Source organism: Peromyscus eremicus, chromosome 23 (genome assembly GCF_949786415.1).
Source record: "Peromyscus eremicus chromosome 23, PerEre_H2_v1, whole genome shotgun sequence".
Lineage (NCBI taxonomy): Eukaryota > Metazoa > Chordata > Mammalia > Rodentia > Cricetidae > Peromyscus > Peromyscus eremicus.
Genome location: NC_081438.1, coordinates 33,489,530 through 33,554,747, shown reverse-complemented (window position 1 = coordinate 33,554,747; position 65,218 = coordinate 33,489,530). Strand labels below are relative to the sequence as shown.

Genomic DNA, 65,218 nt, shown 5'->3' with positions numbered 1-65,218 from the left:
ATATCCACAGCAACTTTTAACTGAATTTCTAACATGTTCTATCTCCTTCAGATTTCAATGGAAATGATGTGACTCAGAAAACATTAAGAAATCCATACTGGTCATTTCTGTTATTCATATCTTTCTAATGATGTATCTTTTATCTTGACACATTGTCACTTTACTCAAAATACTAAAAACAATCATCACTTAATTTATATTTTACATTTGCATTTATCTGATGATCAGTGATGCTGAAAACTTTTTAAAATAGCTGCTGGTTGTATGTGCTTTTCTTTTGTACAAGATCTGTACATGCCATTACCCCATTTGATGAATTGAGATTTTATTGCCTTGATCTACAACTTCTTCAGATTGAATGCTTTTTGCTGTGGGATGTTCTGTATGGCAAATGTGTTGCTCTGATTGGTTAGTAAATAAAACACTGGCCAGTAGTCAGGCAGGAGGAAGTATAGGTGGGATAAGGAGGAGAATAAAGCTGGGAAGTGGAAGGCTGAGTCAGAGAGACACTGCCAGCCACCACGATGACAAACAGCATGTGAAGATGCTGGTAAGCCACGAGCCATGTGGCAAGGTATAGATTAATGGAAATGGCTTAATTTAAGCTGTAAGAACAGTTAGCAAGAAGCCTGCCACGGCCATACAGTTTGTAACCAATATAAGTCTCTGTGTTTACTTGGTCGGGTCTGAGAGGCTGTGGGACTGGCAGGTGAGAGAGATTTGTCCTGACTGTGGACCAGGTAGGAAAACTCTAGCCACAGCTTTTGACATGAGTCTACCATCTAAAGTACAAAAAGCGAATGATTTATCCTATATATGGTGCTCTGACTATAGTTTTTTTTTTTTTGCTGTAAATAAAATTTTATTCATTGTATTCATAGTTGAATCTTCCTTTTGTTCAGGTTTGTCTTTTGATAGCTAAGGCTAATTTGTGTGACATTGGCATTATCTTCTGTAAGTTCTTGCCTACACCAATACCTTGACAATTATTAGGTGTGTGTTCTATAACTTTTACTGTTTCATTTTTAAAGCTAAGGATTGAGATCCATTTTGAATTGATTTCTATAAAAGGATAATGGTCTAATCTCACTGCCCTGTATGTTGATGCCCAGACTGTCAGCTCTATTTATTGTATAGGCTGTGTTTTCTTAAGTGCTTATTTTGCATCCTTTGTTAAAAAAATAGTTGGTTGTTACTTTGGTGTTTAAAGGAAATCACAACTATCTTTATGTAAGTATCACCTTACAACAATATAATGGTTATCATCAAGAAATCTAACCGTAAGTATTTGAAAGTCTGTTGGCAAAGACAAATCATTATTTTCTGCAGGTGGGCATGAAAATGTATGGAAATCATTTTGGAGGCCCATCAAAGATTTAAAATAGAAATAAAATGACACATGGAACATTTATTCTACTTCTGACCTCATTTCCAGAAAAGTCTTCATCCTGTCTTGGAGATTTTCTTTCACTGTGAATGAGATACTTATCATTTTTTTTTGTTGTAGCTCTACTGTTTTGTAATTTTTAATCACTTTTAAAATTTATTTTTTCAGTATACATTTATATTTATTTCAACTTTTTTACATAACTAGATACACATTTCTTCAGAATACTAGCAATTTCTTTATGGTGAGAAAAATTCTATTTTCTTTTCTAGGTCTTCAAATGCTTGGGTTTGTGTTTATTGTGTTTATTGTGTTGAATTTCTGTATTATGTGATGTAGCATAAATACTCTAAGTTCCAGAAAACAGCTTTCAAATTCTATGAATATTATTGTATTTTTCTATTTACATATATTATCTGTAACATTATTATTCTACGTATTAAAGTTTATTTTACCAGGATTGTATTATAGTTACTATTTGTGAATTATTGTTCAGTGAATTTTTTTTACCTTTCACTTTACACATGTTTGCCTGTATACATATACTTTTGTGAATACCTGATGTAGAGGATCAAAATAAATCTCACAGTTAAGTATATCAAATCTTGTAAATACATATCTTGATATGTATTCTAGAATCCATCAGAAGTAGGTTCTAATTCAAGTAAAGAATGGACTTGTTAGTGGGGTGATTGCAAGAAGACAAAGAGCAAAAGCTTCCTTCTCCCTTTTCCTTGTACAGGTGTCCATCAGAATTAGATCTGCATTAAAGGGTCTTGATTATGAAATAACTCCAGTATCTGGATTAAGAGGAAGCTTCCTGACCTATAAGATTGAGATTATATTTAGTCAAGTTGGTAAACAAGAAAAGCCATCACAACTTCACCCCTTGCTAAATTGACATGCAATCATATTTCCTTTTGCTGTGATTCATTTCCAACTGAAAATCCCATGAGACATAGGAGGCTTAACAAATAAATTTTCTATCTATTGTGAGAATATTCTTTCAATGTTGAGGTCTCAAGTAATGTCTATCCCTTCTCTTTAAATTCTCATTGACACCAAGTTTCATTCTCATCAAAGTTCACCATACAGAATCCATGAATTCATAAGTTTATTTACAGAAAATGATGATGATCTTTCTGATGAGAATGTGGGTGACCCAGATATAGTCACACTGAAAATTCTCTACTTACTATGTTTTAAGATATTTTATAATTACATAGATAGATATCCCCGTCCCATGTTTTAAAGATACCACCAAGTCATCTCATTTTTTAAAGGTATATTAACATTTAAGTTGTCTTGGTGTGCTCATTTTGGTCTAACAGAATTGAAAGTAGTAGTTTGTTGTGTTTTACTTAATAGGATAAAATCACCATGTTGGATCTTCAAACACATATTTGTTCATTTATTTTTTAATCAGGTTTCCTGATGAAAAATATCCACATAATCATTAAAATAATTATTAGTGCATATGCATTCATAAACTGTAATATATATCACATTTAAAAGCACAGATATAATGTGTTTGTATATGAAGAGATGATAATATTGCAATATGGGTAACATATCCTTGTATAGGAACAATAATATCTTAAATAAAATAGATAACCCTAAGAGATATGAACCATATTGTAAAAATAAAGTTGATGTAAGAATCAGGAAATATCATTTTGACCTGAACTGTATGATTCTCTATGTCTTTGACTTAAAAATAGACATTAAGTTTATATGTAAAACCTCGGGTTAATTGTTTCAAAGAACTGTTCAGTAACATAGTCATTTTTATTTATTTTACCAATGTGGTCATACTCATTAAATAAATATGTGAATTTAATATTAACTTGTAATTTTAGTATTACTATGAACAAATTGAATGAGGTCAAAGTCCTCAGTTTTAGTTTACAGAAGCATTTACTTATAATCATTTTGTTATTAAATACATGATATGAACAACAAACGATAATTCCATATGAGTAATCTCTACATACATAACACAAAAGACATATTCTAATAAACTAAGAGTTTATGATTAAAGCATGTTGAGTATAAATTTTTATCATTTCATTGTCAAAGGGAAAGTTAACATAGCAATCTTTAATAAACATGTTGTTAGTCTGGGCAGAAACAAAAGCAGACACTCAGAGAACAAAGCAGCATGAAGTGCAAAGGACATTTTACCTTAGTGAGAGGAACACTGACTTGGACTTACCAGTCAGAATTAGCAGGGAGACCCTGTTGAGCCTAATATAGTAGCTCTTTTCTGGCTGAAGCTTGTCTCTCATTGGCAATACTAACCTTTTGAGTGTCTGTTGGTATCTGTGTATTTCAATTATGTGTCTTTAGAAGCCAGTAAATATATCAGGTAAAGCCTATTCATGTTATAGCAAAACAAAACCAAACAAAACATTAAGAATTACAACATAAACACCTTAGAGGTCTGATATTTTCTGAATGTCCAAAATCTGCCAGCAGGGTATTCAAGGTTCTAGTGTAATCCATTTTTCTTGGGAGGTAAGAACATAGTGAAGGGATAGAAAAAGAGGCTGGCAGATGAGGGAAAATACAAAATTCTGAGAAAAAACCCAGAGGGTCTGATTCATGCCTGTAGGCTATTAAACCATAAGAAGCTCACTCATTCTGCTCTTTATTTTATGGTTCTAAGAAAGGAAAAGATGATGGCATTGGTAGATATAAAAGGTTGGTCAATGATATGCGCTTGGTTGGGGTACTCTCAAACCCCCCCAGGTTCAGATCCAAATGTTGCTTTGGGATTGATGCATGCAAAACAATCAGCCATAAACACAAGTATCATTGATTTTAATTAGAAAAACTGAAATACTGCAGTCTCCCCCTCTATGTACAGACAGCGTGAATGTGTTGTGGGGTCCCTGGGGTTTTATAGTACACATCAGGGGAGCCTTAAAGGATGGAAGTTGCCATCTGCTGGTTAAAGCATCAGAGAATTAGGGACATTTGTATGTGTTTCTACTTACCAGAAGATTGCACAGGTAATATCTGTTCAAGTTAACTTTCCTGTCCCCAAAATTTAGACCCATCTGAGGCTTTTAGGTAATTAAATCACCACTTACTATATACCCTGGCATTTAAATTATAACCATTACCATGACAACAAAAATTATTGTTTGTAGATACATAACATATAAGGTATGAAAGCTATTGCATCATACTGTTAGACAGTATGATACGAGTCCCATTCATTAATAATGATAATCCCTCTCTGTAGGTTCAAGATGAGGAGCTACCAGCTTTCTTTGGCATTCAGATTCACCATTGAGGAGATCAACAGAAACACTCACATTTTACCCAACACGTCTCTAGGATTTCATCTCTATAATATCCCTAGCAATCAAGGGAGTGCTCTTAAGGGAGCTTTTGCTTGCCTCACAGGATTTGAAACTATTCATCCTAATTATGAATGTAGAAGTGAGAAGAAGACTGCTGCTTTACTTACAGGAGAATCATGGGCAACATCTGCACTTGTTGGGAGACTGCTGAATCTTTACAAATATCCACAGGTGAGGGACGTGGCTGTGAGGGAACGAGAAACTTGAATTTAACTGCAGACATTTCAGATGTTTTCAAATGTAAGGAAGTGAGGTTGTGTCACTCATCTATCAAAAAAATAAATCAGGCATTTGGTAATGTAGCCCCATATACTTTGCTTGAGACAGAAAAGAAGAAGAGGTTGAATCCTACAGTGAGTGTTTAGAAAATTCTGTGTCTTGTGAGGAATTTTCTATAATTGTCTTAAGAAACAAGATGGGAGTTTATAACACCATGAGCATATGATAGACTATTCCAATCCAAAATGCCACCCTAGCTTTAAGATTGTGTTCTATGTCAACGTCTTCATTCATATTTTCTATCTGAAATTTCCTTCAGCTTACTTTTGGTCCATTTGACACTATCCTGAATGACAGAAGCCAGTTCTCTTCTCTCTATCAGACAGCACCAAAGGACATATCTCTTTCACATGGCATTGTCATTTTGATGGTTCATTTCAGCTGGACCTGGGTGGGACTGGTTCTCATGGATGACCACAAAGGGGCTGAGAGTCTATCAGACTTTAGAAGAGAGATGGACAAGTACAGAGTGTGTTTAGCTTTTGTAGAAATGATTTCAGACATCCCAGTTTCTTCCTACTATGAACCTTCCATAAAAACTCACCTGCAGATACAGAAGTCATCTGCAAATGTGGTTATCATTTATGGTGACCGTGAATCATTACATGGTGCAATTCTTCACAGACCTGGAAAGAATAATACTAAACTTCATATGGAAAAACAAAAAACCCAGGATAGCCTAAAGAATCCTGTACAATAAAACAACCTCTGGAGGCATCACGACCCCTGACTTCAAGCTATATTATAGAGCTACAGTAATAAAAACAGCTTGATACTGGCATAAAAACCGACATGTGGACCAATGGAATCGAATTGAAGACCCTGACATTAATCCGCACACCTATGAACAAATAATTTTTGACAAAGAAGCCAAAAGTGCACAATGGAAAAAAGAAAGCATCTTCAACAAATGGTGCTGGCATAACTAGATATCAACATGTAGAAGGCTGCAAATAGATCCATATCTATCACCGTGCACAAAACTTAAGTCCAAGTGGATCAAGGACCTTAACATAAATCCAGCTACTCTGAACCTGCTAGAAGAGAAAGTAGGAAGTAGTCTTGAACGCATTGGCACAGGAGAGCACTTTCTAAATAGAACACCAGTAGCACAGACAGTGAGAGAAACAATCAATCAATGGGACCTCTTGAAACTGAGAAGCTTTTGTAGGGCAAAGGATACGGTCAACAAAGCAAAGCGACAGCCTACAGAATAGAGATTTGTGATAATGAGACCCATTGCTTCATCAAAGACCATTGAAATTTTCTGGGAATTTTTAATCATCAGATTATGCATCTCTTTTAGCTTCACCCTTTTCTCAAGAAGATCCATTTCAAAAATGGTGCTGGAAACATTGTGGTTTTGGATTCACAAAGGAAATTAGATGCAGAATATGATATTATCAACATCTGGAATTTTCCAGAGAGCCTCAGAAAAAAGATGAAAGTTGGAACATTTTCTCCAAAAGCTCCAGAAGGGCAGCAACTGTTTTTGTCTGACCATATGATACAATGGGCTATAGTATTTACAGAGATGCGCTGGATCTTATCTCATTACTTTGATATCTATGTCAATAAACATTTATTTGTGGATGTAATGATTGTTGTTTCCTTACTCAGTGCCCATCTCAATGTACAAAAATAATGTCATATGAGGAAGATTCTGTTGCCTTATTCTGAGGAATGGAATTGTTTATTTTTCCATACTTTATTTTATGGGCACTTATTTGCAGTTATAAATATAGTGTCTATTTATTAAGATTTAATCCCTGCACTGAAACCAACTGACAAAAGCATTAATTAAGCTGACAGATTAGGAAATATCAGTGCATGGTTATTTTGATTTCAGGCACCTGGCAATATACAGTAGCATGGAGAGCACATATGCATTGGTTAATTACTTGTCTTGCCGCTGAAAAGGAAGCAGTTTCTCTATGCATCACAACACACCTTAAGAACATAGATTTTACTTGTGTCACATTTGGGGTGAGCACTCGATAATAATTCAGGCAATCATGTTGGCAAGAGCCTGAGAATGTGATTCACGTTGTATCTTCAGTCAGGAAGTAGATAGAAGTGAACACTGCTCTTCAACTCCCTTTTTGTTTTTCTTTCAGTCCTTACCAACAGCCAATAAAATGTTGCTACATAATTATAGAATATAACTTCCCACTTCTAGTGCCATAACAAGATCATCTTGCATAGAAAGTCACAAAGATTAGTTTATATGATAATTCTGAATTCTGTCAAGTTGACAAATGTAAATTAAGCAACACCATTGGGAAACAAAGTTGCTCACTCCATCTCTGAGGAAGTACAGAATAGGATCATTATGATATTACAGTTGCCCACTATGACATGACTCAGTAAACCAATGTCTTATTTTTTCCTGCCATTTGTATTTTCACAGTCCTTCAGATTTCTGTTGCCTTTGGATCATTGTTGAAACAAATTGAACTTCATAGTGTATACTACATTGAAATGATAAGCAATGCAACAAAAAAGAATCTGCAACCTATAAATAATAAATATAAAACTTTCTATCTCATTGTTCAATATGGAAAAACAACAGTTTTATTGTTTTAAAACAGTACACCTCTGAGTATTTTCTCTTCTATATTTACTTGCTAGATTCCTTGCTCTGTGTGCAGTGAGAACTGTGTTCCAGGATTCAGAAAATCTCCCCAGGAGGGCAAGACTGTCTGCTGCTATGATTGTATTCCTTGTCCAGATAATGAGATTTCCAATGAGACAAGTAAGTGCCAGACTAACTGAGGAATTTCACATCTAAACAATCTTCTGCAAAGTCTAAGAAGATTGAAAAGTTCTGTGTAGAAACATTTGAGATAAGTCCCCTTCTTCCAGTTAGAATAAAAAATGTTTTGGTTCATTTTATTTTCATTTTAATTGATGCTCAGGCCATTGAAACTCAAACTTGATGTATGTTATCGATCCTCTATAGCCATTGTTGCTTTCAGAGAACAATTTTACCAATCCCAGAGTAGTCTGCTTTACTTCACCATGTCACTTATTGTGCGTGTGCCCGCGCACGTGCATGCGCACACGCACACACAAACACACACACATATGTATGAGTGTGTGCCTGCATGTGTGTGCACATTCACAAACTTTACAAATTACTGACTTTTCTTGTATTTCAAATCATATTTATCTCATAGTTAGCTCATCTTAAAGGGTTGGATCCTTATGGCCTTTAGTTGCATAATTTCAGTCATGGTTCTAGGTTCATTAGAAGTGTTAGAAAGATTCTATTTAATTTACACATGGACATATTTGAATGTATTTTATTTTATAATCTTTCATTTTGTTTTATCTGTGAATGTATTGCCTGCATTCATGTATGTGTACCACGTACTTGCTTGGTGTAACTCAATGTTAAATGTGGCATCAGATCACCTGTAGGTTGCATCACAGGTAAAATGAACCACCATGTAAATGCTTGCAATTGAACCCAGGTATTCCTTAAGAGGAACAGCTATGCTGCTAATATCTTGTGAAACTAGGTGAAATGGCACATCAACACTTTTGTTAATGATAGTGTTGTGAATAAACCAGGCATAGATGCATGCCTTTGTTCTTAGAACAAGTCAGGACACTGAATATGAAGGACTGTCTTTTCCAGGCAAAGGTAGATATAGTAGAGAATCCTTATGTCAAAATATATCCAAGGAACATAAAACAGACATGAGACAATTGATAGCAGTGAATATAAGGAGCTCATATACTCACAATGTTTACTATGGAGAGAAACATAAAGGGGATTCCTCAATTTTATCATTTATATCAAATGAGTTGATTTGTATAATAGCTAGAATTTTTGAATGACATAATGGTTTTCCTGAACACTAGATGTTTTAATATTAGTTCATGAAGTTTAAAACATTCAAACTTTTTGGTGACTTTATTTTCCTAATTTTAAAGTATGCATATTGCGACTGACTATACAGTCCCTTCAAAAACTTAATGTACAAACAAGCTTTGTGTACATTGGAGCCACAGTTTGTTCATGCAAATGTTAGTTATATTCATTGGAAGAAACTAGAAACATCAATATCAAGTACTGCATGACTGCAGTTTAAAGAGACACTTTTTAGTAAGAAAGGAAAAGTACTAAAATGTAAGTTCTAAATATTTCAAAACAGTGAATCCTGTACTTTAAAACCTATATAATGAGGCAAATCTATCTTTTAATAAATTATTTTAAATTTATTAAAAATATTTGTCATGACTTATATACCCTGTCCATTTTCTAAAGAAGATAAATGGTTGTGCTTATAAAGCATTCATGCTCAGTTAGAAATGGATATATGTCAGCACATATGATATAGAAAAAGCAGAGTACCTTGAGAGTTAGAAGGTAGAAGGAAGGCACATCTGAAGAACTAACAAATTAAATAATAGAATAAAAGGTATTGAGGTAATAGAAAATAATAAATTCAATAGACTTTAATCAATTAAAAAATCCACATTGCAAAAATATTGAACATTTTTAATAGAAATATGAGTAGCCAGGCAATGGTGGAGCATGCCTTTAATCCCAGCACTCTGGAGGCAGAGGCAGGTCTGTGAGTTTGAGGCCAGCCTGGGCTACACAGTGAGTTCCATGACAGGCTCCAAAGCTACACAGAGAAACCCTGTCTCACAAAACCAAAAAAATATGAAATAGGAATATTCTTAATGTAAGTATGTAGTAAATATAATGATATTTATATCTTTTGAATTTAAGATGAAACTCACAAGTTATATGTGATAAAGTATTAAAATTATTCCATTTTTGACTAGAGTTTTATATCTATTTGTTAAATAGATCTTTTCTCTCTAGAATTGATTAAACAGGTTGACATAGGAAGTTCTTTCAGGTTTCAAGAATCTAATAATTCTCATTCCACAAGCACTGTCAGAGAATGAACACACTGGAGTATTCAATGAACACATGGGAAGTTGCTAAATTTGAGTCTGATGTCTGAGAAAACATTACAAGTAAGAAATTTCAGTGATCCTATGATCAGGTTAGGTTTATGTAATTTAATTCAATAACATGACTATATGAATAAATAAAAATGCATTTTATCACTTAATTGAAATATATTTAGTATAACAATATAAAAGATAGACTTGTTTACTTTGTGTGCAACAAAGATAATAGGCAGTATCAACCTGGAATGATTGATTAGAAGCATTTGGGAATTTTCACTATAGAAGACTGATTTACTTGAGTCTTGAACAACACAGGAAATGTGGACAAATACCAGACAAATGGTGCTGGGAAGTGGCTTGAGATAAAAGGCGAACCTGAACAGAGACTCACAATAACTTTAATTCCTGAATAGATATGGACCATTGTGTGAGATGTCCAGAAAGTCATTATGCAAACACAGAGAAGATCCACTGCCTCCAGAAAGCAGAGATTTTTCTGTCCTATGAAGACCCTTTGGGGAAGGCACTCACCTGCTTGTCCCTGGGCTTCTTTGCATTTACAGCTGGTATTTTGGCGGTCTTTGTGAAGTATTATAATACTCCCATTGTCAAGGCCAACAATCAGGCTCTCACTTATATCCTGCTCATCACTCTGACATTCTGTTTTCTCTGTCCATTGCTATTCATTGGCCATCCCACCACAGTCACCTGTATCCTGTAGCAATACACATTTGCTGTTTTGTTCACAGTGGCTCACTCCACAGTCTTGGCCAAAACTATTACTGTGGTTCTGGCTTTCAAGGTCACAGTTCCAGGGAGACTGATAAGGTGGATAATGATGTCAAGGGCTCCTAACCTCATCATTCCCGTCTGCACCCTCATCCAGCTTGTGCTCTGTGGAGTTTGACTGAGCACCTCTCCTCCCTTTATTGACTCAGATGCTTACTCTGAACATGGACACATAATTATTATATGCAACAAGGGCTCCAGTATTGCCTTCCATTCTGTCCTGGCTTACCTCTGCTCCATGGCGCTTGGGAGCTACACTATGGCTTACCTGTCCAGGAACCTGCCTGACACATTCAATGAAGCCAAGTTCATCACTTTCAGCATGTTGGTGTTCTGCAGTGTGTGGGTCACCTTCCTCCCTGTCTACCACAGCACCAAGGGGAAACTCATGGTGGCCATGGAAGTCTTCTCCATCTTGACTTCCAGTGCAGGCCTCCTAGGTTGTATCTTTCTGCCCAAGTGCTATGTTATTTTGTTCAGACCACAGAGGAATGTGCTTTATCATGTCCGAAACAAAGCACCTTAAGAGGAAAAGTCAAACTTAAACTTAGTTTATGATTTCTTAATTACACAGAAGTCTTCAAGCCTGTTTAGCACAAACCCAATTGTCAGAGATCATATAGCAATTAAGAATTTGTATAAAATGCTTTCATTTATTGATGAAATCCACTCTTATTCTCTCATTTTCTTATATTTTCTACATATTTCTCTAAATTAAAAAGCTTATTTCTATAAAAGTTCATTGTCTCTCTCAAATAATATTAAAGAAAAGATGAATGGGACACAAATGTATTCTTCATTTCTTCAACATTTTGGAATTTTGCCTTTATAGTCCCAAATGTTTTCATATGTATCCATGTGTTTTTGATGCCCTTGGTATGTTCCCAGGATTCATTTTGCTTACATTATATGCATGATTTTGCTATGAAGGGAGGCACATTTTGAAAAGTGCATATGATTTGGACATGAAGATATTACTTGGCAAAATAATGACATAATGTGCTGCATACTAGAGCAGAATAAAGAAAATTCATTTCCTACTTGTAGCACAAATCAGATATCAGTTAATCAGATAATTACCTAAACAGTCAATTTCATGACACTACTTCTGTAAAGACTATGGTTATGTCTATCTTTGACTATAGATATCCAAATGGTTTGTGTACTCAGCCATTCATAATTATACAATTTTGATAAATTGCTCTATATTCTTTCATCTGAAACTGTGCTTTATGTAAATCCTGCATCTTTATGAGTACCCATTTTCCATATTAGATCAACATTTCATATAAGATACGTAATTCTTTGGGAATAACTTTTCTGACTCTTCTTATTTCTTTTAAAATGTACATTTGCATAAATGTCTAAGACATTATGTGCTGTTTGCCTTGTATCTTGTTATTTGTTTTAATCAGTCACTTTATAGTTCACAAGTTGTAAACTTTCACGAATAAGGTAGAGAGTAAATTATGTATATTACTACAATATAATTATAAACAGGTCAGATTCCATTTTTGAGAATGGGTTCATTAGGTTGATTTTTAAAAATTCATTTCTGTAAAATAATTTGTGATTATGGTTTCAGAACAATGAAACAAAGTATGTAGAATACATGGCAATGTAGACACATTCACACGCACACACACACACAAACATACATTCACACACAGGTGAAAAGCCTACAACATAAGATACTGCAATAGTGGCATAGATCTTGGGGGACTAACAAATCAACCAACATCTGATTTGACGTCTGGTACACTTCATGAAATGGAAAACATACCTGACACTGTTTTTTGCTTTATAGCACCTGAAGCTAGACAGCACAAGGGTCTAAGGTAAAACCAAACAGTTTTAGTTCTAGTAAAGGAACAGTTCTTGTAAAGGAACATAGCAATAAAATAATTCCTGATAACATTCTGGAATATATCAGTGCCTTCCTCAACTATTATCAAAGAAGATGCCACCTGAAGCAAATTAGAGCCAATATAGAGACTCACAGCCAGACATTATGCTGAGAATGATAGACCTTGGAATTCTCTGCCCTAAATTGTGTGCCTCCAATTAATCTCTCCCCTCAGTACCCAAGGAATATTGTGGCAGATGAGGCAGAAAAGGTGTTGGATGCAGAAGCAATAGAGGACACCAATAGAACAAGACCCACTACATAGATGCACATATGCCCTCACAGAGACTGAGACAACATACACAAGGCCTGCACTGGTTCTTAATAACTGTGGTCATAGAGCCTAAAATTGGAAGTGTTCGCATTCTTCCATTTCTAACCCAGTAGCTATTTCCAACTGTTCTGCAATCACAAATGAATGTCTAGTTTTCTCTAAGAGAGTCTCACTAAGGCAATAAAAACTTAAGTATAGGATGCAAAACTAGAACTACATTGCATAGAGAATACAAATTCAATGGTGTCTTTGGAGATTCCTTGTATCATAATATCCTGTCAGAGTTTTTCATTTTTATTATATATTGTGTATTTTGTGTATGTATTACAGTTTCTAGATTAGTGGTTTTATGAGATTCCTGAGAGTGTGAACCAGTGGGACTCTGTGGTTATATCTGTTTCTTATGTACTTTCTTGAGAATTTTCCTCATCAGTGGTAGTTCTGTACTATTCTGATATGTTAGTTTTTGTTTCATATACTATCTTGTATTATATTTTACAAGTATTCCTTATAAACCTGATTGTTTTCTAATGAGAGATAAAATGGGGTTTGATCCAAACATGGAGAATATTAAGAGGGAACATGGAGAAGAAGAGAGTGGGGAAACTGTATTTAGGATATGTCATGTAAGAAAAAGAGATATTTTCATAAACATAAAGGAAAGATAAAGATGACATAAGAAACATAATTGGTCTTAGGTTTGGTCTTTTCATAGACTCGCAGATTTTCTGGGAATTTTGTGTTATGGCTTTGTTGGCTTTAGTGTTTTCTTTACAGAGGAATGTATTTCCTCTGTTGTATCTTCAATGCCAAAGAGTCTCTCTTCCATCTCTTGTATTCTATTGGTTATGCTTGTATCTGTAGTTCCTGTCCGTTTATTCAGATTTTTTTCCATTTCCAGCATTCCCTCATTTTGTGTCTTCTTTGTTGCCTCTACTTCAGTTTTCAAGACTTGAACTGTTTCCTTCACCTGTTTGATTGCTTTTTCTTGACTTTCTTTAAGAGTCATTGATTTCTTTCAATTTTTCATTTGTCTTTTCTTCAATTTCTTTAAGGAATTTTTTCATTTGCTCTTTAAATGTATCTATCACCTCATAAAGTCATTTAAATGTAGTTTTCTTCTGCCTCTTTTACACTGGGTTGTTCAGGTCTTGTTGTACTAGAACAACTAGGTTCTGGTAGTGCCATATTACTCTTTGTATTGCAAAATGTATTATCGCACTTGCATCTACCCATCACTTCCTCCTGTCAGTGCAAATAGTGTCTGTGTCTCATGGAGCCACTCTTGATCCAATCAGCCTGGCAGCATTTGTGTCTCAGGAAGCTGCTGGAGTCTTGGGTGGATGGGTGTGTTTGGGGGACAGAGTGTAAGTTAAAGTGTCTAATGGGGCATGGGGCGTGGGAAGGCCTGTCCTCAGAATTCTTGCCTGCTTGCCTGTAACTGAGGCTGCAGTAGATAGGTGTATGGGGGCACTGGTTGTGTACCTGGGCCTATGGCCTAGAGGATGTGTTGATTGGATAGGAAAGTGATAACTCACATCTTTGTCCAAACAGAGCTAGCTGACCCTATGTCTCAGGGAGCATCTGTAGCAATAGCTATAGTCTTGGGGGATAGGTGGGTTTGGGAGTGGATTGGGCCTTATAGGTTACAGGGTTCAATGCGGGGGGAATCAGTCCTGCATGGAAGAGATTTGCCCTCTGGCTTGCAACTGGGGTTGCAATTTGTGGGAGTATGGAGGTACAGGTTGTGCCTCTGGGCCTAATGCCTATGGGCTGGATGATCAGCTAGGAGAACAGTGACGCAGCTCTTGGTCCAATCAGAGCTGGCAGAGTCTGTGTCTCAGGGAGCAAAAATACTCAATAAAATACTGGCAAACCAAATCCAAGAACACATAAAAAAAGTCATCTACCGTGATCCAGTAGGCTTCATCCCATAGATGCAGGAATGTTTCAACATATGAAAATCTCTAAATGTAATTTATCATGTAAACAATTAAAAGAAAAACACTACATGATCATTTCATTAGATCCTGGAAAATTCTTTCACAAAATCCAACACCTCTTCATGATAATGGTCTTGGAGAGATAAGGAATACAAGGAACATACTTAAACATAATAAAGGCAATTTCCAGCAATATGACAGCAAACATCAAATAATGGAGAGAAATTCAAAGTGATTCCACTAAAATCACAAATAAGACAAGGCTGTATACTCTCCCCATATATATACAATATAGCACTTCACATTCTAGCTAGAGCAATAAAACACCAAAAGTCGATCAAGGGGGTACAAATAGGAAAGAAAGAATTCAAACTTTTGCTGTTTGCAGATGGTTGGATAGTCTACATTATAGACTCCAAAAATTCTACCAGGTAACTCCTACAACTGATAAACATCTTCAGTAATGTGGTGGCATATAAGATTAACTTAAGAAAATCTGTAGCCCTCCTATATAGAAAGAATAATTGGCTGAGAAAGGAATCAGAGAAACATCACCCTTTTTGATAGCTAAAAATAATATAAAATAACTTGGGGTAACTCTTACCAATCAAGTGAAAGACCTGTATGATAATTACTTTAAGTCCTTGAAGAAAAAAATCAAAGAAGATACCAGAAAATGAAAAGATCTCCCATGCTCTTGGATATGTAGAACCAACATAATGAAAATAGAAATCTTACCAAAAGGAATCTACACATTCAATGCAATTCACATCAAATCCCAACACAATTCTTCACAGAGTTTGAAAGAAAACTACTCAACTTCATACTGAAAAAAATAAACCTAGGATATTTAAAAGAATCCTTTACAATAAAGCAACATCAGGAGGTATCATGATCCCTGACTTCAAGCATCACTATAGAGCTACAGTAATAAAAAAATGTTTGGTATTGGCATAAAAAAGGCATGTGGACCAATGGAATCGAATTCCATTTAGTGGTATTCATTTTCTTACCAATTACAGGATCTTTGTCACTAACTGAAACTTTGAGTACCAGGTTTGACCTAAGACATTAGTTCTTTGAGAATTGTGCTCAGTAGGTACTGAAGATTTTCTTCCTCTCCCCAAGAATTACATTAGATCTAACACCTGTCTGTATATCCTGAAACTTCTGCTATGTTTTCAAGCATCAATTAAAATTAGTCCCATCTATACATACTTATGGATGGCGTCACATCAGAACACAATTGAGTAACCCAGGATTTTACTCTAGAAGAATATACATACTACATCAAATGCCAATGACTCCTCAGCTAGAGGTAGGTCTTCATGGCTACCTGCAATCTCAGTGCAGGGATTTGTCCCCTGTGTGCTTTCACTAGACTTGTGCATGCTTTCACACTTAATGTGAGTTCATATGCTCAAATACCTTGCTGTGTATTGGGAAGAATATTTCCTTGTAGTGATCAACCACATCTGTCCCTTACAATCTTTCTACTCCTTCACAGTGATGCGTGAACCTTACAAGGAGGGGATATGAAGTAAATGTCCCAAAGGGCTGACCATTATCCACTCTTATTCCATGTACCTTGGCCAATTGTTTGTCTCTGTGTTGGTCACCACCTGCACCAAATAGAAGCATCTATTTGAGTTAGCTAACTTTGAGATCACTATTTTCGCAGTTTGGAAAACAATAACTGTTTGGGAATTAAATATTTGATTGAGATTGAGATCACAATGTAAAAAGAAATTTGTGAATGAGCAGCCTAAAGACAATGGGTGATACTATTGGACTAACTTGTATAGTCTTAAGAAAATGAAAATAAAAATTCTGTGAAGGCTCAGAATTAATGAGATGGAAATTTAGCGAGTTTTCCATGTTACAAGATGAGAAGAAAGGACCAGAATAACAAAGGAGAGTTCATTCCTTGAAGTGCAAGAAAGGAAGGACACTGGAATCCAGAAAGAGGTGTCAGGACCCACATAAACAAGAAATCAGAAAGGTAATGTAGTGAGAATAAGGAAACAGTCTAAACTTCCAACATGGAAAGCATGCAATAATAGAATAGAGGACTCATACTGGCTAAGACATCTGTGCAACGAGTCTTGTTTCTGAAAGACTGGCATTGCTTTTCAAAGGAGAAACATGTGATGCTGGTATATGTTAACCTAGTGAAGTAATTATCTGTGACAGTGTTTCTTTCTTTACGGCAGACTAGATTTGTGAACACAGGGACTCTACTTATTCATAATTCATAAAGTTCTAAAATCTGGGGCACACAGGAACAATAGATGAATCAGTAAAAAGCCGAGGAGCCTGGGGGTTGCACTGAATGAGTTTGTGTCTGTAAGGTAGCCACAATAGACAGACAGTCATGAACACTGGCCTATTCAGATTTTGCGTCTGTCCCTTTGTGATGAAAAGTGAGCCTGTTTGTTGTAGTAATTGTGATAGTATAGGTATACTGAGCTCAGAGACAACAATTTTCTTATTATCTACATTGTTTATTTTCTATTCTTGGTTTACTGCTCCAAGAGACTTAGCTCTGAGCTACAAGATTCCCCCTACAGATAGATATGCTCATTGCTTGGTGGGCTGTGAGAGCAGCAGGATGCTCATGCTGAGGGTAATTTCCCTCTGATTTCCCCCAGTATCAAGCTTCTAAGACTCTTTTTATCTTAGATTTCCACTTTCTATCAATTGAAAAATAGTTTGTAGTTTCTATAGCCAGTAGTATGATGCCTAACTCATAAAATCACAATGTTATTGAAGTCAACAGTAGTTCCTTCTATGTAAACAACTATTGTTTATTGTTGAATGCCATCTTGCTGTTTATGAAAATATCTTGATGAGGCCAGCCAATATCTAGCACATACCACATAGCTAGCACACAGTTTGATGTGAACATAGGACATGATAAGACATGTTCTATACCTTCAAAAAACCCTAGACTCTGCTAGCTGATTCTAGTACTAGAGGTTATTGACCAAACACTTCTATACTTGTTTATTTTCTTTCTTCTTCTATGCATTAATACTACAATTTTAGGTATGTTTCACTTTGTTTCCTACATTGAAATATTTCATGTGTGAAATTTTCTTCCTTTTTCAACTGTGTAATTTTATGTATATTTTTTCTGTATGTTGTCATGAAACTCTGGTTTTCTTACTCTTTCATACATTCTTTTCTTGTTGTTTCTATTTTCATTTGGCTTAGTGTTTTTCCTGTATTCTGTCAACACTATTGTCTTATTTTTTATAAGTTTTCATCACAAATTGTTCTGAATAATGCAGTTTTCCATAATTATTAGTGATATGTCTGTTACATTTACTTTTACTTTTTAAATTTATATTTATTTAAAATTTTACATCATTTCCCTCCTACTCTTTCCCTCCAACCCTGACTCCCTCCACTGCTGCTACCTTGAAAATTACCTTTTATCTTTAAGTGTGTGTGTGTGTAAAACATGTCTGTGTATTTCTGTGTTTGTTTTATATAAATATATAAATGTCTTATTATAAGAACCCATTTCAAATTATAACTTCAGTTGATTATAGATTATTCCAAGGAGACAGTTGCAACTAACCATCACACAACTTTCCAAAGCAATCAAATGCCACTATTGTGTATAAAAATATTTCTTTTACATAGGTAACTGAAAGTAACTGAAGATGCTCAAATCTTTGATAAAATTGTAAAGAACCAGTACTGGAAATAACAATAACCTATTCTATAAAACCTGGCTATACATGCATAGAAGAATCAAAGTATATGTTCTATATTTATACCGCCTGAATAATGTATTCACATCATTTTGTGACTGGTATTACAAAGTAAAATTCCTGACAACAAGAAAGGGAAGCTTAGGGAAAACACTTTTGGATATAGGTACCTGTGAGAATTTTTAATAGAACCTTAAGAGCATAAGAAACAAGCCCCCAAATTGACAGTATCATTACATGAGGTTACTCAGCTTTTTGACAACAAGACAAATAGCTAAGGAGTGAACACAGAGACATTCTGCAAAGGGAGTAACCTTTTCCCTCTCTTCTGTAGAGTGTTAATATGTGGAACATGTGAAGAAGAGTTAAAATTGAACAACAAAACTAAAAATATATTTAAACCACCCCAAACTATTGAACAGAAGTCGGTATACACCTGAAAGGACAGGACCCAAAACCAAAATCCAGGAAAGGGTTTTTCAAATTTATTTTACATACCAATCACAGATACCTGTCTCTTCCCTTGTCCTGCCTCTCCTACCTTCCCACCCAGCCCATTCCCTCCTTCGACAAAGCAAGTATTCAATCACATCCTGTACTACTTTCTTCAGTATCCTTTTCTTTGGGTCTTAGCTCCACATCTTCAGATATGAATCCATGACCTGAAGCAATTGAGAAATCAGGAAACGGAAAGTAACCACAGTAGGGTGTGTATGGGAAATGAAGAGGAAGAGCAGCACACCAGTGATCTGAATTGGAAACGACAAAATGGGATGGGGTGACTTCAGTTGGGATAGGGAGGGAGGTAAATACAGAAGGAGGAAAGAAGGGAGGCTAAATGACCGGAAATGTGACAAATTCAATAAGAATCACACTATTAACTCTCTATATAAATATACCTAAAATGCATGTAAGTCAATACATAAATATATATAAATAGTTCATTTGTGAAGTTTCCATCTGACTGAATGCTTCTCTGAAGAGCAACAGAGTGCCTAACCTAATGTTAACACCTGTCACGGGATACAAATTTCTGAGTTTTTTCCAGTGTTGTCCAAGAAACTTCTAAAATACCAGAATTTAAGTTCCTACAGCCAGAAAGAACATCTAATTTAGAAATAATACCCAGAGACCCAGAGTTAACACTATTCTGAAAATCTCCCCAAAATCTTGTTTCTGTATAAGAGATGTTGTTATTTAAAGTTCAAAGGGAGAAATGGTAAGTAAGGAATTCTGATTGCAGAAGAAATATTCTCCCCTAGAGTAGAGTGCACAGTTTTAAAAAAAACAAACTGGAAACAGGACACATTTAAAATGGAAGGAAGTGGTTTGAATGAGGCAGAAGGGTACAGCAAGGATATCTAGAAGTTAGAAAATGGGAAGGAGAACAAAAAAAATCTAACCTCCTGCAGAAATATTCTAAGTGAACTCATTACTTTATAAGCTAATTAAAATACAATGTAGTCTAAGGTGGGGGTCTTCATTTATCCTGGTATCTATTTCCTTGCTCTCCTACTCTGTCCCTGTTCCAGCTCACACCTCCCATTTCCTTATGTTCTCATCCCCCATCCCTTGCCCTCCATTACCCACCCTCACCCCATTTGCTCCTGTACATCTCCATCTATTTCTCTTTTGCTGGGCTCTCTATGCATCCCTCTTAGGGTCCTCCTTGTTAGCTATCTACTCTGGAGCTATGGTTGTAGTCTGGTTATCCTTTGCTTTACATCTAGTATCCACTTATGAATGAGTATATATACCTGATACTACTTGCAATAGTCGAGAGGGTGCCTGAACTGGCCTACTCCATTAATCAGATTAGTGAATACCCTAAGTGTCATCATAGAGTCTTCAACCAGTAACTGATGGAAGTAGATGCAGAGATCCATACTGGGACACCAGGCTGAGCTGCAGGTGTCCAATTGATGAGAGAGAGGAGGGATTGTATAAGCAAGGGACATCGAGATCATAATGGGAAAAAGTACAGAGATGGCCAGCCAAACTAGTGGAAAATCATGGACTGTGAACCAATAGATGTGGAGTCTTCATGGGACTGAACTAGCCCCTCTGGATAGGTGAGACAGTTGTTTAGCTTGAACTGTTTGAGGAGCCCCCACACAGTGGGTTCAGTATCTGTCCCTGGTACATGAGTGAGGTTTTTGGAGTCCAGTGCTTGTGGTGGGACACCTTGTGCAGCCTTGGTGTGGTGGGGAGGGGCTTGGACCTGCCTTAACTGAATAAACCAGGAACTGTTCACTACCCATGGGAGACCTTGCTTTGGAGGAGGTGGAAATGGGGGGTGGGTTGAGAGGGAAGGCTGGAGGGTGGGAGCAGGGAGGAAAGAGGGGTCTGTGATTGGTATGTAAAATGAATAGAAAATTTCTTAATAATAGAAATTTAAAAAATAAAAAGTAATGTGGACTCAGATACAGCCTGACTCAAGGTCATTTTTCTGCATCTCAGTTTTTATGATCTCTCTGATATCAATGTCCACTTTGTTCAATTTCCACATTTTTCTCCCCACTCTAATGATAAGGTAAGGTGTTTTGATTTCCATCATACTGACATATGAATTGTAAATTAAACTTTCATGTGGCAGATCACAGGAGGGGATCATAGTCCTAGTGATAATATGAAATCCCAAGTATCAGACAATAAAATAAAAATGAGAACAAATATGTGGCAGTCATATAGAAGAACTGTATGGCTTGTTCTGAGTTACCAAGGAGACTGTTTGCTGAAAAAAATTTGAACCAGCCCACCCATCTATATACATAGTGCATTTTTCTGTTGATTCTATAAAATGAAACCAAATATGAGTGTTTTAACACATGAGAACTATATTCTCCCACAACCTAAAACACATAAATTCAAGCTGAAGGTTTCCCTGGGTCTGCTGATACTTTGATCATCTGAATAAAAGTGACTAGGTTTCCCTGAGAGTCAGATCATGATGTCTCAGCAGTTCTCGTTTCCATGTTCTCCATCTTGGCAATTGGTCTTTCCAGCCATATGAGGTCCAACAATAACGACTTTATCCACACTGATCACCTCATGAAATTACACATTTTCAATCTAAAGTCATATGTATCAGTGTTTAGAGGCTTACCAGAGCCATCTGGGAGAAAAAAATCTAGAGTCATATATAACCTTTTACAAGATAATGAAACTGCAGGCCCCTGTGACACTCAGTAAATGTAATTGTTTTCAGAACTTGCTCCTTTTTTCAGAGATGAATATTGAAGTGTGTGGCAGTACTCGGGTTAGAAACTAGCTGCTATATTCAACTTAGCCACTAAGGTTGTATAAAGTAAGAGAAAGGAACCTATGTGAATTTATGGCCAACATGTTGGGTATATTAGCACACGTGAAATTAAATTTACAATCATGGCACTTTCTACTCCTAAGATTAACTTCATTTAAAGTATTAAGAATGAACACTTTATACATGATGTATGGCGTATATAAGCTCTTGTTTATTTGTTTATTTATTTAGGAAAAATGGAAGGGTTATATTCAATACTTCACATTAAAGAAAACATAAATAGTGTCTGGATCTTTTCTCTGGATGTGGGGAGTGATTGGGAGTTTATATTAAAGGAATGATTCAACATAGAAAAAACAAACAAAGCACAGTAAGTCTGAGTTCAAAAAGTAAATAGAAAACATAATCTCACCATTGAGTGAGCCATTAATTTGGAATTAGTGAATTCAGTCTATCAGTTTCTCAGGGTTGGTACAGAGAACTTCTGAAGTATAGGGGGATATGGAAGAAAGTTTGGTATGCAGACATGCAAGGTTTGTAGAAAAAGTGTTTTTAGATTCCCCCACGCCATTGACAAGATAGATTGGCATAGGGAATAATCAGTTTTAAAAAGCAGGATGTCCTACTGATTTTCACTGAGCTATATCTGGTTAGGATATTTTCCAGAATGTTTTCCTTCTCATCTCCCCTGGCATCCTCCCTTGCAAGTTCTTTGCATCATCCTGAGTCACTGTCTCATGTAACTTTTGTGATAATGTTCTTGCCAAGTCCATTCAAGAGGAGTCATCACTGGAGTCTTGCTGTTCTGTCTTCCTAGATGAAGTCATGGGGCCTGTGGATAAAGAAGATCCCAAATGAGTTTTGAAACTTGTTTTTATCTTGGGTGCAGGGTCTCAGATGGGAAATCTCAGAGAAGAAAATTGTCCAAAATTCTCCATGGAGTGTAGAAGTGGCTTGTCAAAAATATCTGTGATTAGAGTGATGATGTCAGTCACCAAAACTAGTACAAACTCTTGTACTCACAAATACTTGAGCTCTATAAGTAGCTGCTGAATACATTGGAATCTGTGTTACACTGTGGTAGACACTTCTATTTTATGATGTTCTCTTGGATTTTTCTTTTCTTGCTCCTGCAGACTCTTGTTACTCTTCACTCCTTTGGTGCTTTTCAGTGCAATTTAAAGTCACTGAGTCCTTTACATAGTGATGGGAATGTGACGATTGCTGCACTTTTTTCACTTTTTAATTATTACTGCATGAATATGTATGATTCTAGATGTGAAGATGAAAAGCCAATAGAGTAAGTGCTTTAAAAATTTATTCCTTTTTCAGAATTCAGATTTCATTGTCCTCAACTAAGTTTGTATTCACATGAATTTAACTTTCATTTCTCATCCTGGCGTTCCCTCTCCTATATACACAGAACTCTTTTCCAGGTGTGTCTTCCTCGTGTTCCATTTTTTCATCTCTCAAAGAAAGAAGAGTTTGTTTTAATTCATGTTATTTAGTACATTTGGTACTCTGAATCTCTCTGCATTCCTCTGCCTTGCCTTTTTTGTTCATGGGTAGGACATTTTCAATGCTTTCTCCACAGAGACAATGATTTTCAAAAGCTGACATGTTGTTTTAGGCAGTTGTTAAAGTGTAGTTTTTTTCCTTTGAGAATATATAATGCTATGAATTGCAGTGACTACAGAGTCTTCCTATGATGATAGAGTGACAGGGACTGCCTGTGCTAGCTGCTGCTGTTTTGGAAGTCAGAATATGAGATCTTGGTTTTGGGACCTCATCTGTTAAAATGATTTAAAAATGAAATACAATTTTTGTGTCTAATTCTGATTAGTAATCTTTTAGATTCTGTCAGTTTTGCACCATACTCTCCATTTCATTCCAGTTTTTCTAATTATTTACATCTGGTATGGGTGTGTTCTGCAAGACACATAGATATTGTTGGTGACCTCTGCTGGTTGTATCTTAGTTTGATGCCAGTTGGATTAGAGGCCTTGGCAGACAAGTTGCTAGCATTGAGTAGACTCTGCTGGAGAGAAATGTCTAAGTAGAATTCTTTGTGAAGGATGTGGGATTTATTTTATTCCATGCGGATATGTCTGTAGCCATAGAATCTACTTATTAAGGTCTGATAGGGAGGAAGATAGCTTGCATTCAATTTAGAACAAAACCCTGTAAAATGAAATGCAGAAACCAGGTACAGGTGAAGAGTCAGCAGATAGACAATTAAGAAAGAAGATACATTTAGGTCGTCGTGATACAATTGTGTTTCTGTTGAAACCTGGATGCAGTGCTAATTCATCAGTCCTGGGGATATAGAGCAGGGAAACGATCAGGGAGGAAAAGTTGATAGATATAAGTATATATTGACAGCTTAGTCTGAAATAGACACAGCAAATGTGGTGACGGAAATCCATTTACAGGAGTGTGCCTATGCGCCCTTATGTGGAATGTGGGTTTCTTTTGTATTTTCCTCTCATACTTGATTTTCCTCACATTTTGATTATATACACACAGGTATTTTCTTTCTGATAATAGTAAGAAAAAGTACATGGAATGTGTGGCCAGGAATATATTCATCACATTAATATTTTTGTGTCTTAATTTCTAATTTTATTTTACTTTCATGCAGTCTTAATTTTAAAAATAAGATTATATATATATACATATATATTACAAGGAAGTATTTCCTTTCAGATTAATGTATATTAATTCATATGAGCAGGATGGCTAGTTTCCTTGTCAGGTACATTTTTTAATGTATTTTATGAGTGGACCACAATATCCTCTAAGAGACTCCAAACAGAGAATCTCTCTACTCATCTATGAGCATCATTTTTTAACGTTCACTTAAAGGTAAAGCTGACATGAGAAGTCACTATGGCATTTGAACAATACAATTACAAGTAGATCTGTTGTGTTCAGAACCTGAAACATGCAACCTCCTCTCCCATCGGATGATCCCTCCTTGTTACTTAGCTTCTGTGTGTCTGTTAATTGTAGTGTAGTTCTCATTCACAGCTAATATCCACTTATAAGTGAGTACATACCATGTTTGTGTTTCTGAGTCCAGGTTAACTCACTCAGGATGACCTTTTCTGGTTCCATCCATTTGCCACCAAATTTCATGATGTTATTGTTTTTAAAAGCTGAGTAATATTCCATTGTGTTAATGTGCCACAATTTCTTTATACACTCACCAGTTGAAAGGCATCTAGGTTGTTTCTAGTTCATGGCTACTAGAAATAAAGCTGCTATGAACACAGTTGGACAAAACCATTGTGATATGGTAGAGCATCCTTTGGGTGTATTTTCCAGGAGTGGTATAGCTGGGTCTTGATCTACGTCTATATTTAATTTCCTGAGAAACCAACATATTGATTTCCAAAGTGGCTGCTCAAGTTTTCACTCCCACCATTATTGTAGGAATGTTCCCCTAGCTCCACATTCTCACCAGCATGAGCTGTCACTTGAATTTTTGATCTTAGCCATTCTGAAATGTGTAAGATGGAAGACCAGTGTTCTTTTTATTTGCGTTTGCCTGATGGCTAAGGATGTTGAACATTTCTTTAAGCGATTCTCGGCCATTTGAGATTCCTCTGTGGAGAACCTCTGTTTAGGTCTGTACCCCATTTTTTTAATTGGATTATTTGGTTTCTTAATGTTTAGTTTCCTGATTTTAGTATATTTTGGATATCAGCCCTCTGTCAGATATGGAGTTGGTTAAGATCTTTTCCCATTCTGTAGACTGCTGTTTTGTCCTTTTGACAGTGTCCTTTGCCTTACAGAAGGTTTTCAGTTTCATGGAGAATATATTCCTTGATAGTTTAGACTTCATAATGTTTCTAATTAGGTGCTCTCTTCCCAATAAATGTATTTCATGTTACAGAACAAAGATTTGCTTTGTGGTTATTCTAAAATTTCTCACAATTCCTTTCAAGTAGGTTTGTATTTCTTTTTGTGAAAATAAAAATATGAATTTCAAGATTGATCAAAAGCTTTCCATTTTTAATGTCACTATTCATTTTTTTCATGTATACCCACAGTCTACAAGTATAAGTACTTCAATTCTTCTATTCCATTTACCCTCATTAATAATGTGATCTGCATGTCATTTTTTGTTCCCTGAAATATCAATGGATTAATCACCCATTAATTTTTCCAGTCTTTCATATTATTCTTTTAAGTGAATTTCTAACATATTCTATCTCCTTTGTTTTTTCAATGGAAATCATGAGAATTGAAAAACATTCAGAAATCCATAGTGGACATTTTGTTCTTTTTCTCTTTCTGCTCATGTATCTGTGTAACTTGAAACATTATTGCTCTATACTAATTACTGGAAACAATCAATGCGTAATTTTTCTTTTTTAGTTTTACATTTACTTGATGATTAGTGATGTTAAAAACTTTGTAGGTGCTAGCTGTATGAGTTTTTCTTTGGTACAAGACTAGTTCATGTCATTACCGATTTGTTGGTTGGAGGATGTGTTACCTTAGTTTAAAACTCCTTCAGTTTACTGAAAAAAGTTGACATTAGTCCAAGAACTAAAGAACAAATGGAAGGTGTTTTCTCCCATTATATGGTGTTGTGATGATAGTTTACTTTGGTGTAGAGAATACTGTTTTGTAGTTCCATATTCGTTTTGTGTGATTCCTTTTTTGATATCTCAGGATAATTTGTATAACATTGGCATTCTCTTCAGTAAGTTCTTGCCTACACTAATGTCTTGACAATTATTAGGTGTGTATTTTTCTATCACATTTAGTGTTTCATGTTTTAAGCTAATGACTATGATCATTTTGAATTGATTCCTATCCAAGTTGTAGGATAATGGTTCCTTTTCACTCTACTGTGTGTTGATACCCAGCCTGTCAGCTGCCTTTGTTGTATAGGCTCTTTGTCCACAACTGTTCATTTTCCTCCTTGCCTAAAAAAATGTTTGGCTGTACCATTGATGTGTAAATGTTATTACAACTATCTAGAAGTACAAGCTTACCTCAGTATAATGATTATCATCAAGAAATCTAACCATGTATATTTGAAAGTCTGTTGGCAAACAGAAATCATTATTTGATATTGGTGTGCATTAAGATGTACAGAGATATTAGGGAAATTGTTTTGGAGGCTCATCAAATTTTTAAAATAGAAATAAAATGACATATGAAACAGTAATTCCACTTCTGGCCTCCAGAAAACTCTACATTCAGTCATGGAGATTTTCTATCACTATGAATAACATTCTTATCAATTTTTTGCTTTTAGTTATTGTTTGGTTTTGTAATTTAAATACATTTTTTAATCTTATTTTTATTTAATTTTTCAGTATAAAATTAAAATTATTGTAATATGTTTACATAACTAGATACACATTTCTACAAAATATTAACCATTTCTTCTGATATTTTCTCCATTGTCATATATTAAATGGGTATGGGGATCCCATTGGACTCAATGGGACTGTGACATATAATAGTGGCCACCATTTTGGACTGTCCAAAGTGGTCACGTGTACCAAGATGGTGTAGAAGTCTCATGACATATGCATTCTTTATCATACCATTAGCAATGCTAGCAGCCAAGTTACATAGTTGCTTCCATTTGATGAGGATTCACAAGTCATGTGTTCAATAAACCAGGTCATATTTTCTGTTCAAAATGAACTCAGCTTCAGAGTAATATAATTACATCTATTATCAGGGCTTTCAAAGTTGTTGTGTAATTCACTTTGTGGGGAAGGTAAGAATATAGTGAAAGAATAAAGAAAGAGGCAGGCAACAGAGGAAATTAAAACAAATAGCACAAAGTACACAAGAGGATTTAAGTCATGACTGTAGGCTGTTAAACTACAGGAAACTCAGTTGGTCATTCTGCTCTTCATTGTATGGCTCTTAGAAAGGAGAGGGGGATGGCAATTGGAGAGAGGAAGGTTGTTCAAAGAGATGTGCATGGGTGTGGGAAGCCATAACCCCTGCCAGGTTCATATCCAAGATTGCTTGGGGTTGATGCATGTGACACAGGCAGACATCCCCATAAGCATCATTGGTCCTTAATCAGAAGAACTAAAGGCTGCAGTCTCCATCTGTATACAGTCAGAGTGAATGTGGTGTGGGAGCCTTGGAGTTCTTATAGTACAGAACAAGGGAAACTTAAAGGATGGAAGTGTCCCTCTCCTGGTTATTTCACTAAAGCATCAAATAATTATGTTTGTGTTTTCCCATACTAGAGATTCCAAGGTTTATATCACTTCAGGTCAATGTTCCAGTCCAGAAATTTTAGATATACCTGAGGCTTTTAGTTAATTAAAACATCAATAACCATATATACCATGACATTGAAACTATAACCATTACCCGAATGACAAAAAAATTGTTTGTAGATATATAATATTGACAGTATAAAAGCCATTGTTACTATATCATCAGGATGTGGCCCAACATCCTACCGAAAGATATGATGTGAGTCCCCATCATAAATATTGACAATCTTTCTCTCCAGGTTCAAATTGAGGAGCTACCAGGTTTCTTTGGCCTTCATATTTGCCATTGAGGAGATCAACAGGAACACTCATATTTTACCCAACACATCTCTAGGATTTGAGCTATATAATGCCATAGACAGTCACCTGAATATTCTGGAGGAAACTTTACTTTTCCTCACAGGAATGAGAATAAATATCCCCAATTACACATGTAGAAGGGAGAAAAAGGCTGCTGCTTTACTTACAGGAACAGCATGGGAAACGTCTATACAAATTGGGAGACTACTGAATCTTTACAAATATCCACAGGTGAGGTACATGGCTGTGAGGGAACAAGACACTCATATTAAACTGGAGACATTTCAGGTGTTTTCAAATGTAAAGAAGTGAGGCTGTGACATTGGAGAATAAATCAGGCATTTGTTTATATGTCCTCATATACTTTGCTTACGATAGAGAAGAGTAAGTGTTTGCAACCTATAGTCAGTGTTTAGAAAACTCTGTGTCTTGTGAGGAATTCTTCATAAATGTCTTCAGAAAAAGAATGGGAGTTTAAAATACCATGAGCAGAAGTTAGTCTATACCAATCCAAAGTGTCAACTCAGGTTTAAGACTGTGTTCTATGTCAATCTTTTCACTCTTGTTTCCTATTTGAAATTTTCTTTAGATTACCTTTGGGCGATTTGACACTATCCTAAGTGACAGAGGCCAGTTTTCTTCTCTTTACCAGACAGCACCCAGGGACATATTTCTGTCACATGGCATTGTGATTTTGATGGTTCATTTCAGCTGGACCTGGGTGGGACTGGTTCTCATAGATGACCACAATGCGGCTGAGATTCTATCCAACTTGAGAGGAGAGATGGATAAAAACAGAGTGTGTGTAGCTTTTGTAGAAATGATTCCATTCAACTGGATTACCTCTGACTTTACATCCAGAACAAGGCATCCACAGATCCTGAAATCATCTGCAAATGTGGTTATCATTTATGATGTCACTAAATCTTTATATGGTATAATAATATATATAACTATACATCCAATTACTTGGAAAGTCTGGATCATAAAGTCACAACAGGATGTAACTACTGATGTTCATTATTTCATATTTGATCCATTCCATGGTAGTCTCATTTTTGGACAACACCATCCTGAGATTTCTAATTTTAGGAAGTTTATCCAGACATACAACCCTTCTAAATATCCGGGAGATCATATCCTTGCTCTTCTTTGGAACACATATTTCAATTGCTCTTTTTCTGGACCTGATTGTAAAAGTTTGATTGACTGTCTACCCAATGCTTCTTTGGAAATGTTGCCTAGAAATGCTTTGGAAATGGACATGAGTGAAGAGAGTTACAATGTATATAATTCTGTATATGCTGTGGCTCACAGTCTCCATGAGATGAATGTCAAGCAAGTAGAAACCCACCATCATAGCAATGGGGAGGTAAATACCTACCCTTGGGAGGTAATTTCTCTTCCTGTGTATTTTATACATAGCCCTGTGACATACTGAGGTTTCTAAAGAACACAATACATGATTGTATACAGTGGCAGGTTTTACAAAAACACCTGAGAGACTGTTTAAAATTCATCATCCAGAAGTCATTGCAGACACATGTGTTATTTTTCATGGTGAATGGGTGTTAATAAGAATATTTAAATGTGTGTATCTCATCATCCACTTCATGTTACAATTAACATCAGAATCTTGCTATCCTCAATTGAAACCTCATTATTTTTAAGCATATTTCAGAACAGAAATAGGAGAATTAGATCCTAAAATGTCAAATGCTATTAGATCCTTAAAGTTTAAATTCTGAATCTATGGTTATCATTCCTAACTGACCTTTTTATTACATTTTGGACATAAACACCCCAATTTACAAACTGAAACTTTGAGTAGATTACTTAAATATTTGGATGTGGCTAACACTTCAAGGTTTTGGAATTTGCTTGAATCAACATTCATGGAGTAAATCTTTTTGTTTTTCTACTTGTTATTGTGTAAGAATTGTGAATTCTCTCTTTTGAAATAACAGTCTAGAAACATGATATATTCAATTTTAGTCTTCATCCATTAAAATGTTGATAGCTTGGTATAGCTTGCAATTAATGTCACGGATTTAGGACAATGAGACCTGTACCTTCATTGGATTCTATTGAACCTTTCTGGGAATAAATTCATCATAAAGTTCTGCATCTCTTTTAGCTACACTCTTATCTCAAGAATATCTATTTCAAAAATGGTGCTGAAAAACTTATGCTTTTGGATTCACAAAGGAAATTAGATGCAGAATATGATATTTTCAACCTCTGGAATTTTCCAGATGGTCTCAGACAAAAGATAAAAGTTGGAACATTTTCACCAAATGCTCCACAGGGACAAGAACTGTTTCTGTCTGACCATATGATACAGTGGGCTATAGGATTTACAGAGGTGGGCTGGATCTTATCTTATTGTTTTGATCCTTATGTCAATAGACATTTGTTTGTGGATGTAATGATTGTTGGTTCCTTACTCAATGCCCATCTGCATGCCCAAAACTACTGTCATTTGAGAAAGTTTTTGTTGCCTTATACAACATGTGATTGTTTATTTTTCCATACTTTTATCTTTGGACACATTTTTCCAATAATAAATACAGTGTCTATTTATTAAGTTTTCTTTCCTGTCCTGAAACCACCTGTCATGAGTAGTAATTTGACTCCCAGATTAGGAAATATCAGGACATGATCATTTTGCTTTTAGGCACCTGGCAATGCACTGTAGCATAGAGGGCACATGTACATGGGTTAATTACACGTCTTCCTGATGAAAAAAGAAGCAATTTGTCAAACAACCAATAAATAAATAAATAAATAAATAAATAAATAAATAAATAAATAGGCTGACATAGCTTAAAAACATTGACTTATTGCTCACACTTGGTGTGAGCAGTTCATTATGACTCAGGCAATCATGTTGGCAGGAAGCTGAGAAAGTGAGTCATGTTGTATCTTCAGTCAGAAAATAGACAGATGTGAACACTCTCTTCACATACTTTTTTCGTTTTTTTTTCTTTCTGTCCTTAACTACATCCAATGAAATGGAATATCTAATTATAGAATATGTCTTCCCACTTCAGATACCCTAATATAGATCATCTCTCAAAAGTCACACAGCCTAGTTCATATAGTAACTCTGAGTCCTTTCTAGTAAACAAATGTGAATTAAGCATGACCATTGGGAAACAATGATACTCTCACTCCAGCTGTCAGGAAGTATACAACAAGATCAGGATGGCATTACAGTTGCCCATTTAAACGTGTACTCAGTTAGCAAACTTCTTATTTTGCCCAACCTCTTCTATTTTCACAATTGTTTAGATTTCTATTATCTCTAGACCATTATTTAAACACATTGAACTTCATGTATATACTATATAGAAATTAGAAGCATCAAACCAAGAATCTGCAAAGAATAAGTATAAAAACTTACCATCTCATTGCCAAATATTGAGAATAATATTTTTTGTTTTAAAACTATACATTCCTGAGTATTTTCTCTTCACTATATAATTCTCAGCTTCCTCGTTCTGTGTGCAGTGAGAGCTGTGTTCCTGGATTCAGGAAATCACCCCAGGAGGGCAAGGCTGCCTGCTGCTATGATTGCACTCATTGTCCAGACAATGAGATTTCCAATGATACAGGTAAGTGTCAGTCTAACTGGGGTATTCCCCACCTCTCCACAGTGTTCTGCAATTTCTAAGCTGTTAAGTTCTGTGAAGGAAAAGTAGAGATAAGTCCTGTAGTTCCTTCATTTAGAAGTAAAAATAATTTGGTTCATTTTATCATCATTTTAAATGGTGCTCAGGCCATTGAATCTCATACTTGATTCATGTATTTGATCCACTGGAGCCATTGTTCTTTTCAGAGAACAACTTTACCAGTCACAGAATAGTCTGCTTTATTTCACCATGGCATTTAACACACACACACACACACACGCACGCACTCACGCACGCACGCACGTACACGCACATACACGCACAAACACACATATTATAAGTACTCAATTTTCTTGCATTTCAAAGCATATTTATTTCATGATTAGCACATATTTAAGGATCAAACCCTTATGCCACTCATTTCATAATTTCAGTCATGGTTCTAGGTTTATCAGATATGTTCAGAAAGATCATATTTGATTTACCTATGGACATGTTTTAATATGTTTTGTCTTTAGGTTCTTTTTCATTTTGTTTTATATGTGAGTGCTTTGCCTGCATGCATGTATGTGCACATGTACTTGCTTAGTGCATATCAAAGTTAGAAGAGGGCTTCAGATCTCCTGGAGGTTGAGGCACAGTTAGCATTGATATTTCTGTGGGCGCTTGCAACTGAAACTAGGTCCTCCTTAGGAGTAATAGTATCCTGAACCACAGAACCATTTATCTACCTTCATCTTTTTGATTTCTAGTATAAATAATATTCAACATTCCCTTAAAGTGTATCTTTCTTCCCCTTTTTCCTCCATCCCCATGTGAGTACTAAAATTTCAAGCTCCTTAACTTCCATGGAGTGGGATGTGCTTCAGTATCATAGATATTAAATATCTAAAACTTGTTGTGGACCAGAATATAACCACTAGGGAAGTATTTCAATAACCTATTATGAGAATCTTATATTGAACACAATCATTTTAAATCAGTAGTTGCTATGTATCATGAATTTGAATCTAGATTTGTATCACTTCTGTGTTAATTTGATTAACATAAGCTAAAGAATGTAATAAGTACTCATTGATTCATTATATACAATTGTCTCTGTATTTAAACAAGTTAGTGGAAGCATTATTAAACATAGAAGAGGTAAATTATGGGACAATGCCTTGTGACAACTAGTTGAAATGGCACATCACCACTTCTGTAATGATACTGTTGTGAATAAGTGATACATAAATGCAAACCTGTGGTCTTTTAACAAGGCAGGACACTAAATTTGAAGGACCCTCTTTTCCAGGAATAGGTGGACAAAGTAGAGCAAATTTATGTCAGAATATATCCAAGGACAAGAAAATAGGCATGAGACAGTTGAGAACACTGAATGTGCAAAGCACCCACAGACACAATGTTGAATATGGAGTGGAAATTAAAGAGGATTTCTCAACACTAATATCTAGTGAGAATTTTCATATATTAATTGGAATACTTTGAGTAACATAATGTTTTTCCTGAACATGCAGATGTTTTAACTTTACTTTGTAAAGATAGAAACTTGCAAACTTTTTGGTGGCTTTAATTTGCCAAATTTAAAACATGCATATTGAGACTGACTATACAGATCATCAAAGACTTAATGTGCATATAGGTACTCTGTGTACATTAGGGCCATGGTAAGTTCATGAACATGCTAATTTTATTCATTGGAGGAAACTGAAAACATCAATATCAAATCCTGCATGTTTGTAGTTTAAGGAGACACTTTAAATTACTATAAGTAAGAAAGAAGAAACTACAACATAAATGCTAAATATTTAAACATAATGAATCCCTAACCTCAAATCCTATAGAGTGAGGTGTATCTATATTTTAAAATTCATATTTAAATCTTTATTTAATGTGTATCATGACTTATGTACCCTGTGCATTTACAAAATAATATATGGGGTTGCGCAGATGAATCATTCATCATTTGTTAGAAACCAATGAAAATAAACACATGGATTATAGTAGAGACAAATTGTCTCGGGAGTGTGAGCACAACAGGAAGGCACATCTGGAAGAAACAAATAAAATGCTGATAATGGAATAAAAGATGCTACAGACTCTACCAAAAAGATGAATTCAATTGATTTTTAATTAGAATTTTCAACACCAGTCAAATTGCAAATTCCACTTAAATAAAATTTAAGTATTTTAATTGAAGTATGAAAAGGTAATATTTTAATGAAAATATGTAATAAATAGATTGCCATTTGTATCTCTTGAATTCAAGATGAAACTTAAAAATTATAAATGATAAAGTATCATAAAACTTATTCCATGATCAACTAAGACTAAACCCAGAGTTTCATATCTATCTGTTCAACAGATATTTAGATTCACAAGGGAATTTTTTCATCTTTCAAGAATCTAATAATTCTCATTCCCACAAGAATTATCAGAGAATGAACAGTTTGAAGAATGCAATAAATTCAATGTAAATAGATAAATTTTGATATTAGGACTGAGAAAAACATTAAAAGAAAGACATACCAAAGCATGTAATTTTTATTTAACTCACATGAAGAAATCACACAAGGGAATACAGAAGGAGGTGATTATATGATCAAGTTAGGTTTATGTAATTTAATTCAATAGTTTATGACAATATAAAGAAAAATACAAATTATCACTTAATTGAAAATATATTTAAATATAACAGTGAAAAGGACAGATTTGTCAGTATTGATATGGAATATTGATTAGATATCATTTGGTAATCATCACTATTGAATACTTGTTTACTTGAGTCTGAAACATGAAAAGGAAATGTGGGCAAATGCCAGAGAGCTGGTGCTGGGAAGAGAATTGAGATAAAATGGGAACCTGAGCAGAGACTCACAATACCTTTAATTCCTGAGTAGATATGGATCATTGTGTGAGGTGTCCAGAAAGTCATTATGCAAACACAGAGCAGAGCGAATGCCTCCAGAAAGCAGTGACATTTCTGTCCTATGAAGACACTTTGGGGATGACACTCACCTACTTGGCCCTGGGCTTCTCTGCACTAACAGCTGGTGTTCTTGGTGTCTTTGTGAAGTACCACCACACTCCCATTGTCAAGGCCAACAATCAGGCTCTCACTTATATCCTGCTCATCACTCTGATCTTCTGTTTTCTCTGTCCATTGTTCTTCATTGGCCATCCCAACACAGCCACCTGTATCCTGCAGCAGAGCACATTTGCAGTTTTGTTCACTGTGGCTCTCTCCACAGTCTTGGCCAAAACAGTTACTGTGGTTCTGGCTTTCAAGGTCACATTTCCAGGGAGACTGATAAGGTGGTTAATGATATCAAGGGCTCCTAACTTCATCATTCCCATCTGCACCCTCATCCAGCTTGTGCTCTGTGGAGTTTGGCTGAATACCTCTCCTCCCTTTATTGACTCAGATGCTTACTCTGAACATGGACACATAATTATTATATGCAACAAGGGCTCCACTGTTGCCTTCCATTCTGTCCTGGCTTACCTCTGCTCCATGGCACTTGGGAGCTACACTATGGCTTACCTGTCCAGGAACCTGCCTGACACATTCAATGAAGCCAAGTTCATCACTTTCAGCATGTTGGTGTTCTTCAGTGTGTGGGTCACCTTCCTCCCTGTCTACCACAGCACCAAGGGGAAACTCATGGTGGCCATGGAAGTCTTCTCTATTTTGACTTCCAGTGCAGGTCTCCTAGGTTGCATCTTTCTCCCCAAGTGTCATATTATTTTGTTCAGACCACATAGAAATGTGCTTCATCATGTTAGGAACAAAGGACATTTTAAAGGAAACGTCAATTTTACAGCATAGTCCATGTTTTTCTTAATTATATAAAAGTTTTCCATCTTGTTTATCACCAAGGTTTCAGTTGTCACAGATAAAACAGTGATTTAACATTTTATATGTATTGATTTCTTTTATTGATAAAATCCATCTTTATTTTCTCAATTCTAATATTATATACAAATTTCTCTAAATTAGAAAGTTGAATTCATAAAAATTACTGTGCTGTCTATATTAAATATGAGATAAATGAGATGTGTATGTATTCTTCACCTCTTCAACACTGTATAACTTTAACATTATAACACCACATGATCTCATACATTTCCATGTGTTTTTATGCCCTTGATAGGTTTCCTAGATTCATCAAGCTTACAGTTCATGAATGCCTTTTCTATGAAGAAAATCACATTTTAAAAAATGAACACAATTTTGACAGGAAGGAATTACTCTCTTTAATAATTGCACAATAAGCTACGTGGTTGAGTAGAACAAAGACCAATACATTTTCTATTTATAGGCTAATGTCAGAGTTCAGTTAATCAAATACTTACCCAAGCAGTTAATTACATAAATATTATGTTAAATCTACAAACACTGTTCAACTCTCTGCTGTAACTGGTTCTGTATAACCTGTCCTCACATCTAATTTGACATACATACCTAAAGCGTTTCTGTACTCAGCCCTTCACAGTTCTTCAATATTGATAAACTGCCTTATATTCTTTCAGCTGAAACTCTGTATTGTGTGACTACTGCACGTTTAAGAGGACCCATTCCTCCACATTTTATCAACATGTCATAACTGGTAAATAATTCTTTGGGAACAAAGTTTATGACTCTACTTATTTCTAGTATAATGTATATTTGTATAAATGTGAAAGACATCACATGCTGTATGCCTTGTATCTTGTCATTTATCATTAATCAGTGCTGTGAGATGTTCTGTATGGCAAATGTGTTGCTGATTGGCCAATAAATAAAGCACTGATTGGCCATTGGCTAGGCAGGAAGTATAGGCGGGACAAGGAGGAGAATAAAGCTGGGAAGTGGAAGGCTGAGTCAGAGAGACACTGCCAGCCGCCGATGACAAACAGCATGTGAAGATGCTGGTAAGCCATGAGCCCCGTGGCAACTTATACATTAATAGAAATGGGTTAATTCAAGATAGAAGAAGTAGATAACAAGAAGCCTGCCACGGCCATACAGTCTCTGTGTTTACTTGGTTGGGTCTGAGCGGCTGTGGGACTGGCAGGTGAGAGAGATTTGTCCTGACTGTGGGTCAGGCAGGAAAAATCTAGCTACAAATCAGTCTTTTTATAGTTTATAAAATGTAAAATCTCAAGAATAAAAAGGTTAAATTATGTGAATCACTATATTTAAGTTGCAAACAAACCAGATTCCATCATTGAAAATTGGTTCATCAGGGTAACTTTTAAAAATATATTTTCTTGTAAAATATGTGGTTATCATAGTTTGTAACCCAAGATCCTCCTTAAATGCCCACCCACCACACTTCATGACCTCTTTTTTTCTCCATTTTGAAAACAAACTAAGAAAAAAATTCAACTGGAATAAAACAAAACAAATAAAAACAAACAATGACAGAACAATCTAAAGTATGTAGAATACATATTAAACTTAACACACATTCACACACAGGTGTCTGGCTTGGAAGACATGGTAGTGCTGTAGTGTTGTAGAGGTTCATGGAGCAACCAACCAATATCTGATTTGACTTAAGATCCACACCATGAATTGGAAAACATACGTGACACGGTTTCATGACCATGCACCTGAAGTTAGACAGAAAAAGGACCAAGGATAATAGCAAATACTACAGTTCTACTAAAGGAATGTAGCAATAAAATGACTCCTAGTGACATTCTGATATATAACAGTGCCTTTCTTAATTATTATCAGAGAGGCCTCCTCCTGCAGCAGATGAGAGCAAATACAGAGTTCCACAGCCAGACATTATGCTAAGAGTGATAGACATTGGAATGCTCAGCCCTAAATCCCTCTAATCCCTCTCTTCGGGGCACATGGAACACTGTGGCAGATGAGGCAGAAAGAATGTAGGAGGCAGAAGGAATACAGGACACCAAGAGAAAAAGCCATCGACATCAACAAGATAGATGCACGTATGATGTAACAGAGATGAAAGCAATATCCACAGGGCCTGCTCCTGTCTGTACCAGATGAGGTCCTTCAGCTAAAAGGGGAAGTGTACACATTCCTCTATTCCTAGCACAGTATCTATTTCTAATTACTAACCAATTGTCAATGAAGGTCTCGTTTTCTCTATGAGTCTCACTGGTGAAACCAAAACTACTTCTAAGTATAGACTGTAAAACTAGTGTTAGATTGTCAACAGAAAACAAACTTAATCGTGTATATGGTAGTTCCTTATACCATAATGTCCTGTCAAAGCTTTTCATTTTTTTCTCATTTACTTTATATTTTTTGTGTATTTACTATGGCTCTTGGATTAGTGTTTATGATGAGGCTCCTGAGAATGTGAACAAGTGGGTCTCTGTGTCTGTATCTATTTCTTATGTGCTTTCTTGGGCAATTTTCCTCTTGTGTGTGAGGATTGTACTATTCTGATGTGTTAGTTTTTATTTCATATACTATTACATTATTTTAAAATTTATAAGTATTTCTTAGAGGCCTGATTGTCTTCTAATGAGAATCAGTAAGGCTGTTGATCTGAGGAAGGGTGATGGGGAGGATCATGGAGCAGAAGTGAGTGAGGAAACTTTAATTAGAATATATCATGTAAGAAAAAAGAGATTTTTTATATAATTAAAAAGAAAAGATACAAAAAGACATGAAACATATTTGGAAGCCATCATATCTAAGCAAATGATGAGTAAGCTAAATTATGCAAAAGCAGAGAATTATGCACCTAGAACCTTCCAAGATATCATTGATTTTGTTTTTTATTATCTTATTTATGGAAATAGATCTTTCTTACACTATATTTTTATCATTGTTTTCCTTCCCCCAATTCCACCCAGACATTATCCAACTTCCAACATCCAAAGAACACATACTTTCTCTCTCCCTCTCATTAAAAACATGCAGACATGTAAAATAAATAAATAAATAAATAAATAATTAAATAAGTAGATACATAGAAAAAATAAATAGTTAAATAGATAGATAACTAACTAACTAACTAACTAACTAACTAACTAACTAACTAACTAACCCAGTATAGGAACCAATCAAAAAAACAAACAGAAAAGGTCATAATTCCCCATTGAGTTCATCTTGTGTTGCCATCTACAGCTAAGCATGTGGCCTGCCCTTCAGTGTGGTTTGTGTATCCTAAGAGACCTCATTGGATAAGACTAATTTTTCCTTTCATTTCCTAAGGATATCTAAGTTTCTGTAGTGATTAATTGAAGAAATAGGAATTTTATTTTTAAAGCACCTGAAGTAATGTGAAAGCGACCATAAGGAGAGTGGAGATTATTTTAAAATGAGCTCATGCTTTTTCTTCAAATTTTAATAAATACCTGGTGTTGGAAAACTAACTTGGGCAGATTCTTACACTACAGATAATCTTGTGGCTCTAGATAAAATGTTATGAAAATAAGCACTGTTCAAAGTAATTCTTATAGTAAAAGTAAAACTACTGTAGTGAGAGACATCAGCTGCAACAAAGATATTTACAATCTCAGACCCCATATTTTAAGGTTAGGAACTTCATTAATATGCACCATTACAGTTCAAGTATTCCAACAATCTAACAATTCAACATACATATCAGCTCACATATGAAAGAACTGTATTGACATATGAACAAATAATTGTTTGTCATTTTCATTAGTTACTTCTCGGTTCCCTTGTGCAAAATATGTCCTGAAATGAAAAATGTGATGAAAGACAGGCTTATGTTGCTTCCTAATGTTTAAGAGATCATTATTAAAGGATACATATATTAGGATGCAGGTGAGCTTCAGGTGGTGAGATTTGGGTATATTAACTCTTCACATATTAGAGGATATAGCGAATCTGAAAATGAAGGCCAGAGCCTGAGGCAGATAGAATCTTCAAAAATCTGTGAAAAATAACCTACTTCTACCAAACAGGCTCAAACTCTTCAAAATCCTACATTTCCACATATCACCTGAACCTGATTATCACAAACAAGAGAGTTAGAGAAAGAACAGTAGTCATCAATAAAAGTATCCTTAATTTCAGATGCACGTTCAATATTTAAGAGTAGTATTGAGATGATCTGGTCTGCACTGCAACATCCTATGACATCAAGTCTGCTTGCTATACCATACATTACCACAGTGTGGGTTCAGATCCACACCATGTTTATGGCTTCCTCAGAAAAAGCCATCCAAGATGCAAAACCCTCTCATGTTCTCTTCTTACAGGACTCTGGCCGTGCCTTGGAGTACTTGTCAGTTAGTTCTGAAACCTTGAGCTCCTCATATTTGTAACCCTTTTTACTTCCTGCAACACAGAACCAGTTTAAAATGCTGTTATGTCCTTCATCATCTGAAACTTAAGTCTGGAGCCTGGCATCATAGTTAGAGTAGTCTCTTTGTAGTAATGCTTGGCAATATGTCTGTATTTGATCAGTCTCTAGTGGGGATGTACTTGACCAGCATTTTCAACCAAACCCATTTTGAAGGAATTGGCATATTTTCATTTTGAGTCTTCTATGGTAGCTGTTTTTAATCAAGGAGAACCTAAATATTTTCATCGTGTACAGCATAAATTTTCCATTTAGTGGTATTTATCTCTTTACCAATTATAAGATCTTTGTCACTAACTGCCTGCAACTTTGACTCACCAGGTTTGACCCAAGCTATTAGTTCTTTGAGAATTGTGCTCAGTAGGTATTGAAGATTTTCTTCCCCTCCCCAAGAGTTACATTAGATATAACACCCTTCTGTATATCCTGAAATTTCTGCCATGTTTACAGCCATCAGGTAAAATGAGTCCTGTCCATGTATACTTTTGGATTATTGGTTATTGATCAAACACTTCTGCAGTTGTTTATTTTCTCTCTTATTCTATGCATTATTACTACATTTTAGGTAATGGTTCACTTTATTTCCTACTTTGAAATATTTCATTTGTGATTTTTTTCTTTTTAACTATGTAATTTTATTTATGCTTTTTTCTGTATGTTTTCATAAAACTCTGGCCTTCTTACTCTTTCATAATTTCTTTTCCTCTTATGTCTATTTTAATTTTGCTTGTTTTTTCTGTATTATATCAACACTATTGCCTTACTCTTTATAAGTTTTCATCACAAATTGTCCTGAATAATAATTTTTTTTCCACAATTATTGTAGTATGGTTATTATGGTTATTTATATTTATTTAAAATTTATTTAAAATTTTACATTTACCTCCTACTTTTTTTCCTCCAACCATAAGTCCCTCCACTGCTGCTATCTCACAAATTCCCTTTCATCTTTAATTTTATGTATGTGTATGTAAGTATGTTTGTGTATTTCTGTGTTTGTTTTATATAAGTGTTTTATTATAGGAGCCAATTTCAAATTAGAACAGCAGTTGATTATAGATTATGCCAAGTTGACAGTTGCAACTAAGCACCACACAACTTTGCAAAAGCAATCAAATACCACTATTCTACATAAAATGTTTTCTTTTACATAGCTAGCCAAAAGTACCTGAAGATGCTCAATTTTTTTTAACAAAAATGTAAAGAATCAACAAGGAAATAACAATAGCTTATATTCAATAATCCTGGCTATGCATGTGTAGAAGAATGAAAGTATTTTTAATATATTTACACTGTCTGAATAATCTACTCAAATCATTTTGAGACTGGCATTACAAAGTAAAATTCCTGACTACAAGAAGGGAAGCTTAGGGAAAACACTTTGGATGTAGGTACCAGTGTGAATTTTTAATAGAACTCTAAGAGCACAAGAAACAAACCCCCAATTGGCAATGTCATTACATGAGGTTACTCAGCTTTTCCACAGCAAGAGAAACTGTCAATGAATGAACACAGAGAAATTCTGAACAATGGGAGTAAACTTGTTCTTCTCTTCTATGGAGTATTAATATGTGGAATATTTGAAGAAGAGAAAAATTGAACAGCAAAACTAAAAATAAATTTAAACCACCCTCAAACTATTGAGCAGAAGTGGGTATAAACCTGAAAGGAGAGTATCCAAAACAATTCAAATGTCCTGAAAATACATTTTAAGATGCTTGCCAACTTTTTTCTTCCTAAGGAATTTTTTTATTCATTTTACATACCAATCACAGATCCTCCTCTCCTCCCTTCTCCCACCTCTACCACCTTCTTCTGCCAGCCCACACCCCATTCCCTACTCCAGCAAGGCAAGGTCTCTAATGGGAAGTCCTCTCAGTCTGGTACACTCAGTAGAGGCAGGTCTAACCCCACCCCCCCATGCACATCAAGGCTGTGCAAGGTGTCCCACCATTGGTAATGAGCTCCAAAAAGCATGCTCATATATGAGGGATGGATTCTGATCCTACTGCCAGGGGGCCCCTTAAGCACATCAAGCTGCTAAACTGCTGATCTGTTATAGATACAAAGCTCATTGTCCAAAACTGATGATTGTCCCTGGATCTACCACGACAGGAGAATTGGCTAACAAAGTCCTAAAAGACTAGCACATCCCAGGGGAGAAGGAATACCTGCAGAGGAGAAACAAATAAGCAGTCCATCAGCGTAGCCTGTATAACTTAAATTATCAGAAACCCTATGATGTACAAAGGTATCTTGGTCACCCCCCCCCCATTAACATGGAGTCATTTACTACAACCTTAACTTACTCATATTCCCAAGTTTCAGGATAGAAGAAAGGTATCTCAGGGACATAGGTCCAATATTGCTCCCAAGCGTTGCATAAAGGTACAAGAAAAAAACACTACCTGGATAGTAAGCAAGGCAGTCATAGCCAGAAAAAATGAGGAAGGGGTTACACCTGTTTCTTGATCCCTGACTGTATCTTCAGTATGTGATATTAGCACCTTAACTTGGCCCTAAATTGGCAAAGAAACCTTCTAGGTTGCTCTGGTACACAACATTCCCCAAACTCTAAAAGCAGAGAGGAAGTTGGATCAGTAGCTTCAGGGGAATCACAATTGTCCATGTCCTCTGCTGTATCCAATGACAGTTGACAGGAGTGTCTTTTTGTATGCTGTGAAAATGTTGCTCTGATTGGTTGATAAATAAAGCTGTTTGGCCAATGGTGAGGCAGAATAGTGTTAGGCGGGAGATTCTAACTAGACAGGAGGAAGGAGAAAGGCAGAAAAGGAGATGCTGCCAGCTGCTACCATGAGAAGCAAGATACAAAGATACCAGTAAGCCATGAACCACATGGCAAGGTATAGACTTATAGAAATGGGTTAATTTAAGATGTGAGATCTAGCTAGCAAGAAGGCTGAGCCACTAGATCATACAATTTTAATTAATATGAGCCTCTGTGTGTTTATTTGGTTCTGAGCAGCTGTGGGCCAGACAGGACTGGAGAAAATTCCAGGTACAAATGGCTCCTAAGGGCTGGCTCAAGTTTCCACCTGAAACTTGAGAATACGTATTAAGCAATTCTTTTTTTTTAAAACTTATTTTATAATTTAATTTTACATATCAGCCATAGATTCTCCTGTCCTCCCTCCTCCAGCTCCCCCCTGCCCTCCCACAGCCCACCCCCCATTTCCATCTCCTCCAGGGCAAGGACTCCCTGGGGATTCAGCTTAGCCTGATAGATTCAGTCCAGGCAGGTCCAGTCCCCTCCTCCCAGGCTGAGCAAAGTGTCCCTGCATAGGCCCCAGGTTCCAAACAGCCAGCTCATGCACTAAGGACAGGTCCCAGTCCCATTGCCTGAGAGCCTCCCAAACAGTTCAAGTTAATTAACTATATCACTTATCCAGAGGGCCTGATCCAGTTGTGGGCTCCTCAGCTATTGGTTCATAGTTCATGTGTTTTCTATAAGGAGCCAAAAACAGGTTCCTGCTTCATGTCTCATGCGGGTCGCATGCTGGCTTGACCAATGGCATAGCTACAGATTCCTGCCATAGTACACAGAGGCATCTCCAAGCTGTACAGTGTGTTACCGGGTGGAGAGATGGTGGTACACCTGGCTCTCAGAGCCAGAGCAGGCGGTAAACATACCACTGCCATGTTGGAAATCTGAGATGGGCAGATGGGCAGAGCCAGGAGCCAAAGCTGCCATTTCTGTCCTAGTAATGCAGCAACTTAAAGCAATAGATTCAAAATAAATCAGATTCAGATTAAATAAACCTCTAAATGGTTTACATTGTGTGTGAACTTGTAAGTAGGCTTAAAAGAAAAAGGAAAAGGAAGATGGACAGTTATATAAAGAAATAGATAGTTTTAAAAAATAAAGTCTTTAAAGAGAAAATAAAAGTAATAAAAAAAGCCACGTAAAAATGGATATTACATAGAGAATCTGGATTATGTTGTCTCTGATATTTTTTAATGGCAGAAAGACATTAATTGTAAAGGCTGCTCAGTTAAACCAATATGTATATTTTAAAGGTATTTTGACTTTAAAATTTGGACCTAAGGATATGTTGCTTTGGAAAGGAGGCTCTGTTTTTGTTTCCACAGGAAACAAGAGGCTATGGATTTGTTCCAGGTTAAGATACATCAGGTTTGACCAGCCCAGACCCCCTGAAAGGTCTCCAGTGACACCATGGCCTAGATCATCTAATATCCAGAACAGTTTCAAGGCAACTGGCTCAAACAATGCAGCCTCACAGACTGTTAGGGTCAGGACTTGATTGTAATTCTTAATTTTCTTAGGATCCCCATTAGATTGCCAGCACCCTCATCCAGCAGGAAGTAGTATGAGAAACTATGCCCAAATTCCCAAAATATTGTTTATGAATGTTTATTTTTATTTAAAGCAGGTTGATTATAAATGCAATCTCCTTCTAAAGAAAAAAGGGGATAGTATAGATATGATAGGATAAGAGAAGATTAATGAACCAACTTATAAAGAGCAACAACTTGTTTGAAATGTTTTACATTGCTATGGATTTTAGTTTATTGATACAAATTTATAGTTTATTTTGTTATAATATGTATTTCTACTCTTGTTTAAGGTAAAATATTTGTACAGCTCATTTGAAATTGTAGCAGATAATTAAGAAATACAGATTTACAATTAGTCTTCTATGACAGTCAAACTTATAGTCATGTTAAGTTTTCTAGGTATACATAGATATATTTCAGATAGATAGGTAATATTCAAAAACTTCAAAGTCCTATAGAATACGTCATTTAAAATTTTTTAAAAACTTAGACTTTCTGGACTGTGGACATGTCTGCTCCTGGGAGGACTGATTTTCTTCAGAGATGATGGGCATTGAAGACACTCCATATGGAGTTTATCTTCTTTGCAAAAATAGCCATTTGGGCAAGAAACTGTTCTTTCCTGGACTGATTGACAAAATGTTGTATCAACTGGACATGCAGGACCCATAGGAAGGTAACCACTGAATTTCACAAGGAGAGATGGTCCTTCAGGTTCCTGCTTCGCAGAAGAAACTGCCGAACATTCTACAGGACACCAAGAGAAGCTACTGCGGGACTTTCAGCCTGTGGTCTGATGATGGATGCCCCAAAGTTACAGAAGTACTTTGGATAACTTTCCAGGCAGGCATCTGTCTTTGTCCCACTGTAGATTTTTGGAAGTTGCTTACAATGCATTTCCTGTTTACTTAGGTAATATTGTATTTTTCTGAGGTCTTTGATGTAGTTGAAGACTAGATAGTTATAATTTTCCTTGGTTATGATAAAAGATAAATTATGAAACTTTAGACTCACAAATTTAGGATAGATAGGATAACTTCTTTAATTTTGCCAAATATAACTAGATATTATAACTATAATTCTTGCTTAGTAACTGTTTTGTTATATGTAATTTTACTATGTTGAAGTTAAAATCTTTGTTTTGAATAGAAAAAAAGGGGAAATGATGGGAGTATCTTTCTGAATGCTGTGAAAATATGTTGCTCTGATTGGTTGATAAATAAACCTGTTTGGCCAATGGTGAGTTAGAATAGGGTTAGGCAGGCATTCTAACTAGAGAAGAAAGGAGAAAGGCAGAACAGGAGATGCTACCAGCTGCCACCATGAGAATCAAGATGTAAAGATACTGGTATGCCACAAGCCACGTGGCAAAGTATAGTTTTATAGAAATGGGTTAATTTAAGATGTAAGATCTAGTTATCAAGAAGCCTGAGCCATTAGGCCATACAGTTTTAATTAATATAAGCCTCTGTGTGTTTATTTGGTTCTGAGCATCTGCAGGCCGGGTGGGACTGGAGAAAACTCCAGCTACAGGCATTAGATGAGGAGGGCACAGTTGAGGCTGCACTAGAGGTCTGTGACATCTTTGGTTCAACAGGGGCAGAGGTGGTATGTGAGAGCCTGACATATGGCCTAATAAAACAGTCTGGAAACCAGAGTGCTATTTCAGCATTCTGTCGAAAGATACAAGCATATCCTCTTCTAGAAGTCAAAAGGACATCCAGTCCCTTCTATTTTTTTTTGTTGTTGTCATTCCATCTAACCACAGATTTAGTTAATTAGTAGTTAGAGTGTCTCTGGGAAGCAGAAATTCCCTCTGAGTCTAAATTAAGATAATTACAAAAGAGCATGATTTAAAATGTGAAGGTAGAGAAATATTTATACTCTCCTTGTTGAAACTTGTGAAGTTATGATTTCAATACTTGATGAAAGCATTTCACAATGGCCTGTCCCTAAGGATGATAGGGAATCCAGGTTGAGTGTGCAGTTTCATGGGAAATATGAAATTATAAACATAGAACTAGCATTTCTTCTAAAATCTTGTGGTTAGAATCATTCTCTCCAGAACAGCTATGCAAGTTTGTAATGTCATGAATTACTGTTGCTCTTTCAGGCTAGTCATAAGGTGCTGGAAGGCAATATCCTTTTTATGAGAATCATGAGTCCATGGTCAAACTTGAGACATCAAATTGTTAGGGGCTGAATTAGGTACACTGTATATTTTTAACAATGCCCCCACTGGCTCACCCAGAGGATATTCAGCAGGGGGTTGTTTTTCTCTTGTAAGAGATAATGTATCCAGCAATATGGTTTGTATAAAGAACGCAGGATGAGAGGGTAGCACATAGGCTCCTGGGGTCATATCCAGAATTATACAGTGAACTCTCGATTGGCTTTGTAAAAATGGGTCAGATTCTCAAAGGCCTTGCCACAAGGAGAATTTGTTCATGCTGTTCTCAGGTTTGTGCCTTAAATAAGTCATATGGTTCCCAGCATGTCCTCCTTTTTTTTTTTAAATTTTATTTTATAATTTAATTTAATTTTACATAATAGCCACGGATTCCCTTGTTCTCCCCCATCCCCAACCTTGCCTTTCCTCCACCCCACCCCCCATTCCCATCTCCTCCAGGGCAAAGACTCCCTTGAGGATTGAGTTCAACCTGGTAGATTCAGTCCAGGCAGGTCCAGTCCTCTCCTCCTAGGCTGAGCCAAGAATCCCTGTATAAGCCCCAGGTTTCAAACAGCCAACTCATGCACTGAGTACAGAACCTGGTCCCACTTCCTGGATGCCTCCCAAAAAGATCAAGCTAATCAACTGTCTCACTTATTCAGAGGGCCTGATCCAGTTGGGGTCTCCTCAGCTATTGGTTCATAGTTCATGTGTTTCCATTCGTTTGGCTATTTGTCCCCTTGCTTTATCCAACCTTGGTCTCAACAATTCTCACTCATACAAACCCTCTTCTTTCTTGCCGAATGGACTCCTGGAGCTCCACCTGGGGCCTAGCTGTGGATCTCTGCATCCAGTTTCCTCAGTCATTGGAAGGGATTTCTAGCATGACAGTTAGGGTGTTTGGCCATCCTATCACCAGAGTAGGTCAGTTCGAACTTTCTCTCAACCATTGCCAGTAGTCTGTAGCTTGAGTTTTCCTGCCTGGCCCACAGTCAGGACAAATCTCTTTCACCTGCCAGTCCCACAGCCGCGCTCAGACCCGACCAAGTAAACACAAAGACTTATATTGGTTACAAACTGTATGGCCATGGCAGGCTTCTTGCTAACTGTTCTTACAGCTTAAATTAATCCATTTCTATTAATCTATACCTTGCCACATGGCTCATGGCTTACCAGCATCTTCACATGCTGTTCCTCATCGTGGCAGCTGGCAGTGTCTCTCTCTCTCTCTCTCAGCCTTCCACTTCCCAGCTTTATTCTCCTCCTTGTCCCGCCTACACTTCCTGCGTAGCCAATGGCCAATCAGTATTTTTTTTTATTGACTAATTAGCAACACATTTGCCATACAGAACATCCCACAGCAGTAGTCTATTCTGGGGGTATCTTTGTGGATTTCTGTGGGCCTCTCTAGCACTTTCCTTCTTCCTCTTCTCATGTGGTCTTCATTTATCATGGTCTTTTATTCCTTGTTCTCCCTCTCTGTTCTTGATCCAGCTGGGATCTCCCGCTTCCGCAAGCTCTCTTTCCCTCGACCTTTGCACTTCATTACCCCCACTCACGTCCATGTTGTTCATGGAGATCTCATCCATTTCTCTGTCATTGGGTGATCCCTGTGTCTTTATTGGGGTCCTGTTTTCCAGGTAGTCTCCGTGGAGTTGTGAGTAGCATTCTAGTCATTTTTGTTTTGCATCTAGTATCCTCCTATGAGTGAGTACATACCATGTTTGTCTTTCTGAGTCTGGGTTACCTCACTCAGGATGATTTTTTCTGGATCCATCCATTTGCCTACAAAACCCATGATGTCATTGTTTTTCTCGGCTGAGTAGTATTCCATTGTGTATATGTACCATATTTTACTTATCCATTTTCATTTGAAGGGCATCTAGGTTGTTTCCAGGTTCTGGCTATTACACACAATGCTGTTATGAACATAGCTGAGAAAGTGCTCTTGTGGTATGATTGGGCATTCCTTGGGTATATGCCCAAGAGTGGTATAGCTGGATCTTGGGGGAGATGGATTCTCAATTTTCTAAGAAAGCGCCATATTGATTTCCAAACTGGTTGTTCAGGCTTGCATTCCCACCAGCTGTGGAGGAGACTTCCTCTTGCTCTATATCCTCTCCAGCATAAGCTGTCTTCAGTGTTTTTGATCTTAGCCATTCTGACAGGCGTAAGGTGGTACCTCCGAGTTGTTTTGATTTGCATTTCCCTGATGATTAGGGATGTTGAGCAATTCCTTAAGTGTCTTTCAGCCATTTGAGTTTCCTCTGTTGAGAATTCTCTGTTTAGTTCTATAGCCCATTTCTTAATTGGACTGTTGGACATTGTGATGTCTAATTTCTTGAGTTCCTTATATATTCTGGATATCAGTCCTCTGTCAGACGTGGGGTTGGTGAAGACCTTTTACCATTCTGTAGGCTGTCACTTTGCCTTGTTGACCATATCCTTTGCTCTACAAAAGCTTCTCAGTTTCAAGAGGTCCCATTGATTGATTGTTTCTCTCAGTGTCTGTGCTACTGGCGTTCTATTTAGGAAGTGGTCTCCTATGCCAATGCGTTCAAGACTACTTCCTACTTTCTCTTCTAGCAGGTTCAGAGTAGCTGGATTTATATTGAGGTCCTTGATCCACTTGGACTTACATTTTGGGCATGGTGATAGATATGGAACTATTTGCAGCTTTCTACATGTTGATATCCAGTTATGCCAGCACCATTTGTTGAAGATGCTTTCTTTTTTCCATTGTGCACTTTTGGCTTCTTTGTCAAAAATTATATGTTCATAGGTGTGCAGATTAATGTCAGTGTCTTCAGTTCAATTCCATTGGTCCACGTTTTGATTTTTATGCCAGTACCAAGCTGTTTTTATTACTATAGCTCTATAGTAGAGCTTGAGGTCAGGGATCGTGATGCCTCCAGAGGTTGTTTTATTGTACAGGATTCTTTTGGCTATCCTGGGTTTTTTCTTTTTCCATATGAAGTTGAGTATTATTCTTTCCAGGTCTGTGAAGAATTGTGTTGGTATTTTGATGGGGATTGCATTGAATCTGTAGATTGCTTTTGGTAAGATTGCCATTTTTACTATGTTAGTTCTGCCTATCCATGAGCATGGGAGATCTTTCCATTTTCTGACATCTTCTTCAATTTCTTTTTTCAGGGACTTAAAGTTCTTGTCATACAGGTCCTTCACTTGCTTGGTTAGTGTTACCCTAAGGCATTTTATATTATTTGTGGCTATTGTAAAGGGTGATATATCTCTGATTTCCTTCTCAGCCTGTTTGTCAATTGTATATAGGATGGCTACTGATTTTTTTTGAGTTGATCTTGTATCCTGCTATGTTGCTGAAGGTGTTTATAAGCTGTATCAGTTCCTTGGTTGAATCTTTGGGGTCACTCAAGTATACTATCATGTCATCTGCAAATAGGGAAAGCTTGACTTCTTCCCTTCCAATTTGTATCCCTTAATCTCCTTATGTTGTCTTATTGCTCTGGCTAGAACTTCAAGTACTATATTGAATAAGTATGGAGAGAGCGGACAGCCTTGCCTCGTTCCTGATTTTAGTGGAATCGCTTTGAGTTTCTCTCCATTTAATTTGATGTTGGCTGTTGGCTTGCTGTAAATTGCCTTTATTATGTTTAGGTATGTTCCCTGTATTCCTGATCGCTCCAAGACCTTTATCATGAAGGGGTGTTGGATTTTGTCAAATGCCTTTTCAGCATCTAGTGAGATGATCATGTGGATTTTTCTTTGAGTTTGTTTATATGGTGTATTACATTGACGGACTTTCATATGTTGAACCACCCTTGCATCCCTGGGATGAAGCCTACTTGAGAATGGTGAATAATTGTTTTGATGTGTTCTTGGAGTCCGTTTGCCAGTATTTTATTGAGCATTTTTGCATCAATATTCATGAGGGAGATTGGTCTGTAGTTCTCTTTCTTTGCTACATCCTTGTTTGGTTTAGCAATCAGGGTAATTATAGCCTCATAAAAGGAGTTTTGTAATGTTCCTTCTGTTTCTATTGTGTGGAACAATTTAGAGAGTATTGGTATTAACTCTTCTTTGAAGATCTGGTAGAATTCTGCACTGAAACCATCTGGTCCTGGGCTTTTTTTGGTTGGGAGACTTTTAATGACTGTTTTTATTTCGTTAGGGGTTATTGGACTATTTAAATAGTTTATCTGGTCTTCATTTAGTTTAGGTATGTGGTACCTATCCAGAAAATTATCCATTTCTTTTAGGTTTTCCAGTTTTGTGGAATAGAGGTTTTTGAAGTATGACCTGATGATTCTCTGGATTTCCTCAATGTCTGTTGTTATGTCCCCCTTTTCATTTCTGATTTTGTTGATTTGGATGCTCTCTCTCTGTCTTTTGGTTAGTTTGGATAAAGGCTTGTCTATCTTGTTGATTTTCTCAAAGAACCAACTTTTTGTTTCATTAATTTTTGTATTGTTCTTTTTGTTTCTATTTTATTGATTTCAACTCTCACTTTGATAATTTCCTGGCATGTATTCTTCCTGGGTGAGTTTGCTTCTTCTTGTTCTAGAGCTTTCAGGTTAAGTCACTAGTGTGAGATTTCTCCAACTTCTTTATGTGGGCATTTAGTCTTATGAATTTCCCTCTTAGCACTGCTTTCATAGTGTACCATAAGTTTGGGTATGTGGTATCTTCATTTTCATTGATCTCTAGGAAGTCTTTAATTTCTTTCTTTATTTCTTCCTTAACCATTTGTGATTCAGTTGAGCATTATTCAGTTTCCATGAGACTGTAGGTTTTCTGTAGTTTTTGTTGTTGTTGAAATCTAACTTTAAACCATGGAGGTCTGATAGAATGCAGGAGGTTACTCCAATTCTTTTGTATCTGTTGAGATTTGCTTTGTGGCCAAGTATTTGGTCAATTTTAGAGAAAGTTCCATGAGGTGCTGAGAAGAAGGTATATTCTTTTTTGTTAGGATGGAATATTCTGTAGATATTGATTAAGTCCATTGGAGTCATGACATCAGTTAAGTCCTTCATTTCTCTGTTAAGTTTCGATTTGGGAGATCTTTCCAGTGTTGAAAGTGGGGTGTTGAAGTCTCTCGTTATTAATGTGTGGGGTTTTATATGTGATTTATTCTTTAGTAATGTTTTTTTTTATATATGCCCTTGTGTTTGGGGCAAAAATGTTCAGACTTGAAACTTCATCTTGGTGGATCTTTCCTGTGATGAGTATGTAATGCCCTTCTTGATCTCTTTTGATTGATTTTAGTTTGAAGTCTATTCTGCTGGATATTAGGATGGCTACACCCACTTGTTTCTTAAGACCATTTGATTGGAAAGTCTTTTCCCAGCCTTTTATTCTTAGGTAGTGTCTATCTTTGAATTTGAGATGTGTTTCCTGTATGCAGCAGAAAGATGGGTCCTGCTTTCATATCCTTCCCATAAGCTTGTGTATTTTTATAGGTGAATTAAATCCATTGATATTAAGGGATATTAATTACCAGTGATTGTTCATTTCTCTTATTTTTTGTTGGTATTGTGTGTGTACTTCTCTTCTTTGGGGTTTACTGCTGTGGCATTATCTATTGCCTGTTTTTTCGAGGGTGTATCTGACTTCCTTAGGTTGGAATAAGGTTGGGTTTGTGGATAAGTATTGTTTAAATCTGGCTTTGTCTTGGAATGTCTTGTTCACTCCATCTATGATGATTGAAAGTTTTCCTGGGTATATTAGTCTAGGCTGGCATTTGTGGTCTCTTAGTGTCTGCAGTAGTCTGTCCAGGTCCTTCTGGCTTTCAAAGTCTCCATTGAGAAATCGGGTGTTAGTCTGATAGGTTTGCCTTCATAAGTCACTTGGCCTTTTTCCTTTGCTGCTCTTAATATTCTTTCTTTATCCTGTACGTTTAGTTGTTTAATTATTATGTGGTGAGTGGACATTTTTGGGGGTCTATTCTGTTTGGTGTTCTATAGGCTTCTTGTATCTTCATAGGCATTTCTTGCTTTAAGTTGGGAAAGTTTTCTTCTATGATCTTGTTGAATATATTTTCTGTGCCTTTGAATTGGTATTCTTCTCCTTCCTCATACCTATTATTCTTAGGTTTGGTCTTTTCATGGTGTCCCAAATTTCTTGGATATTTTGAGTCATGACTTTGTTGGCTTTAGTGTTTTCTTTGACTGATGAATCTATATCTTCTACCGTATATTCAACGCCAGAGATCCTCTCTTCCATCTCTTGCATTCTGTTGGTTATACTAGCATCTGAAGTTACTGTTCATTTCCTCAGATTTTCTATTTCCAGTATTCCCTCTGTTTGTGTCTTCTTTATTTTTTCTATTTCCCTTTTCAGGTCTTGGACTGTTTCCTTCATCTTTTTCATTGCTTTTACATGATTTTCTTTCAGGGCTTTATTGTTTTCTTCTGCTTTATTTGTCCTTTCCTCTAGTTTTTTATAGCATTCTTCCCAGTTTTTGTTTGTCTTTTTCTCAATTTCATTTGTGATTCCTTCTATATAAGCCTCTACTTTCTTAATGATGTTATTCATAAGGCTGGTTTCTTCTGCTTCTTCCATTTTTTGATGTTCAGGTCTAGATGTTGGATGAGGGCTAGGTCCTGGTGATGCTGTATTTCTCTTCATTTTGTTGTATGTACTTCTGCCTTGACGTCTTCCCATTTCCTTGTGGATTTTTTCTTGGTCTTATCAGTGCACTTGGTCCAGACAGAGCTGACAGATTCAGGAAGCCTCTCTCTTGTCCAGGTGGGAGCTCTGGGGCGGGATGGGAGCTCTTGTCCAGATGGGAGATCCTGGGCATGATGGGAGCTAGGGGCTGGTCTCTAAGTCTCAGGAAGTGGCTGGGGTCTCGGGCGGATGGACATGGGGTAGGGCGTGGAGATTGCAGGGTCTGCCGGGGGTCTTGGAGAAGGGGAGCCTTCCCAGTGGGGGTGGAGGGGATCCTGCCCAGTGGCCAGAACCTGGGGCCAAGTTAGGCAGGTCTTCCCTGCAATGGCTGGTGCCCAGGGATGCGATCTTGGCTGAGCCCAGGCACTCACCTCATGTCCAGTTGGGATGTCAGGGGCAGGATCCTTTTTTGTTTTTTAATTGGCGCTCTCAAAGTTCAGGAAGGACTATGCAAAGAGTAAGTCTTGTTTTTTTTTTGTAGAGGACTCTAAACAGAATATTTAAAATTAAAAGTAAACCAAGAACAACAACCAAATTAATGATAAATGTTCAAAATTTATTATAGTACATAATAGGTAATTGAACATAAAAAATGAAATGCTATCATTTTGGCAGAGAACAACTGAAGAAGTGCATGAGAAATAGTCTAGATACCAGAGTGGTCTATCAGCATCCTGTAGAAAGTTATAAGCATACTCTGTTCCAGAAGTAAAAAGGACATGTGGCCCCTCCTATTTTGTTGTTATTCTTAAGTATATTTTCATCTAACCATAGGTTTTTTAGGTAATTGGTAATCAGAATGTCTCTGGGAAACAGAAATGTCCTCAGAGTCCAAATTAGGATCACCAAGTACAAAGAGAGCATGATGTAAAATGTGAAGGGGGAGGAATATTTATTCTCTCCTCATTAAAGCTTGTGAAGTTGTGATTTAATACTTGATGAAAGCATTCCACAATGGCCTGTCCCTGAGGATTATAGGGAATCCCAGTTGAGTGTGCCGTTTCATGGGAAATATGAAACTAGCATTTATCCTAGACCAGAATCATTCTCTCTGGAACAGTTATGTACATTTGTAATCTCATAAACTACTGTGAATCTTTCAGGATAATCATCCGGTTTGTTGGAAAGGAAATATCCTGTTTTTGAGAATCCTGAATTCGTGGTCACACTTGAAACATCAAAGGCTTTAGGGACTGAATCAGGCACAATGTATATTTTTGATAATGCATCCACTGGCTCACCTAGAGGAGATTCATCAGGGGAATATTTTTCTCTTGTAGTAACTATTTTATCCATAGTTCTGAGAAAGTGAAACTAGAGGCAGCCAACCATATGGTTTGTATAAAGAAAGCAAAGAGAACAGGTAGCACATTATCTCCTGGAGTCTTGCCCAGAATTATTCGATGAACTATCTATTGCCTTGCCAAAATGGGTCTGATGCTCAAGGGCCTTTCTCAAGGATAATTATATGGTGCTATTCCGAGGCCTTGTCCCCTAGAGAAGTCATATGGCTCTCTGCATGTACGGAGGGGTAGAAGATGGGGAAGAGAAACAATAAAATCTGAACTTAGGTGAAAGTTTTCTAAGCAAACTCATTACTCAATAGTTAGTTAAACATATATAAAATTAATGCTAAGTCAGAGACAGACTAACTCAAGTTCTTGGTTCTGCATCTCAGTTTCTAAGATTTCTCTATCACAACATCCATTATGTTCCAAAATCTACAATTTTCAACAAAATGTAATAAAAATGTTAGAGTTTTTGATGTCTATTCACATGCTGACAAATGAATGGTAAGTTCAACATATATATAGTACAAATCAGGAGGATATGAGAAATGTTTGTGATAATATGAATGTCCCAAGTTTCAGATACTAGTATAATAAATAAAAAATAATGTCAGGAATTCCATGCTTCATGCTGAGTTACTTAGTTCATTATTCTTAAAATGAATTGCATCAGCCTATCAGTCTATAAACTGGTAAATTAACAATAACATTCTGGTATAATAAAAATAAAAAACTAAATCTGAGTGTTTAAAACATGAGGTATTTTTGTTGTACAACTCTAGAACACAGAAACTCAAACTCAGGGTTTTCCTAGGCCTGATTGTACTCTGAGCTTTTGACAAAAAAAAATGACATTTTATACTCTGAGTATCAAGAAGTAAAGACTCTGAAGTCCTGGCATCTTGTCCATGCCATGGGAGATTTTGTATGATATAGAGTTCCAACCACATCAGATCCACACATAATGACCTTATCCACATTGATCATCTCTGTAAACAAATCATTTCCCAAAAGAAGTCACAAGGTATTGGGACGTAGAGGTTCAATAGAGCCTTTGGGGGGACACAAGTCTAAAATCATCTATAACTTTTTTCAGGATAAAGGAAGTAGAGTTCAGTGTGAAAGTCAGTAAATGCCTTTGTTGTTTTCAGAAGGGAGAACATGTTTTCTATATACTGTAGATGTGTATTGGACATGTGTGCGCATGCTCGGGTTAGGAGCTACCTAGTATATTCAGCTTTGTCCCTTAGGTTGTATAAACCACTAGAAGTAAAACTTTGCATCATACCATGGAACCTAAGTAAAGTGTGACTGAGGTTTAAGCATGCATGTTTATATGGAATTCTTGAACTCTGGATAATTCATACTCCATAAGTTCTGTTCGGATAAATATCATTTTAAATATCCAGAATTAACTTCTGACTACTGGAAAACTTATTTATTTTTGTTATTTAAAATAAAGATGTTGTGTATTTAAGAATAGTATCAAAGTAAAACAATTTGGAGAGAAAAATCATAGTTAACACAACACATATGATGATATAGATATGAGAGGATGAAAGGAAGATTATTGAATCTACTTTTAAAGAGCAACTTGTTTTAAATTGCTATAGATTTTAGTTATTGATAAAAATTCAAAGTTAATTTTGTTATACTGTGTATATTTCTACTCTTGTTTAAAGTATTATGTTTGTGCAGCTCATTTGAAATTGTAATGGATAATTAAGAAATACAGATTAATAATTAGTCTTCTATGATAGTCAAATTTATAGCCATGGTAAGTTTTCTAGGTATACATAGATATAATTCAATTAGGTAGGTAATCTTAAAACACTTTACAGACCTACAAAATATGTCATTTAAAATGTTTTAAAAACTTGGACTTTCCTAGAAAACGAGACACATCTGCTCCTGGCAGCACCAATTTACTTCAAAGAGAAAGATGAATGTTAAAGACACTCCATTTGGAGTTCATCTTCTTCTTGGCAAAGGTAGTCATTTGAGCAAGAAACTGTTCTTGCCTCAACTGCTTGAATAAACGTTGTATCAACTGGACATGCAGACCCATAGGAAGGTGACCACTGAACTTTGTAAGGAAAGATGGTCCTTCAGGTCCCTATTTCACAAAAGAGAATGCCAGACATTCTACAGAACACAGAGAAAAACAACTGAGAGTCTCTAGGCCTGTTGGCTAAAGAATGGATGTCCTAATGTTAATGTTACTTTGGATGACTGTCCAAGCAGTCAGCTGTCTCTGTCATTCTAGATTTTTGGAAGTTGCTTACAATGTTCTTCCTGTTTACTTAGATAATATTATATCCTTCTTGGGAATTTGATGTAAAGACTAGATAGTTATAATTTTCTTTTGTTATAATAAAGGATATAAATTAGATATGAAACTTTAGACTCACAAATATAGGATAGATAAAATATTTTCTTTAATTTTGCCAAATACAAATAGACTAGATATTATAACTGTAATTCTTGCTTGATTACTGTTTTGTTATATATAATTTTCCCATGTTAAAGTTAAAACTTTCCTTTTTAATTAAACAGAAAAGGAGAAATGCTGTGGGATAATGTTCTTGTACACTGGTTTAATAAAATGCTGATTGGCCAGTAGCCAGGCAAGAAGCATAGGCAGGATAAGCAGACAAGGAGAACTCTGGGAAGAGGAAGGCTGAGTCAGGAGATGCCAGCCCACTGTCCAGGGAGCAGTGTATAACAGGTAAATCCACAGAACATGTGGTGGCATATAGATTAACAGAAATGGGCTGAGTTTAAGTGTAAGAGCTAGTCAGGAGGAAGCCTGAGTTAATGGCCAAGCAATTTTAATTAATATAAGCATCTGTGTGCTTACTTGGGTCTGAGCGCCTACGGACCGGGTAGGACACAGAAAAACTTCAGCTACAATATGGTGTTTCCATTTTCTCCTGTATAGGCATCCTGCATTTTCAGGAAATATGGGTCATACTTTCATGATTCCCAGAAAGTTTCTTGCTTCACCAAAGTTGATCAGAAAGGTTGTATTTTATTGCACCCCTTCATTTCTAGCCGATGACTAGCAAAAGCAAATCTCAGCATTCTGTCAGGAGGTTTCCTTCCTTGTTTTCCTCTTGACGTCGTGAGTGCAAGAGACACCATGCTACACAGAAAATCATATAAAAGGGTTAATCTGTACCATAGACATCCAAAGAACTAAAGGACACCATGGACAATAAAATTAGGGAAGAAACTTCCTATGTATCAAGAGACACAAGCATAGGTCAGAAAATTTTGAAAAATCAATATTTACCTATGATTATATAAAGTGGAGTTTACAGTTATTTCACCATTGACATTTTTATGATAAACTTTAGCTGCAATGGGCATTAAAGTATTTGTTATATATCATTACATCATTATTATATATATCATAAACATCTCATAAAACTTTGAATAAAACTTTGAATATATTATGAATATATGAATATATAATATATAATATATAATATATAATATATAATATATAATATATAATGTATATAATGGAATGATTGTGTGATAATTTCTTTTGAGATGTAGAGGATGTTGCAGTTTCCAATCTAGCAAAATTAGCAGAGTGTAAACTTATCCACACTTGTGTTCATAGCATATGTAGATACTATAGTGGAGGGAGCATTATTTCCACATCAAGAGGCATACATTAGAGGAATCTTATGTCAAAACACATTCAAGAAACATAAATAGTCACAAGGTAACTAAAACCAGAGAGTGTGATAATGTGCATAGAGACACAATGCTGAATAGGATAGAATCAATGATGATTCTTTATTAGTAATATTTATATGACTAATGAGATTATTTATATAATAATTTAAATATCTTGGATAATAATTACCTCTTTGAATAATCCATAATTTAAAATAGCTCATAATTAATTCGTGATGTACAATTAGGCTGACCCACAACACGCAAAATGTGATTTCAATCATTTTTTTTTTATATATTGAGTTGGACAGTTCAGACCAGGACAAAATTACATAGGATATGGATGCTTTAGATGCATTAGAAACATGATAAGTTTATGCACAAGTTAAGTGTGTATACTGGAGGAAATCTGAACTGTTAAAATCTAACCATGCAGCCGGGCAGTGGTGGCGCACGCCTTTAATCCCAGCACTCGGGAGGCAGAGCCAGGTGGATCTCTGTGAGTTCGAGGCCAGCCTGGGCTACCAAGTGAGTTCCAGGAAAGGCACAAAGCTACACTGAGAAACCCTGTCTCAAAAAACCAAAAAAAAAAAAAAATCTAACCATGCAAGATTCTAATTTAAGAAGACTAATAAACAGCAGCAGTATAATAAAACAAGAGATTAAAACATATGTGAATCAAACTGAATTGTTACACATAAATCTTATAGAATAAACTATACCAATCTATAATTATAAATACTTAATTCAATAAAAATATTTATTAAATTCTCTACGTATTATTATTTTAATGATTTGTAGATGAAGATGTTTACAATGAGCATTCAGTTCAGTGAGGGCTCAGTATGAATGCACATTGGGAATAATCCACATTTGTAAATTTCCTATTAATAATGAGTTCACAGTCATATAAAAATTGAGTTGTTTCAGGAGGTAGTGATACTATGGGCAAGTTAAGTTTCTTCACTGTAATTTGTTTATTTATGACTAAATAAAAATATAAAGATAAAGACAAAAAACTAAACTTGTTAATTTATGTCCCAATTAAGAAAATAAGCTATCTTCATAAGCAATAATTAATGAGAGAGCATATGAAATTATTAACTGTGGAGTATTGACTTATTAGAATCTGAAACAACAAAGGAACTTTTAAGGTTAAAACTCAAAAGAGCTTGGAGGTGCCTTGATACAAAGGGTAAACCTTAGCATTGACTTGTGACAACTCACTTCTATTCAGATATGGAGCAGTGTATGAAGTGTTCAGAAAGTCAGTATGTAGATACATAGCAGAAACACTGCCTCCAGAAAACTGTGACCTTTCTGGCCTGTGAAGATTCATTGGGGCTGGAACTCACCTGTGTGGCTCTGGGCTTCTCTGTATTTTACTGGTTTGTGTTCTTGGTGTCTTTAGAAAGCATTACAATGTTTCTATTGCCAAGGATAATAATCAGGCTCTCACTTACATCCTGTTCGTCACTCTGACCTTCTGTTTTCTCTGTCCCTTGCTCTTCATTGGTCATCGCTACACAGCCTCCTTCATCCTACAGCAAAGCTCATTTAGAGCACTGTTCTTAGTGGCTCTCTCCACTTTGTGTTCTCTCCAACCTGTGTTCTGTGGAATTTGGCTAAGCAAATCTTCTCCATTTATTGATTCAGAAGCTCACTGGGACTGTGGGTACATCATCAATGTGTGCCACCAGGCACAGTTGTTGTCACCACTATGTCCTGGGATGCTTCTGCTTTTTGGCAATTGGGAGCTACTCTATGGCTTTATTGTCTAGGATCTTGTCTGACACATTCAGTGAAGCCTTGTTTATGTCATTCAGCTTGCTCTCACTCCTCCGTTTGTGGGTCACCTTTCTCCCTGTCTACCACAGTACAAAGGGAAATGTTATGGTGACCACAGAGGTCTTCTCCTTCTTGGGCCTTTGTGCTGGCCTCATAGTCTGTATTTTTTTTTTTTTTTTGCCAAATGCTACATAATTTTCTTAATAACACACAGTTACTTGATTTTTCAAATAAGGCATGAAGCCCATTCTACAGGAAATGTCCATCTTACATCTTAGTTCATGTGTTTCTTAATTACAATGAGTTTTTTTGTGGGCGTTTAGTACTATTCCATTAGTGAGAAATAATGTTGCAATTTAGGATTTTATATTTAGTGATTTCATGTGTTGATATAATCCATCTTTATGCTCTCCACTTCTATTGTCATTTTCATATTTCCCTACATTAGAAAATTCACTTTCATAAAAATTCATTTCCCTGTCAAATAATATTAGAGAAATATGTTATTTTTTCTTCAATACTTCATTACTTTGCATTTAATGCACTAAATGTTTCCATGTGTGGGCATGTGTTTTAATGCCTTTGATAATTTTTATGAATGCTTCCTGCTTTTGTTTCCTGCATCCTTTCACTCTGAAGAAAAGCTCATTTTAAAAAATGAAAACAATTTTGACATGAAGTTAATACTGAAACAAGTGCATGCTTAATGAGGTTTATACTAGAGTAGATTGAAGACCATTTAAATCAGATTCTATAACTCCATTTCTGATATCATTCAATTGAGTACTGCATGTAGGAGCTTTTATAAATCAGTGAAAAATAGGGAATGTGCTGCTCTAACCAGTTCAGTAAAACCTGTGCTCAAGCCTTTCTTCAGCTATTGATTTTCAAACAGTGCTTGGTTAAAGGCATAGAGACCCACAATAGCTGCCAGAGCTGGTGGTAATTGTAGCCATGTTGGAAAGCTGAGGTGGGCAGAGCCAGCAGCCACAGCTGCTGCAGTTTAAAGCAATAGATTCACAATAAGACAGATTCAGATGTAATAGTTTACAATGTGTGTAAAATATACATAGGCTTGAAAGAGAAAAGAAAGGTGATATATACATTTATATAAACAAATACATAGTTTTAAAAAATAAAGTCTTTAAAGAGACAGTAAAATTAATATAAAAATAAGCCACATAAAGATGATATTACACAGAGAATCTGGATTGTGTTGTCTTTGGGATTTTTAACTGCAGAAAAACATTTGATCATAAAAGATGTTGAGTTAAACCAATATGTATATTTTAAAGATACCTTGACTTCAAAATTTGGATGTAAGGATGTGTTGCTTTGGAAAGGAGACTCTACTTTTGTTCCCACAGAAAGCCAAAGGCTATGGATTTGTTTCAGATTAAGATACATCAGGTTTGACCAGCCAAGATCCCCTGAAAGGTCTTCAGTGACATCATGGCCCAGATGATCCAACATCCAGAATGGTTTCAAGGCAACTGGCTCAGATGATACAGCCTCATGGACTATTCCATAATACTAAAATTTTCTTTGTGTCCCCATAAAATACAGCCCCCCCCCTCCAGCAGGAATTAGTAAGACAAGCTATGCCCAAATTCCCAAATTATATGTAATTTTACTTATTTGTAATTTTACTTGTTAAGGTTAAAACCTTCCTTTTTGGAAAAAAAAGGGGAAGTGCTGTGGGATGTTCTGTATGGCAAATGTGTTGCTGATTGGTGCTGTGGGATGGTCTGTATGTCAAGTGTGTTGCTGATTGATCAGTAAATAAATCACTGATTGGCCATTGGCTAGGCAGGAAGTATAGGCGGGACAAGGAAAAGAATTCTGGGAAGTGGAAGGCTGAGAGAGAGACTGCCAGCCGCCGCCAGGACAAGGAAGATGTAAGGTACCAATAAGCCATGAGCCATGTGGCAAAGTAAAGATTAATAGAAATGGGCTAAATATAAGAGTAAGAGCTAGACAATGACAGGCCTGAGCTAATGGCCAAGTAGTTTAAATAATATAAGAGTTTGTGTGTTTATTTTATAAGTGGGCTCTGGGACTGGCGGGACTTGGTGGCGGGAGCTGGAGAAAAATTCTCCAGCTACAGATTGGTCAATAAATAAAACACTGATTGGCCATGGCTAGGTTGGAAGTATAGGCAGGACAAGGAGGAGAATAAAGCTGGGAAGTGGAAGGCTGAGTCAGAGACACTGCCAGCTGCCACGATGACAAACAGCATGTGAAGATGCTGGTAAGCCATGAGCCATGTGGCAAGGTATAGATTAATAGAAATGGATTAATTTAAGCTGTAAGAACAGTTAGCAAGAAACCTGCCACGGCCATACAGTTTGTAACCAATAAAAGTCTCTGCATTTACTTGGTCGGGTCTGAGCGGCTGTGGGACTGGCAGGTGAGAGAGATTTGTCCTGACTGTTGGCCAGGCAGGAAAACTCTAGCTACACAGGACTTTCAGAAGTTCTTTCTCAATCAAACCTGATTTAACTTTAACTTTAAATGAATCCATAGACTTTTATTTTCTGTTGAAGTAAAAGCAGAACCTCTTCCCCCAAATAACGAAAGTATCTTTTGATTTCCACTTAGAAGTCAAGACATTTTAAAAATATATAGTTTTTTTTAATCCAGCATCATATATACCCAATATCTCTTAGCAGCTATTGTTCCATCTTTAGCAATCAAAAACTTCAAAGAGAACACAATAACAAAGAGCATTCAGACACTTTGTATACTTTCCATCTTTATATGGCTTATATTTTGTATTGCTTTATTCCCTTTTTAAGGACTTTTTTTCTAAACTTTTTTATATACCATTTCTCTTTTCTCTTTCAAGCCTTCTGACATTTTAAAACACACTGTAACACATTTAGACATTTCTTCCCTCTCAATCCTACTTTACTGCATAACATCAAAGTTTTTCTGACTGCATGAGTCTTTAAACTGCTAAGTTGAATGGCTGGACATGCCTAGGCCTCCAACTCTGCCCTGGCAGTTGGCTCCATACTGCCTGGCTCGCTAAGAGCTCATCTTTTTTATGGAAGCATCAGCAAGAGTCAAATTCACCACCCCAACTCTGGGCATCATCTGGGTCCATGACGGCACTGAGCAGTACCTTGTCCACTGCTCATAAATCCTATCTAATTGTGTGGTAGCAGGACCTCCCAAAAGAGCCATCCATGCCAGAACTAGGAAGCCAAGACTTTTTTTTTCGTTTTTCGAGACAGAGTTTCTCTGTGTAGCTTTGTGCCTTTCCTGGAACTTGCTTTGTAGACCAGGCTGGTCTTGAACTCACAGAGATCCATCTGCTTCTGCCTCCCGAATGCTGGAATTAAAGGTATGCGCCACCACTGCCTGGCTGGAAGCCAAGTCTTATGGGTGCCCTGTAAAGAAATGAATGTCTCCAGATAAAGCAAGCAATGTTCAATTTTATTCTTCTGGTAACAGTATATGCAACTACTTTGGTGAGAAATATCAGCTACAACAAAATATTTATTCTCTAAAATGGCAAACGTAAAGTTAAGGAACTTCTTTTTCCGTGCACCTCTCCAATTCAAGTATTTTTATTTTCTTAATGAATCCATCACATATGTCAGTTCAAGTGTGAAAGGGTTATGTTCACTTATGACAAAAAAATTGTTCTTCATTTGTATTAGTTACTTCTTTCTTTCCTGACAAAAAAAGATACTTGTATTTTTAAAAATGCAATGGAAGATCAGCCTATTTTACTTCCATTTTAGGAGAGATATCATTATTGTTGCAAGGCAGACACAGCAAGATGCAGGAGAGCTCTAGGTGGTTAGAACTTCAGTTCTCAACTCTTAACATAGTAGAAGACAAAGAAGCTGATACTGAAAGCCAAAATCTGAGGTCAGTATAGCTTTCAAACACTTGTGACTAATAATCTATTTCCATTAGAAAGGCTAAGAATCTTAACAGCCTTCTAACCTCCACATATCACCTGAACCTGGGTACCACAAAAGACTGAAATAAATCCAAGAAAAGAATCAAGCAAAGACCCTGAATTTCAGACCTTCATGCAATGTATAAGAGTACTATTGAGATGATTCAGTCCCCGCTAGGATATCTCATAACTTCAGATCAGCTTATGTACACACATTACCCAAGTCTTGGATGAGCACCACACCCTTCATATAGTTATTCTCAGCAAAAGACATTCCAGATGCAATACCATCTTAGGGCCACCTTATAGGATATGGGCACGCCTCACAGCACTTGTCCGTGAATCATGAATCCTGACGCCAGCACCTTTGGAGCCCTCATGTTTGCAAGACTTTTTAATTCCTGTAACACAGAACCATTTCTAAAATTCTGACATGTCCTGCCATCATCTTAAACTGTACCCTTGTGCATGGATCAAAGTTACAGCAATGTCCTTATGATAATCCTTGAGAATATGTCCAAATTTGATCGTGCTCTGGCATGGTTCTATTTGATCAGCATTTTAGTCAAATATATTTCAAAGGAATTGTCATTTTCTCATTGTGATTCTTCTATAGGTGCTTTTTACTCCATGGAGATCCTAAATATTTCCACTGTGAGAGCATATGTTTTCTGTATAATGATGTTAATGTCTACCAATTATAGGAGCTTTGCAACATCCTTGCCTGCAACTTTAACTCAACAAGTTTGACCCAAGGTCAAGAAATTCCTGATTTATTATTAGTAGTTCTGAATAAATTTTGTTTAGTGGGTTTTGATGATTATTTCCTCTCAGTCTAGGGACTCTTGATCTATCCTGTATTTTCACCAGCTTAACTTTCTGCACTATGTTTCAAACACGAAGTAAATAATACTTGATTCCATAGGTCTGGATTCTTTGTTAATCCCCTGGAATATGGTAGAGATATTAGGGTTATTTTTCTTAAGAAAATTAGTGTTAGGTCTTCCTTGCTACCTTTT

The 65,218-nt window shown here is 36.3% G+C and overlaps 1 protein-coding gene and 1 pseudogene across 1 annotated transcript; both read left to right on the top strand.

The window, feature by feature from the left end:
- The first annotated feature begins 4,644 nt into the window (after positions 1 to 4,644).
- On the top strand, positions 4,645 to 11,290 carry LOC131897934 (vomeronasal type-2 receptor 116-like; annotated as a pseudogene).
- An 11,082-nt stretch (positions 11,291 to 22,372) lies between these two features.
- Positions 22,373 to 35,904, top strand: LOC131897933 (vomeronasal type-2 receptor 116-like). The gene is made up of 7 exons (XM_059248966.1): positions 22,373 to 22,387; positions 23,008 to 23,171; positions 28,380 to 28,671; positions 29,030 to 29,833; positions 30,578 to 30,805; positions 31,934 to 32,057; positions 34,976 to 35,904. Exons 1-7 carry the CDS (start codon positions 22,373 to 22,375, stop codon positions 35,902 to 35,904), a joined length of 2,556 nt encoding a protein of 851 aa, XP_059104949.1.
- The last annotated feature ends 29,314 nt before the right edge of the window (positions 35,905 to 65,218 follow it).

What these genes read in the sequence shown, in the direction of transcription:
- LOC131897933 (XM_059248966.1), top strand. An exon ending in GAAGATGAAAAGCCAATAGA is followed by an intron (nt 23,172 to 28,379) that starts GTAAGTGCTTTA and finishes CTTTCTCTCCAG; the next exon opens with GTTCAAATTGAGGAGCTACC. An exon ending in TAAATACCTACCCTTGGGAG is followed by an intron (nt 29,834 to 30,577) that starts GTAATTTCTCTT and finishes CATCTCTTTTAG; the next exon opens with CTACACTCTTATCTCAAGAA.